Source organism: Mytilus californianus, unplaced genomic scaffold (genome assembly GCF_021869535.1).
Source record: "Mytilus californianus isolate M0D057914Y unplaced genomic scaffold, xbMytCali1.0.p SCAF_1, whole genome shotgun sequence".
In the NCBI taxonomy this organism is placed as follows: domain Eukaryota; kingdom Metazoa; phylum Mollusca; class Bivalvia; order Mytilida; family Mytilidae; genus Mytilus; species Mytilus californianus.
This window is the reverse complement of record NW_026262581.1, coordinates 2,122,384-2,176,909: the sequence shown is the minus strand read 5'-3', so window position 1 is coordinate 2,176,909 and position 54,526 is coordinate 2,122,384. Positions and strand designations below refer to the sequence as shown.

The following is a 54,526-nucleotide window of genomic DNA, read 5'->3' as shown; positions in this document are numbered from 1 at the left end:
GTGATATCCTTATAGAAGTTATTGGCATTGAAAGACGATTTTTTACCAACTTTGTGTTTTTTTTGCGGAAATTATAGTCGATAGAGAGATAGAGGGAAACTGTTTTCAGCAACAATTATCATTCAGGAAAAGATAAATATGACTTCAAATATCAGTTATAGCCCTTGCAAGACAAGTTTGCCCCAGTTTTGTGTTTTTTATATAAATTTAAGTTGATAGAAAGAAACTGTAAACAGCAAAAATGATCAGCAGGACAAGATCATCTAATAAATCAACATGGCAAATGTAGTCAGTGGACTCTTTATAGCAGTTATTTGCCCTTGAATGACAGTTTTTAAACATTTGTTGCTTTTTTTCACATTATAAACTATCAGAAATATTCTAATTGCATGTTATCATTTATATTAAAAAATGCCAGGTGAGCAATACGGGTTCTTTTCTGGTGATTTAAAATATTTGAATAAAGCTTTATATTTCAGAGGTATACCTAGATACTTATCTTATCTATAGAAGATGCCTTATGTTTTGAAGTTTCTGTCCTGCATATCTCCATTGTTCTGGGCCTTATTCTCATTGTTGAGAAGCTGATAAAAAATATTCTTTTTTATCAGATGATTTTCTCACTTTAAATGAGTTATATATAGGACAACCATTATTGGTATATAGAATCATTGCAAGGTAAACATGTCTATCAGACAGGGTTTACCTGGCCTTGTCCTCATTTCATGGATCAGTGATCAATGTTAAGTCTGTTCTAAATAAAATTTACATTCAGTGAGGCATTTTACATTAGAAAACGATCATTTGTATTAAATTAAGCCTTTAAACTGAATTATTATATTCAATATTTATAATTTATGATTGTGTCCGTGTGTCCGGCTACAAAATGCATTCCAACTATTTTTTGCACCGGAACCTTGCCACTAATGCAACGAAGGCATGGTCAAATGAACCCTGCTAGACAGACATGTAAACCTTAATCGTTCAATACACAATAATATGGTTGACCTATTGCTTATAGTATCTAAACAAGAGTTCACATTCTCAAATATCTCGCCTGCTGTATTGATCATGAATTCATGTTGAAAGTCTAAGATAAAGGTTTTACTATTAGTATCTCATAAACTTGGCATTATACAGTATTGTGTATGCAATGATTTAAGATGTAAATATTTTTCTGTCAAGGTTTATCTTACCTTGGTCTCATTTTAATGCACATGGTACATTGGTCAATGTTAAGTTTTGCCTTGTTACGTCCGTTTTTCGGATACTATTTCCAAAAGGTCAACTTTATTTGGAGTATTGAAAGATTGTAAGGTGTTCGTGTCCGTCGTACAGGTCCATATATAACGTATTGTCCTCCTTAAAAGTCCATAATTGATAAATATCAATCTTGACGTCCCACTACAGGGTTGCTCATAATTAAATATTGAAGGTGTCTTCTTTCATTAACGAGGCTACATTTGCTCGAGTTTGAATTTTGACAAATGATGTCACCGATTTGAGCGAATTCACCGGTTTTTCCTTCGTGTTTTAATTATAATACTAACATGAACTTTGCGGTAAATTTGTTTAAAAATAATTATATTGCTTAATATATAGAAGTCTCATTGTTTGACGTAAATTTTACATTGATGTTCTACAAAAGGAAATCACGAATTCACCAACATTCCAACTTAATCCATTTTCGGAAAATGATATCTGTAACCAGAGACATATATGTCTCTCTGCCTATATACCACGTTGCCTCATAATCTTATTAAGAAAAATTCACACACCTGATTAAATGGGCATTTAAAAAGTCGGAATGCAAATATATATGTTCAAACTCTTTTAGGTCATATTTTAGTAACAACAAACAAAAGAACTATGTCAAATGGACCTGCTTTGATACTATAACTGCCCTTGCATTTTTACTAGATATCATTTTTGTTCGCTATGGAGATTCCGTATAACGTCAGGTTATCGGAATTCCCATGGGGACTAACTGTGAACCACTTATTGCGGACCTGTTTCTGTATTGTTATGAGTTACAATTTATGACTAAAATCAGCAAAGATCCATCGAAACAACATCTGATTCAAAAATTTAATAACACTTTTAGATATTTAGATGATATATTGGCTCTCAATAATGACGACTTCAGTATGTACACTAAAGAGATTTATCCTGCCGAACTGACTTTAAATAAAGCTAATACTAACAATGAACACTGCCATTTCCTGGATCTTGATATCTTTATCTTTAACGGGAAACTTAATACCAAAATTTATGATAAAAGAGATGATTTTTCATTTCCTATTGTTAATTATCCATTTTTAAATGGTGATGTTCCCTTGTCGCCATCTTATGGTGTTTATATATCTCAACTTGTTCGATTCGCTCGTGTATGTAACAACGTATTTGATTTCAACGAAAGAAATTTCTGTATTATTGAAAAATTATTACACCAGGGTTTTCGATATCACAAACTAGTCAAAATATTTACTAAATTTTATCATCGGTACAAGGACATCATTCGTAAATATAAATCAACATGCAGACATCTTATACGTTCAGGTGTTTCACATCCAATATTTTATGGTAATATTCTTTACAAAGCACAAAAATGTCGGCATTCACCTCAAAAGCTAACCAAACCTTTAAACAGACTTATTCGGAAAGGATATAGCATGTCAGTAACTGCTATTAGTCCTTTGTTTATTTATGTATCATTGTCATTTTGCTTAGTTTCTTTTGTTACCTATTTTGACATCGGACTCGGCTCTTTTAAACTGAGTTTTACTGTGCGTATTGCTATGTGTTTCTTTTTTCTATATTGGCTAGAGGTATAGGGGGAGGGTTGAGATCTCACAAAACATGTTTAACCCCGCCGCATTTTGCGACTGTCCCAAGTCAGGAGCCTCTGGCCTTTGTTAGTCTTGTATGTTTTTTAATATTAGTTCGTTTATATGTTTTGGAGTTTAGTGTGACGTCCATTTTCACTGAACTAGTACACACTTGTATTTAGGGGCCAGCTGAGGACCACCTCCGGGTGCGGGATTTTCTCTCTGCATTGAAGACCCATTGGTGGCCTTCGGCTGTTGTCTGCTCTTTGGTCGGGTTGTTGTCTCTTTGACACATTCCCCATTTCCATTCTCAATTTTATTCAGTTATTCTTTTATTTAAAAACATTAAGTAGCACTTATTCATGTCTGTAAAAGTCTTGAATAACATACAGTGTGTATTTCCTGGGAAGGAACAAAATACAGGAGTCCTTGTCTAATACTTGTAACCCAGCAATTTAAAATGGTGAACAAAATTGTGTCCTCTACCAAGTCAGGAATATGACAGTTGTTTTCCATTCGTTTGATGTGTTTAAGCTTTTGATTTTGCCATTTGATAAGGGATTTTCCGTTTTGAATTTTCCTTGGAGTTCGGTATTTTTGTTAGTTGACTTTTTTCTTGCATCTGTGCAAACGGGAAAAATACTTTTCAACAGGTAAATTTTCGGGGTACCTGTAAAGTGCGAAACGAAATATAAACTGAACGAAACAAAAGAAAACAAAAAAACGAACGAAATAGCGCAAAACGAAACGAAATACAGCAAAACGAAACGAAATGAAACGAAATAAATTTTCTTTTTATAATTTTATCTTAAATCTCTGCCAAATGTCTTATAATACAATATGTGTGTGTGTTGCAAAGTTTGCATGTATCTGAATTTCATTGTTTTAGTTGGAACAAATCAAATGAAACCGGCATAGGAGCGAACGTTTATTTTTAGGGGGTCGCACATACCGGTGCTTACTGCCTAAGTGTTAAGTTTTCACACGTCGTTTTGAATGATAAAGGTTTTTACGGTAAAATATTACCCTAGAAAGAAAAAAGGGTGGTACACCTGAGATAAATAATATATATGGGACTATATTTCAGAACTGGGATATTGCGGAGGACACGCACGATCGTCTCAATCTAGATTTGGGGTTCTATGAATAAATGAAGGTATACACAGAGGTGCCGCTGGGATAGGTTCTCCTTTTATATTTAAATTATATTAATGGCATACACTGAATTTCACTGAGGTCAAATATCAATGGGTCAGTAATTTTCATCCTCCGAATTATAATAGATGTTTGTTTAAATGCTATTTTATCGTTTTTATTCAAATTAAGATATCAAAACTTGTACTTGGATGGAGAGTTGTCTCATTGGCAATCATACCACATCTTCTTATTTTTATTGTATAATATGTAATTACTGAGAAAACTATGAATGGGTCATAATTTTGCCATCGGAACTATATTAAGTGTCGTGATTTTTTCTCAAGGTTTTAATTTATGAAATTTGGGTGTTTTCCCAGCTGGACTACTGTACCCAAAACCCCATGTTTAGATCGATCCCCATTCCCCGTGATTGAGAAATAACCTTCATTAATTGAGAGTTGAAAGATTTTGAATCAAACTATTTCAATCCTAATGTTATTGAAAGTTTTGGGCTAAACGTTGGGGAAGTTTTTTTTTATCATTTGTGGATTTATCTGGGACATCAATAGATATGATCGTGCTACTTATAATCCCCCCTCCTTTTTGCCCTTCCACCCAGGAAATTTACCTTCACGTACTGCTGCACCCAAATTAAACACAGAATGAAAATAAATACTAGTAATTAAATTTGACCTTATAAAAAAATCTATGATTTCTCCCCGAAAATAATGAGAAATAAACCGATTTTGATGCAAAAAGACCCCCACCCCCGCGCCAAAATTATAATGGTCGCCTCATAAAATAATGGGGTTTGACAACAAATTAACATATGATGTCATGAAATGTAAGCTGTTGAGTGCCTCTCGGTTTTTCAGGTTTTTTTTTATCATACCCTAAATTATCCGAATTTAACTTGACATAAATTCCATAAAATTTTACCTTAATCTGACATTCTGACAAAAAGGCTACCCGAAATCTGCTTTCAAGACCATTTCAGACCCGAAAGACCAATGCCAACCCGAAATTTCTTGAAACGTACTCTCAAAAATGCCCAGAATTTTCCTCACATAAACAAACTGTAGTTATCCCCCAACCCTCCCAATTCACCCGAGAAGACAGCCATCACTCGTAACCAACGTAGGTTTACACATCCATACCTAGACCTGACAGCGAAATAAAGCGAAAACAATGATCTATTATTAATGATTTCGTTCGATATGGGTGACCCGCGGCTTAACGTCAGCCCGGGAGCAAATATTTCATGTTCACGACAACAAATAAACCAACATAATATAAGCCGAATGTAAGCCTGCTCACACAAAAATAGTCCACAGAAAAACATTCTAACTACTGAATCATATCCCGATAATCCCACTTTTCGGACCCATATGTATCAGTTCAAGCTGTCTTTCCCTATATTGGTAAATATAATGATATTGAGCGGGATATTTAAGTTGAAATTTCGTTTCGTTTTGCTGTATTTTGTTTCGTTTTGCGCTATTTCGTTTCGTTTCGTTTCGTTTCGTTTTGTTTTGATCCGTTCCGTTTCTATTTCGTTTCGCACTTTACAGGTACCCAAACTTTCGCGCAATCGTAGTCACTTTTCATCAGGTAAATTTCGTGCAAACAAAATGACTTTTGTTCAGCAAACGTGGAAAATGTTGCGCGCAAACGTAGAACAAATTCGCACAACTACAACTATACCAGACATTCTATGTCTCTGCTATAACACAATGGTATAGTCTCAGACGTGATGCATGCTTTTGAAAATGTCTTTATTGTAATTTCGGGACTAGGGAACCTCTAGTATACTGTATGACCCTGAATTATCTGTGTCCAATATTGATCAATATTGATATACAAAAAAGGAGATGTGGCATGATTGCCAATGAAACAACTACCCACCAGAGTCCCTCAACTTATCTTGTCAACGTATATTTGTTCCGCCTAACAGAAGTTCCACTGGAAACTTTGTTATAAACAATGTCATAATATCTGTTCCTGTTGGAAAAAATATTCTATACCATTTATTCCGTTAGGAACATTTCCTGTAATATTTATTCCAGTGGAAATAATATTCCAGAATATTGTTTCCATTTGGAACTTATATTATGAAGGAACTTCTATTCCGTGACATACTAACGTATTTATTAAAGGCAGTGTCTGCGCGACAGTGTCTGCGCGAACCCGCATGCGGGGATGAGTAGTCAAATTGGCATTCGTAGGCTACGCGTCCCCGCATCCAAAATGCCATCGGATCGGGAATGAAACGCGAAATATACACGGAAATTATCGCAATTAGTGAATAAATTGATTACTACTCAGAACCCGGACTTAATAAATAATTATATAGTAAGTGAACAGTTTTTCTCTGTTAATAAATATTCTTAAAATGAAAGATTGCATGTGATATATATGTGGGGAAGACATTTAAAACATAATTAATTGGAACAATTTGTTCAAAACTTATACCAGTCAAATAACTACATACAATTGTATTAAAGAAACTCTGAATCAATTGAGGCTTTAGAGAAAAGAAGACCATGAAACAGCAAAATTAAAGAAGAATTAAAGTTTGATAGACTCAATTTTTCCTGTAGGCAGAAAATTCCAAACAAATTCGACAGGAAAAAGGCCTAATACAAGGTATCTTTTTTAAGTCATAGTTTTAAATCGGATTTGCCGCGTTTCATTCCTTAGTCAAGTTTTTTTTATGTAACTTCTGTCGAATACTCTTATTTCTAGTGTAAATCATTCATGATATAAAGGATATGTCTACTTATTAATTGCTTCTTTATGTATACACTCAAGCTTTATCTTCAGTCGTTTTAGATATTTTAAAATTTCGGTTTCTGTTTTGCATTTTTCTAAAAAAAAAAAAAATTTATACACGATATATATATAATCAGTTTTACTCTATCATTCAGGTAATTTTTCTAACTTTTGAAAGAGGAGCTTCTAGCTGATTGTGTTTTTTCTTAATATTTTGTTTTGACTTGACTTTTGATTTTCTAGTAGGCTTTTGTTTTAAGGGGGACATTGTAGTATAAATATACTGTTCAAGTCTTTGATCATGTTATCAGACTAACCAGAGACACATAGCACTATATGTCCCTGGCCTAACTAAAACAAATTATTGAATAATTCCTGTTGCCTGAAAATGCTTCCTGAAATAAATTTGGAGGATCAGAGCTAGGATATAACTTTTACGAGACATCACATAGTGTTCCATCAGAGACATATATGTAGGACTCTAAAGTGCGATGGGGACGCTAAAGTGCGATGGTCACGCTAAAGTGCGATGGTCTGCGCTAAAGTGCGATGCCGCCATACGCTAAAGTCCGATGGTCCGCAAAAGTATAGACGTAAGAAACGTAGTTTGATTATGACGTTAACAGTCGTTTATGATACAAACTAAAAATGAACACGCCGGAAGATAAATTACTAATATTTGATTAACAACTGTTAAACCAAATGCCAATGACTTTAGCCTACCAGTAGATTATGATGCCTATCACATATGGTATACCTTAGAATACTAGATTTGGCAAATGGACTATTCTTACATCTTATGTTCTTTAACGTTTTTAAAGCCATCGCACTTTATCTTGATATACCGCCGTACTTTAGCAAACAAACAATCATCGGCGAACTTTAGCGTAGACCATCGCACTTTAGCGTGACCATCGCACGTTAAAGTACCGTCATCGCACTTTAGAGTCTTACATATATACCATTTATATATATATGTCTATATGTCTCTGGTTTCATGGATCATGGTCACTTCTATGCTACAGTTTATAACACAGTGTATTACACACTACTCACGCCATTATCGACAAAATACTTAACTCAAATATATTTTAATTAGATATATATAGATACAGAATAGAATATTCCTTTTATACATAATATTTTTCATTTTCCTAATCATAGGTCTCATTACAAGCATATCAATCAGTTACAAATAGGCACAGACAATACAATTTAATTATGATTATTATACACATGTATATCAGCAAGGACGTATTATACGTCCTTGATAACAGGTAATAATTGTTCGATAATAAAAGGGGGCGAGTCAGTTCATACAGTATATATATATATATATAACATTTATTACTTTTTTATTTTGATATACACTTAACATTTTCATTTATTTTTTTTTGTCTCCTTCTGCAGAATATTCAGTATTACAGTAATGCAATCTGCAATTGAAAATCATAAAACACCTGGACTTTTTTTTCTGATTAACACCTTAGAAAGTTATGTGTCATGCATACATATCGTCACTCAATTTATGTTGAATAAAGCAGAGACATATAAAAAATTATATGTCTCTGAATAAAGTTCTGTCATAATTTTTATGTCAAAAATCATCTTTAAAAGTACCCGCTAATTTTAGTTCAGCGCATGCGTGTTGCAGTCACGAAGGGTTACGGACGAAAACAGTACAAAATGTCTTCCGTCAGTACGGCGAAGGCAAAACCGGTGAATGTAAGTTTTAATAGAATAAAGCCATATTGTTTGAGTTCACAGTTTTTATAAATTCAAATGGGTCAAAGTTCTACTGTGATGTTTTTTCTTCAGATATTGGACAAGAAAATCCCAGAAAATCCCAAGTACAAACATGTTCGAGCCACAGTTGATACAGGTATGGAATGCACATAAATAAACAAAGACACGTGAAAGCTTACTGTCATACTGTCATAATTAACACTTTACCACTCTTACAGAAGCATAGATAATATGTGTGTTCTTATATCTAAATAAAAAGTTGGTACCCTCGAGTCCATACTAGTATAATTCTTAAATTTAAAAGAGCACCAGCTTTCAAGAGAGCACAGGTATTTGGGGGCATGGACCCCCCTTTTTTCATATTTACAATTTTCTAAATTTTTTTAGACATAAAACAAGTCTCTTAAATCCCAAAATAGCTGATTATAATACCTTTTCTACTATCCACACAAACCCCAAGTGACTTCTATTTTCAGTGATGTAGCCACTGGAAAAATAAATTGTCAGTTAGGGGTCTGGGGGCAGCCCCCTCCTGAAGCAGAACAATTATAGTAAAATTCTTATTGAGAAAAAAATGTTTAATAAAATTATTTGTAAGCACATGCTTACAATGCTACGTACACTGGTGCTATGCCACTGATACACCTTATCGCTATTTGTCCGCCATTACTGGACATCACACAAGTTCCCGTAAAATTTTGACGTCATAATAGAAAATATCTGACGCCACAATGGAAAAGTGGTTGTTGTATGACGTCAAAAGTTCGAGCGGGACTGATTCTCGGGTCAAGCGGGATTAGCGATAAGGTCTATTTTCACTTGGGGTTGGTGTGGATAGTAGAAAAGGTATGGATGACTTACGAATTCGTTGTCGTCGGCGGCGTCCACAAATATTCACTCTGTGGTTAAAGTTTTTGAAATTTTAATAACTTTCTTAAACTATCCTGGATTTCTACCAAACTAGGACAGAAGCTTGTTTATGATCATAAGATAGTATCCAGAAATAAATTTTGTAAAAATAAAATTACATTTTTTCCGTTTTTGTCGAGCATTCGACTTTAGTCGAAAAAGCGAGACATAGCGATCCTACATTCCGTCGGTGTCGTCGTCGTCTTTGTCGTCGGCGGCGTCCACAAATATTCACTCTGTGGTTAAAGTTTTTGAAATTTTAATAACTTTCTTAAACTATCCTGGATTTCTACCAAACTTGGACAGAAGCTTGTTTATGATCATAAGATAGTATCCAGAAGTAAATTTTGTAAAAATAAAATTCCATTTTTTCCATATTTCACTTATAAATGGACTTAGTTTTTCTGCCGGGAAATATTACATTCACTCTGTGGTTAAAGTTTTTAAAATTTTAATAACTTTCTTAAACTATCCTGGGTTTCTACCAAACTTGGACAGAAGCTTGTTTATGATCATAAGAGTGTATCCAGAAGTAAATTTTGTAAAAAAAAAAAACATTTTTTCCTTATTTTACTTTTAAATGGACTTAGATTTTCTGCCAGGAAACAACACATTCACTCTGTGGTTAAAGTTTTTAAAATTTTAATAACTTTCTTATACTATTTTGGATTTGTACCAAACTTGGACAGAAGCTTGTTTATGATCAAAAGCTAGTATCTAGAAGGAAATTTTGTAAAAAAATAAATCCATTTTTTCTGTATTTTACTTTTAAATGGACTTAGATTTTCTGCCTGGAAACAACACATTCATCACTCTGTGGTTAAAGTTTTTAAAATTTTAATAACTTTCTTATACTATTTTGGATTTGTACCAAACTTGGACAGAAGCTTGTTTATGATCAAATGCTAGTATCTAGAAGGAAATTTTGTTTTCTTCCAGTTAACATTACATTCAGTCTGCAGTTAAAGTTTTTAAACATTTATTAGATTCATAAACTATCCTGGATTTTTACCAAACTTGGACAGAAGCTTCTTACAATCAAACGATAGTATCAAGAGAAATATTTTTATTGATTTACTTCCTCATTTTTGTTGAGCCTGTGATTAACAGAAAAAGTAGGCGAGACACTGGGTTCCGCGGAACCCTTACGAATTTTTTACTTATAAATGGACTTAGTTTTTCTGCTGGGAAATATTACATTCACTCTGTGGTTAAAGTTTTTAAAATTTTAATAACTTTCTTAAACTATCCTGGGTTTGTACCAAACTTGGACAGAAGCTTGTTTATGATCATAAGATAGTATCCAGAAGTAAATTTTGTAAAAAATTAAATCCATTTTTTCCTTATTTTACTTTTAAATGGACTTAGATTTTCTGCCAGGAAACAACACATTCACTCTGTGGTTAAAAGTTTTTAAAATTTTAATAACTTTCTTAAACTATCCTGGATTTGTACCAAACTTGGACAGAAGCTTGTTTATGATCAAAAGCTAGTATCTAGAAGGAAATTTTGTAAAAAAATAAATCCGTTTTTTGTGTATTTTACTTTTATGGTACCAACAGTTAAGGAATTAGGGGCCAAAAATAAGCATTTTTATACGGCCGCAAAAAAATTTTTGTGGTCGTATATTGGTATGACGTCGTCGTCGTTGTCGTCATCGTCCGGCTTTGTCCGAAGACACATTGGTTTTCGCACTCTAACTTTAGTTTAAGTGAATGGATCTCTATGAAATTTTACCAAAAGGTTCAATACCACAAAAGGAAGGTTGGGATTGATTTTGGGGGTTATGGTACCAACAGTAAAGGAATTAGGGGCCAAAAATAAGCATTTTTGTAACTTCCAGACATAACTTGTGTGTTAGTGTATGGATCTCTCTGACATTGTACCACAAGGTTCCATATCACAAAAGGAATGCTGGGATTGATTTTGGGGGTAATTGCCTCAAAATTTTAGGAATTAGGGGCCAAAAAAGGGGCAAAAAACAAGCATTTTTCTAGTTTCATGACAATAACTTGTGTGTAAGTGTATGGATCTATCTGAAATTGTACTTCAAGGTTCCATATCACAAAAGGAAAGCTGGAATTGAGATTGGGGGTAATTGCCGAAGTGTTTAGGAATTGGGGGCTAAAAAGGGGCCAAAAATAAGCATTTTTCTAGTTTCTAGACAATAACTTGTGTTCAAATGTATGGATCTCTCTGAAATTGTACTGCAAGGTACCATACCACAAAGGGAAGGCTGGGATTGATGATGGGGGTAATTGCCTCAATATTTTAGGAATTAGGGGCCAAAAAGGGGCAAAAAACAAGCATTTTTCTAGTTTCAGGACAATAATTTGTGTGTAAGTGTATGGATCTCTCTGAAATTGTACTGCAAGGTACCATACCACTAAGGGAAGGCTGGAATTGAGTTTGAGGGTGATGAATCATAAGGGGGTTCAAAAAATTTCGGGGGGGGATTTTTTTTTTTATCCTTTTTTTTTTCTTTTAAAATTTTCCATTTTAAGTTGGTTATTTCTGATTTATATTTAAAAGCAAATAATAATAATATGGTAGGAGATACACACCAAACAGGATGTGTAAATTATTATATAATAAGTATTGTGCAATAGCAAGAAATTTTCAATTGCACAGTATTGCACAATAGCAAGAAATCTTCAATTGCACAGTATTGCGCAATAGCAAGTAATCTTCAATTGCACAGTATTGCACAATAGCAAGAAATATCCAATAGCACAATATTGCGCAATAGCAAGAAATTGTCAATTGTACAGTATTGCGCAATAGCAAGAAATATTTAATTACACAGTATTGTGCAAAAGAAGATACTTCGTATAAATTGCTTATTTCTTGACCAATTTCAATGGGGTTTTATTCTTGAATTCTTGGGGTTCTTTAATATGCTGAATCTAATCGTGTATTTAGTTTTTGGAATTGGGCCCCGTCTTTAAATTGGTCCACATTGAGGTCCAAAGGGTCCAAAATTAAACTTTGTTTGATTTCATCAAAAATTGAATTATTGGGGTTCTTTGATATGCCGAATCTAACCGTGTATTTAGATTCTTAATTTTTGGTTCCGTTTTCAAATTGGTCTACATTAAGGTCCAAAGGGTCCAAAATTAAACTTAGTTTGATTTTAACAAAAATTGAATTCTTAGGGTTCTTTGATATGCTGAATCTAAACATGTATTTAGATTTTTGATTATGGGCCGAGTTTTCAAGTTGGTCTAAATCGGGGTCCAAAATTAAACTTTGTTTGATTTCAACAAAAATTGAATATATGGGGTTCTTTGATATGCTGAATCTAACCATGTATTTAGATTTTTGATTTTTGGGCCCCGTTAACAACTTTGTCCACATTGAGGTCAAAAGGGTCCAAAATTAAACTTTGTTTGATTTCATCAAAAATTGAATTCTTGGGGTTCTTTGATATGCTGAATCTAACCATGTATTTAGATTTTGGATATTGGACCATAATAGGTGAATGTCCAATTTAAAATTTTTAAGTTCTTAGACCACATTCATTCTGTGTCAGAAACCTATGCTGTGTCAAATATTTAATCACAATCCAAATGCAAAGCTGTATCAAGCTTGAATGTTGTGTCCATACTTGCCCCAACTGTTCAGGGTTCGACCTCTGCGGTCGTATCAAGCTGCGTCCTGCGGAGCATTTTATTGTAACTTCCAGACATAACTTGTGTGTTAGTGTATGGATCTCTCTGACATTGTACCACAAGGTTCCATATCACAAAGGGAATGCTGGGATTGATATTGGGGGTAATTGCCTCCAAATTTTAGGAATTAGGGGCCAAAAAGGGGCAAAAAACAAGCATTTTTCTAGTTTCATGACAATAACTTGTGTGTAAGTGTATGGATCTCTCTGACATTGTACCACAAGGTTCCATATCACAAAGGGAATGCTGGGATTGATTTTGGGGGTAATTGCCTCCAAATTTTAGGAATTAGGGGCAAAAAAGGGGCAAAAACAAGCATTTTTCTAGTTTCATGACAATAAGTTGTGTGTAAGTGTATGGATCTTTATGAAATTGTACTACAAGGTTCCATATCACAAAGGGAAAGCTGGAATTGATTTTGGGGGTAATTGCCCACAACGTTTAGGAATAAGGGGCCAAAAATAAGCATTTTTGTCGAGCCTTCGACTTTTGTCGAAAAAGCGAGACATAGCGATCCTACATTCCGTCGTTGTCGTCGGCGGCGTCCACAAATATTCACTCTGTGGTTAAAGTTTTTGAAACTTTTATAACTTTCTTAAACTATCCTGGATTTCTACCAAACTTGGACAGAAGCTTGTTTATGATCATAAGATAGTATCTAGAAGAAAATTTTTGTAAAAAAAAAATCCATTTTTTCGTATTTTACTTATAAATGGACTTAGTTTTTCTGCCAGTTTACATTACATTCACTCTGTGGTTAAAGTTTTTTTTAAATTTTAACAACTTTCTTAAACAATCCTGGATTTGTACCAAACTTGGACAGAAGCTTGTTTATGATTAAAAGCTAGTATGTAGAAGGAAAATTTGTTAAAATTTTGTTCCATTTTTTCCGTTTTTTACTTATAAATGGACTTTGTTTTTCTTCCAGTTAACATTACATACAGTCTGCAGTTTAAGTTTTTAAAACATTTATTTGATTCATAAACTATCCTGGATTTTTACCAAACTTGGACAGAAGCTACTTGCAATCAAAAGATAGTATAGAGAGGAATATTTTTATTAATTTTTTTCCTCATTTTTGTTGAGCCTGCGATTAACAGCAAAAGTAGGCGAGACACTGGGTTCCGCGGAACCCTTACGAATTTTTCAAGTTTCCAGACAATAACTTGTGTTCAAGTGTATGGATCCCTCTGAAATTGTACTGCAAGGTACCATACCACAAAGGGAAGGCTGGGATTGATTTTGGGGGTAATTCCCTAGAAATTTGAGGAATAAGGGGCCATAAAGGGGCAAGAAAACAAGCATTTTTGTCGAGCCTTCGACTTTTGTCGAAAAAGCGAGACATAGCAATCCTACATTCCTTCGGCGGCGTCGTTGTCGTCGGCGGCAACCACAAATATTCACTCTGTGGTTAAAGTTTTTGAAATTTTAATAACTTTCTTAAACTATCCTGGATCTCTACCAAACTTGGACAGAAGCTTGTTTATGATCATAAGATAGTATCCAGAAGTAAATTTAAAAAAAAAAAAAATCCATTTTTTCCGTATTTTACTTATAAATGGACTTAGTTTTTCTGCCAGGAAACATTACATTCACTCTGTGGTTAAAGTTTTTGAAATTTTAATAACTTTCTTCAACTATCCTGGATTTCTACCAAACTTGGAAAGAACCATGTTTATGATCATAAGATAGTATCCAGAAGTAAATTTTGTAAAAAAAAAATTCCATTTTTTCCGTATTTTACTTATAAATGGACTTAGTTTTTCTGCCAGTTAACATTACATTCACTCTGTGGTTAAAGTTTTTAAAATTTTAACAACTTTCTTAAACTATCCTGGATTTGTACCAAACTTGGACAGAAGCTTGTTTATGATTAAAAGCTAGTATCTAGAAGGAAATTTTGTTAAAATTTTGTTCCATTTTTTCCGTGTTTTACTTATAAATGGACTTAGTTTTTTTTCCAGTTAACATTACATTCAGTCTGCAGTTTAAGTTTTTAAAACATTTATTAGATTCATAAACTATCCTGGATTTTTACCAAACTTGGACAGAAGCTACTTACAATCAAAAGATAGTATAGAGAGGAATATTTTTATTAATTTTTTTCCTCATTTTTGTTGAGCCTGTGATAAACAGCAAAAGTAGGCGAGACACTGTGTTCCGCAGAACCCTTACGAATTTTTCTAGTTTCAGGACAATAACTTGTGTGTAAGTGTATGGATCTTTATGAAATTGTACTGCAAGGTTCCATATCACAAAGGGAAAGCTGGGTTTGAGTTTGGGGGTAATTGCCCTAAATGTTTAGGAATTTGGGGCCAAAAAGGGGCCAAAAAACAAGCATTTTTCTAGTTTCCAGACAATAACTTGTGTTCAAGTGTATGGATCTCTCTGAAATTATACAGTAACAGTACTGCAAGGTACCATACCACAAAGGGAAGGCTTGGATTGAGTTTGGGGGTGATGAATCATAAGGGGGTTAAAAAAATTTGGGGGGGGGATTTTTTTTCTTTAAAATTTTCCATTTTAAATTGGTTATTTCTGATTTATATATAAAAGCACATAATAATGATATGGTTTGAATAGATAAATTAAAAATTTTTAAGTTCTTGGACCACATTCATTCTGTGTCAGAAACCTATGCTGTGTCAAATATTTAACTAAGTCTCCCAAACAAAGTTTGGGAAGACTTATTGTTTTTGCTCAGTTCTTATTATTATTCTTCTTCTTCTTCTTCTTCTTCTTCTTCCGCCGCTTTTAAATTTGAACTTGTCCGCACCCGTTCTCCAAAACCGCTTGTCAGATTAACTTAGGGTTTTACAATATGTTAGACTAACATGTCTAGTGGTGCAATCAGGGTTTTGTTTGTGCAATGCGGTTTATAAAGGTGTACTTTGAGGGGCAAAAAGAAAAGAGGGTTTTACTATAGAACCCTATGGGATTTTATTTTTTTAAATTTCAAATGATTATAAATTGAAAACCGTTTGTGATAGACACAATCTTTTTAATTGAAAATGTTCTAAATGATAAAGCCCATTAAATGAAATACAGGGTTAGTCCCCAGGGGTCAGCCCCACCCCCTGCCATTTAAGAAAGTTCGAATACCTTGTAAGTGGTCAAGATCCCCACCCCTAAACCATATATATTTTGGTTTGTCATGCTAAGATGGTTTGAATGATATACAGGGTTAGTCCCCAGGGGTCATCCCGACCCCCTGTCATTTGATAAAGTTCTAATATCTTGTAAATGGTCGAGATCCCCACCCCTAAACCATATATATTCTGGTTTGTCATGATAAAGCACATCAAATGAAATACAGGGTTAGTCCCCAGGGGTCACCCCCACCCCCTGCCATTTGAGAAAGTTTTTAATATCTTGTAAGTGGTCAAGATCCCCACCCCTAAACCATATATATTCTGGTTTGTCATGCTAAAATGGTTTGAATGATATACAGGGTTAGTCCCCAGGGGTCATCCCAACCCCCTGCCATTTGAGAAAGTTCTAATATCTTGTAAATGGTAGAGATCCCCACCCCTAAACCATATATATTCTGGTTTGTCATGATAAAGCACATCAAATGAAATACAGGGTTAGTCCCCAGGGGTCACCCCCACCCCCTGCCATTTAAGAAAGTTCTAATATCTTGTAAGTGGTCAAGATCCCCACCCCTAAACCATATATATTCTGGTTTGTCATGCGAAGATGGTTTGAATGATATACAGGGTTAGTCCCCAGGGGTCATCCCGACCCCCTGCCATTTGAGAAAGTTCTAATATCTTGTAAATGGTTGAGATCCCCACCCCTAAACCATATATATTCCTATTTGTCATGTCTGGAACATTTGAATGACGTATATGGTCAGTCCCCAGGGGTTCCCCCCACCCCTAATATTCTAGTATCTTGTAAATGGTCGAGATCCCCACCCCTAAACCATATATATTCTGGTTTGTCATGCCAAGATGATTTGAATGATATACAAGGTTAGTTCCCAGGCATCACTAATGCATATAACTTTACTGGACCAAACCAATTTTCACTGGACGTTGCCCAATGTCAGGCGACCCTGGGAATTACGAATTATGGGAGCTTCGTTTGGGAGACTTCGTAACAGCATCCTGTTACAATCATTTCTTGTTACAATCCAAATTCAGTGCTATATCAAGCTTGAATGTTGTGTCCATACTTGCCCCAACTGTTCAGGGTTCGACCTCTGCGGTCGTATCAAGCTGCGCCCCAGTGGAGTATTTTATTTTAATCTACATTGTTGATAATTCTACAAATCTTTCTTTTTAATCTACATTGTAATGAATAAACACTAAACATTTACTTTTCAGAAGATACTGTAAAATTGAAATATAGATGATCATGAAATCATAATTTTTGACTTCTGAGAACACAAGTTTCATCTTCAATAAGTTTATCTGATATATATTTTCCCGTCTAGTTCAAGGGTAAAAACTAAAGACAGAGATTTTTCTTACAATTGAATTTTATTTTTTCGTAGCAACAGTTTTCTTTTCAGGACCATCATAAATAGAAAAAGTTGAGCCGTAAAACTATGCTTGAAACTGGTGCGTCGCCAAAACAGTCGTAAACACTGATACACACTTCAAATCAATTATTTCTATCAAAGTTAAAGGAAAAAGTTTATAAAGTCAGAGATTTTTCTTGCTTTAGAACAGTTTTCGTCATACTATCAGTTTTCTTTTCCGAACCATCGTTTAAAAGAAAACTAGGAGACGTAAAACTATGCTTCAAACACGTGCGTTGCAAAATTGTAAATAAATCCTTTAGATAACATGTGACACCTTTTAACCACATCATTTCGTAAAATAATACAATCAACACCTTTATTACGATGCAGTCCGGTAAATCTGCCCACATAAGGCTTTGCTCGTATGTATTTCTGCTTAATTATATACTAATTGTATCAAATTTAATATAAATCGATTCACTGACAAATCAACTGTGTATATCTCATTTCCGAAAAAATATCTGAATTTAATTTTTAAAATCAACAAAACAAGTGGGTCATCCGTGTTTTTATCAGAAAAGTGTTTGTCTGGTAAATCCGCCAATGCGCAGCAAATATGTATGGAGGGCCAGATTATCACAAATTTATGAAAGGAAAAGGTGGGCCTTAATATTTTTCACATATTAATAGACCACTGAAAATATTAATTATATGGAAATTTGCAATGTTATCGCTCTCAGTCTCAGGTGTTCAATTCTTGCCAGAATTTTATGAAACTTATATCAGGTTTATATCAGCAATGTCTGTGACACTTTCGAAAATAAGTTCTTATCAAATAATTTTAACAAGTTATATCCCTTAGAAATATAAATTATAATGGAAATCACATTGCATTTGCTCTGAAGCCTTCATTTCTCTCTAGATATTAATAAAAAGTTTTAAAGAACAAAAAAAAAGTTTTTTTTTTTTTGTTATTGCCCTTGTACCTTGGATAGATAAAATATGTGCAAAGCAGGGGACATTGGAACTCTGTTCTTTTATTAAAATTGTCTAAGGTATTGTATTTTAAAATATTTGATTTTTCAAAAAGACTCAGTCTGTTTTAACAGGGTTCTCACTAAAGATTTTTTAAGAGGATTCCAGGGACTCATCATTTTTGGCCATGGTGAGTAAAACCGTGAGAAGAAGAAATACTAGTGCTTTATAATTCCTTCTTTCAGTCTCCATGACAAATAGAGCAAGGACATGAAATCAAATATAGATTATTTTTAAACTTTTGCTATAAAATGATAAGTGTGGCACAATGCTCATTTGATACAACATTTTACAATCTTGATGCATCTTTGGACTCACCAGTTTTGAAGATTTTCATGAGTCCAGGAGTGAGAACTCTGTTTTAATTCAAGACCGTTAATTCTTTCTATGTTGTGATGTTACATTATTGTTTTAGACAAGGGTGAAGGTTGGTACCTATTAAAACATTTAAACCAGCTGCCTTTGTTTGCACCTGTCCTAAGTCAGGAATCTGATGTTCCCTAGTTTTCGTTTGTTGATGTGTTTCTCGTTTTTATACGACCGCAAAAAATTTTGCGGTCGTATTTTGGTATCACGTCGTTGTCAGCATCGTCCGAAGACATTTGGTTTTGGACAATAACTTTAGTAAATGTAAATTGAAATCTATGAAATTTAAACACAAGGTTTATAGACACAAAAGGAAGCTTGGGATTGATTTTGGGGGTTATAGTCCTAACAGTTTAGGAATTAAGGGTCAAAAAGGGGTCCAAATAAGCATTTTTCTAGTTTCCAGATAATAACTTGTGGAACGGTGTATGGATCTCTCTGAAATTATACCACAAGTTTCCATACCACAAAGGGATGGTTAGGATTGGCTTTGGGGGGTTATGGCTCAAACCGTTTAGGAATTAGGGGCAAAAAAGGGGGAAAACAAGGGTTTCCTGGTTAATGGACAATTAAAAAAAAAGTACAATGTTATGTTTGGATTACCTCCCTTGCACTGCTTTTAAATTATGCATAAAGAAATTTTGTATTGTCTTGAGGTGATTAGCTGTCAATTTATTTATAGAAGTAACTATTTAAAAATACTGATTAAGAAATATTAATGTTAGCCATGATTATGTATTTCATTTTCTATTTTAAGACTTTTATGATGTATTTAAATGGGTAATTATGGTTGCAAACTCCATTGGAAATTTGAATTGAGATTATGACCATATCTTGAGGGAAAGAATTTTTTTGGGGGGAAAAAGGGAGGGGGGGGGGGTATAAAAGAAATTGTGAGGGGGGGGGGGGGGACAATTTTTTCTCATTTCAGATTTCAGAAATTAAAAAGATAATTTCTTCAAATATTTTTTTGGGGGGTGGGGGTCAATTCACAACAACATAGTGTATTGCACAAAAGCAAATAATAAGGGGGTAATTTTTTTTTTTGGGGGGGGGGTCAATTTGCAACAGCATAGTGTATTGCACAAAAGTAAAAAATTGAATATAAATTCAAATCATATAACCAATTCTAAGTTCTTTGACTACAGTTATTCTGTGTCAGAAACCTATTATGTGTCAGATATTTAATTACAATCCAAATTCAGACCTGTATCAAGCGCAAATTTTTGCCCCAACTGTTCAGGGTTGGACCTCTGCGTTCGTATCCAGCTGGGCTCGGCGAAGCAATTTATTTATATAGATTAGACCGTTGGTTTTCCCGTTTGAATGGTTTTACACAAGTAATTTTTTAGGCCCTTTATAGCCTGCTGTTCGGTGTGAGCCAAGGCTCCATGTTGAAGACTGTACTTTGACCTATAATGGTTTACTTTTACAAATTGTGACTTGGATGGAGAGTTGTCTCATTGGCACTCATACCACGTCTTCTTATATCTACTATAATCTTCATACTTGAAAGTTATGGTATAAATTATAATGCTGATAAGATGGCATACTTGGCAGCAATCTTGCCACACAAGTTCCCATTTAAAGATAGTTAAGCTGAAAGGTTAACATACTTGGTAGCAATCGTGCAACACAAGATCCCATTTAAACATAGTAAAGCTGATGGGATGGCATATTTCATTATTTAGAAGCAATCTTGCCACACAAGTTCCCATTTAAAGATAGTTAAGCTGATAGGTTGACATACTTGGCAGCACTCTTGCCACACAAGTTCCCATTTAAAACATAGTTAAGCTGATAGGTTGACATACTCGGCAGCAATCATGGCACACAAGTTCCCATTTGAAGATAGTTAAGCTGATAGGTTGACATACTTGGCAGCAATCATGCCACACAAGTTCCCATTTAAAACATAGTTAAGCTGATAGGTTGATATACTTGGCAGCAATCATGGCACACAAGTTCCCCTTTGAAGATAGTTAACCTGATAGGTTGACATACTTGGAAGCAATCATGGCACACAAGTTCCCCTTTGAAGATAGTTAAGCTGATAGGTTGACATACTTGGCAGCAATCATGGCACACAAATCCCATTTAAACATAGTTTAGCTGATAGGTCGATATACTTGGCAGCAATCATGGCACACAAGTTCCCCTTTGAAGATAGTTAAGCTGATAGGTTGACATACTTGGCAGCAATCATGCCACACAAGTTCCCCTTTGAAGATAGTTAAGCTGATAGGTTGACATACTTGACATACTCGGCAGCAATCTTGTCACCCAAGTTCCCACTTGAAGATAGTTACTTATAAATTATAATGCTGATAGGATGGCATACTTGGCAGCAATCATGACTTACAAATTCCCACTTGATGATAGTTAATTTTAAATTATAATGCTGATAGGATGGCATACTTGCAGCAATCATGCCACACAAATTCCCACTTGAGGATAGTTAATTATCAATTATTATGCTGATAGGATGGCATATTTGGCAGCAATCATGTCACACAAATTCCCACTTGAAGATAGTTAATTATAAATTATAATGCTGATAGGATGGCATACTTGGCAGCAATCATGCCACACAAGTTTCCTTTTAAGGATAGTTACATGTACTTATGTAGGTACAATGTATGAACTACTGGTATATTTGGCATCAATGATGAAATGCAGTCACTTAAATATAATTTATAGATCATAACATGGAACATGGTCATAGAGAATTATTCAGTTATGTTTTCACAATTATTGTATTATTTTTGTACATATATTCCTTGGGGAGGATGTAAAAAATCAGGCCTACTCCAACAATGTTAGGTTGATTTTCTAGGCACGTTATATATATATATATATAATAAAAAGTATAACACATGTTTCCATACGTTTTGGTTTTAGCCATTACCGCCTTCTTTATATTATATATATATTACTGTAAAAACACTTTTTCATTGTGCAAAATATGTATGATATTTTGTAGCTTCTGACATATAAACATTGCATTATGTACATCATTGGGTAACCAGATATTGGATTGTAAGAGTTAGGATTGTTTGTAAAAACTGGGCTATTGTGATATTTCACAAATTTATATTTATTTTTTCACTAGGTTCCAGTGTCACAAGGTATATGGAAAAGATTGAAGATATACGAAAAAGTAAGTGTATACTTGACTTTACTTGTAGCTTATTTAGGTTAGAGATAATGCCTCTGTCTAGCTCTTATTGTGAGCATCTTATTAAATTTTATGACCATAGGGTTTCTGGAATTTACATTCAATTTCAAGTATGCTGGATAGGTACAGAAAATGTATAAATAAATGGATACATAGTGTCATTCATATTTACATCTGGTCATGGCTCACCACTTCATGCAAAGTGAGCAAGATTCTTACCCTAGGATTCTTGATTTTGTTTTAAAAAGGTGTGACAGAAGTTTCTGTTGCCCTAGATTTTCCCAAAAAAGTAATCAAATGTCGCCTTGTGATTTTGAAGATGTCTCTCTGTCTATCTTGAATAATATTGCAAGTCAAATGCCTGTTGTCATTACAGTTATAAAAGGGTGTGAAATTCACAGTAATCTTCATGTTATTAAGGCAAGAAATCACTGTTTAATTGGTCCGAGTACACAGTTATCGTCCTTTGATTTTCGTTGTCCACGAATAAAGTCCCTAGTGTGGACAGTGTGTTGCTTGCCAATTTTTTTAGTACCCCTTCCAAATGTATTTCTTCATGTTTTATGCCTCAAATAGCAAGTAGGGGTATGAAATTACACTGTAAAAAAATTTGGGTCATGAATTGTAAAGTAAAGTAGTGATTTGGTCCAGCTGAAAAAGGTTAAAAATTAGCACTTCGGAAGCTGTCAAAAGATTTCAAGACCCCCTTAACATAGAATTGTCCATATTTTGAGTTAGAGCCGATGAAGTTTTCTATAATTTTGATATAATTTGTCCCAAAAGTAGTACAACACACTGTAAAAATATTATTGAGAAAGCGCAGGTGGGATTTTTTTTATTTTCATTTATTGTCTAAAAGAAATGCACTACGAAATAACTGTGTACTCGGACCTAAAAGGCGAAATCAGTAAATATTGAATCTGTACTTTGGCAACTTCCCTGAATGATTTAATGGTGTCAATTTGTCAAATAGCATGAAACTAAAGGATTTAAACTTTTATTTGATAGAAATTCTGCAAAAATTACCCATTTTGGCATTATATGGTCAAAATAAGCATTTCAAAGCTTTTTCAATTTTGATGCATAAGTGGCATTCTGACTTTCTATGTGACAGGTTTTCCTGTGTCAATATTTGTGTTTCTATGCTTTAACCCAGTTGTATTACTCATTTGTGAACTCTGAATCTACAGAAAATAAGATTATCTCAGACAATATGTGCAAAATGTGTTGTATAAATGACCCTCGTCTAACAGCCTGTTTGGATCAAGTTAAATGTGAGGACCTTGGTACATAAAAGTTGAAGTCCATATTAAAGATTTCACTAAATTTGTATTAAAAGCACTTCACAATGTCTTTTGTACCTGTTTCATTTCACATAGTATCTTTCTTTTCTTATGTTAAATAGCAAGTGGTTCAAATATAAGCCTGTTGAGGCTAAAATTGCATGCAAGTTTTTCACTAAAAAGTGAAAAATCTTTGTATCAGACCATACTGTCTGCAAAAAAAGTTGAATGCAAGAGTCCTTTTATGCTCAGATTTATTGTATCATGCAACCTGAGTATAGAAATTATAAAAAAGACACAATTTTTTATTTCCTATAGCTTCAGTATGCATTTTTAAATGTAAATATGTGCTACGGCCTAAATTGACCCTAAATTTTTTTCAGTCTTACTTGGCTTCAGACCCTTTGATACTAATATGGTATGCTATTTGTAATTTTTCTTTCCTTTTAAAGTACATTTAATACATATGTAAGGATTATTTATAACCAAAAAACTCCACAAAAATAAAATTGCTGGAAAATAATACATCTTCATGTAAGGCCCCCCTTCATTGGAAAACCTCCATTTTTTGGCACAGGCTCATATAAATTTGACTTTTAAATAATTGTGATAAGTCTGATAAATCAAATGAGTATTCTATTGCTTTAAATACATAATATGTCATATATTAAGGCATTTAAAATGTATTTTTTTGCAATATTTTAATTTTTAAAGCCCCAAATGTTGATAGTTGAAATTTTTCAATTTTAACGTCAAAATTTAACACGCGAAGTTGAATATAGAATTTATATTGTCTATAATATATATCCTATTGCCATGAAACTCTGTCAGCAGTCTCATAATTTATTAAGCTTTGGTCATTCCAAGTTTTATTAAGATTGGTCAAATTTTTCTATCCTATTAGGTCCGAGTACACAGTTATCGTCCTTTGATTTTCGTTGTCCACGAATAAAGTCCCTAGTGTGGACAGTGTGTTGCTTGCCAATTTTTTTAGTACCCCTTCCAAATGTATTTCTTCATGTTTTATGCCTCAAATAGCAAGTAGGGGTATGAAATTACACTGTAAAAAAATTTGGGTCATGAATTGTAAAGTAAAGTAGTGATTTGGTCCAGCTGAAAAAGGTTAAAAATTAGCACTTCGGAAGCTGTCAAAAGATTTCAAGACCCCCTTAACATAGAATTGTCCATATTTTGAGTTAGAGCCGATGAAGTTTTCTATAATTTTGATATAATTTGTCCCAAAAGTAGTACAACACACTGTAAAAATATTATTGAGAAAGCGCAGGTGGGATTTTTTTTATTTTCATTTATTGTCTAAAAGAAATGCACTACGAAATAACTGTGTATTCGGACCAATTGTTAATTGCTAACTGCCTACAGCTACTCATTTTGAGTGCCATGTCATACTAATTCTTTATCCTCACTAATTAATCTGTTATTGGAGGAACAAAGTGATTGCTGAAGGTGCAATAAAATACACGAGGTATAATTAATTATAGATAGACATACCCATTCTAATATCTCCACACTTTCTTTAGAAACTTATGGGATAACAAGTGGCAAACATGCATCACAACTAGACAACATTAGGTTCTCCAAGCGATATCTGCTCCACTTTGACATCTTTCCAGGGTAAAAAAGTAAGATGGTAAGAATAAAGCACATGTTCAAACCCATCAGATGGCAATATGAATACAAAAAATCCTGGCTAAAAATAGACTTATTAATTCAATTCAATCACAGACCCTCGATGTTGTGGGTGTGTTCTAGTATTATAAAACTTGAGAAATACATTTCTGATAGAATCAGGGAACCTTGGTGCTCCTAAAATATCACAGTTTCTACTTCTATAGGTTTCCTTTTCTTTTTAACATGGTTGACTCCATCAAAAATCTTGGAACTAACCACTCATGGTGTGTCACAGTGTGTGGTTGTATAAATACAAAATGCTCCTTTGTCTTGAGCTGAATCCATTATTAAAGCTGGGTTCAGTATACATCAGTGTCCATTCAGTGAACAATGGTTAAGAATTGTCAGCCAGTATATTAACTTTGTAAATAATGAAATGGCCTTTTGGATGGGTACCATGAGGAATGTTGAGGTATATTGTCTTTTAACAGAGCAATAATATGGGGTTTTTTTGGGTAAAAAGTATGTTTTTTGTGTTTGATAAAGAGAATGTCTTACTTAAATATCTTAGAATGTTATAGAACAATAAATATGAAAGTACAATATTTAGATTATTCCTACAATGTGCAGCATGTATATTGCAAATATGAGGAACCAGTCGTCACCCTTCCTTTAACCAAAAAGTAAACAGGTGGTACAAGCAAATCTGAAAAGAGATACTTACTAGATAGAAGTAATGAATTATACATACAAGGCTTAAACACATTGAAATTGAAACAGTAACTTAAAGTAAAACTAGGGTGTAAACTACAAAGTACCAGTCTTTTAAAACTGATATTCTCTGCTAACTGGAGTTACATCCCCTTATTTGAAATAAATTAAGATTTCAGGAGAACTTTGTCTAGTATTAAGTATTATATTAATGAAAAGTGTTCATGAAAAGCAAATAACATTAAAATGGTTTTAAATGCTTCAATAAAGTAAAATATAAACATTTGTGAAGAAATAGATTATTTTTCAATTGTTCAGCTTCAAATGAATATTATATGTATAATCATATTTTGTATTGTCAAACAATCATATTTCATTAGTCAGAATAATTTGTCCTACAGACACATGACAGAGGTGAAATGAAAAATCTGAATACTTATGAAGAGTTATTTATATTAATAACCAAAAGAGTATTGCTGGTGTATTTGAACTCATATTAGATTAACATCAATTAATTATATTAGTGCATATTATTTTGATATCATTATGATCATTGTCATATCTCAATTTTTATACGCATGTTTACGGGATGTATTATGGTATACCGTCTGTCCGTCCGTCGTCAACATGTCGGACATTAACTCAAAAAGCTTTAACCAATATGCATGAAACTTTGATGAATTGTTTATATCTATTGACGTGAGCTCCCTTTCGTTTTTTATAAATTTCAGATTTACCGTTTCCGAGTTTTGGGGTTTTATTCATTAAAAAGGGTGATTTTCCAGTTTTCCGACAATAACTCAAGAATGCTTTCACCAACTTGCAAGAAATTTTGGTGAATTGTTTATATCTATTGACATGAGCTCCCTTTTGGATTTTTATAAATTTTAGATTTAACGTTTCCGAGTTACAGGGTTTTATTCATTAAAAAAGGGGGATTTTCCAGTTTTCGGACAACAACTAAAATATGATTTCAGCAGTTCTCATGAAACTTTGGTGAATTGTTTATATCTGTTGATGTAAGCTCCCTTTAGAATTTTATAAATTTAAGATTTTACATTTTTGAGTTATGGGGGTTTTATTCATTAAAAAAGGGGGGATTTTCCAGTTTTTGGACAATAACTCAAAAATGCTTTCAGCAGTTCTCATGAAACTTTGGTGAATTATTTATAGCTATTGATGTAATCTAGTTCTTTGACTACATTTATTCAGAAACCTATAATATGTCAAATATTTAATTACAATCCAAATTCAGACCTGTATCAAGCTTGAATATTGTGTCCATTTTTGCCCCAACTGTTCAGGGTTGGACCTCTGCGGGCGTATCCAGCTGCGCTCAGCGAAGCAGTTTTTTTTATAAATAAGCCATTATGATTCATTTCTTATTACAAAATGTTTGAATAGAACATAACCTTTTATCTAACACAATAAGCAATAAATTTCACTAGATGCTGTTACTCAAATTGAGTGTCTATGGGTGTTTAGTGAGCAAGAAAGTCTTCATAGAGATTATAATTATTTTATTACGTTAATTGAAAAACTAAATGTTTTTCAGTGGACTGTCTTGATATATGTTTCCAAACAAATTAAGATATTGAATGCTGTCCAACTATCTTAATAATTCTTTGTAAGGAAAAAAAAAATCAGTAATTTATGGTAATGAAATTACAGAAATACCAGTTATAATATGCAATAGTATTACATCATGGGGCTACTGTAGCCTACATACTGGTAACTAAAAACCTTGAATTTTGTGCCTTTTACTCTTTTCATTGTAATAATTTCTGTATCGGTTACGTAACTAATGTAAAGTGTTAAAAGTCATTGATATTCACAATATTACAGGAATAATGGTTAATGATGTGGAGAACAAACAAAATTAAATGGCACCATCATTGAAATTAAACGTCTTTACCATTTCATTCAAACTGAATTTAAAAGATTTGAATTGTCGATAGAGATTTAATGGATATATAGATTTTAATAAAGCACATAATCAGCTTTTCATTTATATATCACACAACAGAATAAATCAACACAATTTCTTTATCATAAAATCATAGGCATTCACTTCGTTATTAGTTGTTCAGCTGTAAGAGGTTTTGGGTCGTCAATCGGAAAGGAACCAAAATCATTTTACTTATTTTTGTTACGACCAGCTTAAGAAAGCCATGTTATATAAGTAAATATGTACAAGTGACGATTAAAAGCCTTCAGCATACAGTTATTGACATAATTAAGTTGTGAAGGTTTGAACTTGCTGTTACTTAGGGCAGATGCAATATTGAATTTTAATGAGGAAAATGAAGGAATAAATTGATGAAATTAGCAGAGAACTGATATTTGAAAATTAAAATGCCTAAAAAAGGGAATTTAGCAACTCATAATACTAGTTACATGTCTCCAAGATTACCACCTGTGAGGCCAAAATTATTCAAAGAAAATAGATTAGAATTAGTAAGAATTTTAACATCACTTCACAAAGGTAAGCTTTTATATTTTTTACTAAATAGGTTAAATTATAATTTAAATTGTCTGATGTTGTTCTTGTTTTACAGACAAGAGCTTGTAGATTAGGTGAAAGTGATTTTTGTAATGTAGGATTGAAATGAAAGCGAAAATCGAATTTTCATTTGTTATTTATCTGACAGATTCTTTAATTTATTTGAAACTGAAAGATTTTACTCTTTAGAAGGTTAAGCTGTTCACTAGTAGTTTTTGAAAGGTCATCCTATAACAGCTTGATATTATTATATTACACATATCAAAATTGTTTCCCATCAAAGAAGGAAAGTTGTAAATTTAAATGAAAAGGAAAAACTAATCCATTGGAATTTAAAATTGATCCATTTGAAGAAAAAAAAAAGAAGATTGAAAAGAGACAGAACATTTTTTTATTGAGTTCAGTAAAGCTAAAAAAGTTAATCTTTCAATTAGTTTTGACTGCTCATGATCAGCCTCAGTTGAAACATCAATACAAGTCAAGTGTTGCTAAGGAATAATTGTATTGAGATACACCATTGACATTTGAAAAATGAATTGTGGTGTACCTGTTAATGATCACAGCCATGTTTTGTATTTATTCTTTGTAAGACTTATTCAAATTCAAATAGATTTTATTGATTAGGTAAAAATTTAATTTATATAAATGAATGTTTACAACTACAGTTGACAAGTAAACATTTCAGTTTATTATGTAGATGTGTTCGTTCTTAGTTTCACAGTGATAAAACAACTATAAACATGGTGAACTGGTAGTTTAAAGTGTTATAAATTTCATGATATCAACTTTAAGGGTTTAATTGAGAGAAAATCTGTATAATTGATGGATTTTGGGGACAGAAATCAGTGATGTTCTTATTTAAATGTATCACTAATGGGTAGAAACAGTTCAAAAGTATAAGGTGATTAAATTTGCCAAGAGCCTAAAGTATTAATGTAATGTGTATGAGGTCTGTACAAAATGTGCAGAACAAAAGTTTTTCTATCAAATAGGGTAAAAAAAGGTAAAGCGTGGACAACTGTCAGCATACATGCAAGTGCTAAATGTATGAAGAAAATACCAAAAGAGGTAAAGGGAGCTTAAAGGATCTGTTCACCCAAAATAGTATCTTGTTTATTTTTGGATGGATTTACACGTGATATTGTGGATTCATTTCTTGCTAAGTTTTAAAAAGATTGACTATATTTCAAGATACTGAAGGCAAAAGAAAGACCAAAACCCAAAATTTTATTTTAAATTTGATTTTGTTATATTTCTTATGGAATTGTTTGTGTTTTTCTTTTCAATTTGACCTAGATCTTATAAGGTTTCAGAAAAAAGTGGAAGGGGAGCTGTTTCCGTGAAGTTCAGAGCTGTTGAAAATCTTGTTGCTTTAACTCAAATTAACTTTAGGTTTTCTTAGATTACTCGAAATGGTGGTCTAAGGGGTCCTTATCCATATTCCTTTTGATGATTTCATCTTTTGTGGTTGCAGAACTTTTACTCCTTACTCAATCTAAAAGAAGATTTTATTTCAGATGTCACTAGTTTAATTTGCTTTACAGATTTTAACACAACGTTTCCTGTAGGAATGATCACCTATAGGTCTATACTCACCATGACATTTTTTAATTGTTGTTGCAGTAATGGGACTAAAAAACTTCTTATGAAAAAAACAATGCTGGAATATTTTTTTCTTCCTTATACAATGCAATCTATATATATCTGATTTTGCCTTTTTAGACCCAAATCAATGTTTTGATGCTTTGTAGTTATAAAGGATTATTTTAAAAAATTTAAATCAAAGTGAAATAAAGGTTCAGTTCAAAATCAGTGATTCATATGAGAGACTCTATTGTTGAAATTATATCACCATAAGTTATATATAATTTTGAATAATGTATTGTACATGTATCTATAAAAAAAAGATATAAAATTGGGTCATGATAATTGAACAGACATAACTTGTATGCTAGATATCTATGAGTGGTTATGAGAGCAACAGGCACAGTTACCTATTGTCTTCATCTAGTAAGTTGTTTAAAGCTACCCTTGTTGTTGTATGGTTTCATTTTTTGTCTGTTTTATTGCTACATTTAGCTGAAATATATGAAATGATTTAAAAAACTTTATTTTTAACTCATATTATTCTAAACCACTTATAAAATTTAATTTTGAGTGTTCCAAATTTCTATTGTTGTACAAATACTTATTATCATCTGTGTATACCTTTTGAAAATATTGATCTAAATTTGATGGAAATCTTACTTATATGAAATTAAGTAGATAGCAAACAATCATTCAGATTTTCAACTTGTTCATATATAGTTATTTAAACTTTAAAAGTTTTATTTTTTTATTTGTGAATTTAAACACCCTAGCAATGAAGTTTTGGTTAAAAAAATCAAGTTTGAAGACAGTCTTCTGATATTTTAGTAGAAAAGGAATACATATCGTATGATTACTTAACATTCTGAGAGGCAGGAATTGGTTAAATTCCCAGTTGTTTGAATTGGTGCTGTACAATTCACTTTCTTTTTTTTGTCAGCTATACTTTGATTGTGCTTCTACAGATTTTGTATCTCCTGCAGTAAATGTCAAAAAATGTAAGATAATGGGATGCTTAGGCCAGCAAAATGGGGTCTGTGACGGTGGCATGACTGTCTGTCCATCCTTCCATCTGTCCCTCCCATCAAATTCTGACACATTTTTGCAGAAACTGCAAATTTCAGTGTCCATAAATTTAGTTTTAGACTTCATATGAGCATGTTATAATCATGATACGTTTTCATATTCATCACTCATCAACTTCCTGTTTACCAAATTCTTATATATTTTTCACATTATGACCATGTATGAAATTTTCATCCTAATTTTTTAAAGAATAATGTATGAGAACGCCAGGAAATTTGGTATCAGACATTTTGTTAGCATGCTGTTCCATTAGATGCATTTTGACATCCATTGTAAATTGATCATGAGTTTGAACTTTTGAAGATGGACAGAATAGTAAAAATTGACATTGATCGTATTTATAGGTCATTGATTAACCTGTAAACACTTCAGTCTATAATCACTAGGACACATGTTTACTTTAATACCCCATATACTATAGACTCACTAAGAGAAGCTGTGTTTATTGGAACTTTCTCCAAAATGGTCATGATTTAAATATTGACCATTGAAAGAAAAGTTGTGTTTGAAATGGTTTTTAAAAGTACAGTGGATTGTTTGGCCGGAATACATTGGGACAAGTTCAATATTTACTGTATTTTATCTACACAGTTACAAAAAAAATAAAGATATACAAAGGAGGGGTTATAAAATAGTTGCATGTTGAGTAAGTACATGCAACACCTTGGCCAAAAGAAATAATACAAAAAAAAAAACAACAGTCCAAAAAACACTACTCATAAAACTATAGAACCAAATGACAAACAGGCTGAACTCTGTTGCTCTGGAAAGGTCAGTAGTTTCTGCTCCATTAGGTGCACCTTTTGTATTGGTCAGGGCAAATATGTTGTATCACTGATAATTCAGGGTAAGGTTGCATTGTGAAATTGTAAGGTTCAGGGTAAGGTTGCATTGTGAAATTGTAAGGTTCAGGGTAAGGTTGCATTGTGAAATTGTAAGGTTCAGGGTAAGGTTGTATTGTGGCTACAACAAATGGAACACATCTCACCAGGATATTCATTAATTGTCAACCACAAAGATGTACACATACTTTTTAAGGGATGACTTCATCCTTATCTTTACAACTCTTTTGATCAGTATGTAATTTCCTTATAAAAAGTGACTTTCTATCGAGGTTATCCTCATAGGGAAGGAATAACCAATATACAGTGATTAATTTAGGATTTTGAGTTTGACATTAGTTTTTAAAGATTTTCGTGAATTGTTTATCAGACCTTGGCCAGAAGTTAACTATATATGATTGCTTTTAAGATTTAAATGAAATAAAAGAATTTGAATAAAAAAATGCAATTCATCATACAATTTTATCGGGCCATTAATATTCTACTATTTGCTGGATCTCATATGGGTGCCCCATGAGAAAGATACATTGAAATTATTTAAAATATCTGGGGAGTAAGTTTGGTAAGGGCCATTTTTGGTCCAGAATGTTAAGTCCAACATTTTTACATTTTAGATAAAACATGTTTAAAGTTGATGAATAGACTTGCAAGAAAATGAAATAGAACTGTTTTTGGTCCATATCTTGAACTTCTTATGAAGCGTTGATATTTCATTGGAAATTCTCATGTTTTTAATTGACTTTTAGTGCAAATTCAAACTTTGTGCTTTTTGTGACATCATGAAAAGAATGCTAATACATGTAGGTTAATTTTCAACAAAAAAGCCATTTCCTGTCTAGTCTTTGTATTAGCTATGATAGATTGTGATATTGGTCAATAAATCTAAATGCATGATTTTAGCTAGAAATAGGGATCATATAATTAACTCCTTATGTAACCTTAACCTACTCCTTTGTGATGATGATTCCCATATGATTCATGAATGCTTTCAGAAAAAAAATATATTACGTTAACAACTGAATTATCCAATGGAAAGATGAAGTATTATGTATGCCTTTTTTGAACACACACATTCAGTGACGTTGTAGTGGATTAAATTTAATATTAGGGCAATAATTCTGAATGGAAACACACTTTGATGAAATTAGTGTTTTCAGTTGTGAATTTTAGTATATAAACCTTTAACACACATTAAAAATGTTTATTTGTCTTTCTCTAATGTTGATAACTTCTCATATTTGTGATGTCTTGTTGAGAGTGAAAGTATTAATCTTTACATTATACATGTATTCTGAAATTGATTACATAGAATCATCCAGAAAATTATTCATTAAAACCATCCAAAATATAATTCAAACCTTTAAATTATTTACTTGAATATAATGATAGGGATCAAAGCAGGCTATTACAGTAAGCTTTCAGAACTACAACAGATATTTTAACTGTAAAAAAAAGAAAAGATGCAAAAATATAGATGATAAGAGCATTATAGCATATTATACTTGAGTGGGTACAAATTAGGTTAAGTTTGCTTATCTGCTAGTATGACCATACAATCATTATAACATTTGTATATAACCTAGACAATAGTTACTACAGACCAATCAAATAAAGAGACAGGTAGCAAAAAGATGACTGAAAACCCTGTTTTACCAATTTGTGTTAATAAATTATTAAATATAGAAGTCAAGAGTTCTCTTAAAAAACCAGAAACTGAACATTTGTGTCTGAACTTCACACAATCTATTGTTCAACTGTTTACATTTGTCAAAATATCTAATATTTGAAGTTCTTTGATGTTTCTCTGCAATGATCTTTCTAATTTTTATGCCAAATTAAGAGTTTTGACCCCAATTTCACAGTTCACTGAACATAGAAAATGATGGTGGAGTGGGGCATCCTTGTACTATGGACACATTCTTGTTTATAATTATAACTGTAAATGAATTCTGCTGATTAAAAGTCGTTCTTATTTCACACTATGATTTTTATTTGAGCTTGAATTCTGAATGTATTTATAGATTTTTAAGTATATTTAGAATCACTTATATTACATCTGCCTAAGAAATGTTTTTATAGATTTTTAAGTTTATTTAGAATCACTTACATTAAATCTGCCTAAGAAATGTTTTTATAGATTTTAAAATTTATATAGAATTACTTACATTAAATCTGCCTAAGAAATGTTTTTACTAACATTGATTCTTTGTTTCAGATTACAGATTCAAAAAAGATGAAATATTCAAACGAATGAAAGCAGCCACTTTTGTTCAGTTGGTAAGTAGTATGGATGTTTTTATTTAAACACTTTTTCAAGTACAATTCTCAAAAACAGAGGAAAAACTTGTATCGTAACTCAGAAATTCATTCATGATTCGACTTGAATTAGCCAATTTTTATACAACTGCAAAAAATTTTTGTGGTCGTATATTGGTATCATATCGTCGTCGTCGTCCGAAGACACTTGGTTTCCGGACAATAACTTTAGTATTAGTAAATAGAAATCTATGAAATTTAAACACAAGATTTTTAACCACAAAAGGAATGTTGGGATTGATTTTGGGGGTTATGGTCCTAACAGTTCAGGAATTAGCTGCCAAAAAAAGGGCCCAAATAAGCATTTTTCTAGTTTTCAGCAAATAACTTGTGGAACGGTGTATGGATCTCTCTGAAATTGTACAACAAGTTTCCATACCACAAAGGGATGGTTAGGATTGGCTTTGGGGGGTAATGGCTCAAACCGTTTAGGAATTAGGGGCAAAAAAGGGGGAATAAACAAGGGTTTCCTTGTTAATGGACAATCACTTTTAAGTACAATGTTAAATTTGGATTACCTCCCTTACACTGCTTTAAAATTATGTATAAAGAAATTTTGTATTGTCTTGAGGTGATTAGCTGTCAAGTTACTAATAAAAATGCTGATTAAAGATATATTATTTTTAGACATGATCATGTATGTCATGTATGTCATTTTCTATTTTAAGACTTTTATGATGTATTTAAATTGGTAATTATGGTTGCAAACTCCATTGGAAATTTGAATTGAGATAATGACCATATCTAAAGGGAAAGATTTTTTTTTTTGGAAAAAGGGTAGGGGAGATGAAAAAAAAATTGGGGGGGGGGGGGGGGGGGGGGGTAAAAAAGAAATTATGGGGGGGGGACAATTTTTTTTTTCTCATTACAGATTTCAGAAATTAAATTGAAAATTTCTTCAAATATATTTTTTTTTTTTTGCAAAAAATAATGGGTGGGGTGAAAAAAATTTGTTTGCCAAAAAAAAAATGGGGTGAAATTCTTTTTTTTTTTTTTGGGGGGGGGGGGGGGGGAATTCGCAACAGCATAGTGAATTGCACAAAAGCAAAAAATTGAATATAAATTCAAATCACATAACCAATTCTAAGTTCTTTGACAGTTTTTCTGTGTCAAACATTTAATTTCAATCCAAATTCAGACCTGTATCAAGCACGAATATTGTGTCCATTTTTGCCTCAACTGTTCAGGGTTGAACCTCTGCGGTCGTATCCAGCTGTGCTCGACAAAGAAATTTATTTAAACTCAAAATCGAAGTAGCATGATCAATTCCAAATGAATTTAAAATTAAGTCATTAAAATAAACATTGCAGTTTTAAACTTGCATCCACAATTATTTATTCTGAAATGTTTTTACAAAAACATGTACGAAATTTCAATCAGTTCATGCAGCCAAACTGTTGATACTGTGGATTCATTATTATTCGTTGGATACCAATTTTCGTTGATTTCGTGGTTACAGATGAACCACAAATTTAAATGTTCAACGAAGTACAAATTATCTATAGGCTTGTATATGTAAAACCACGAAATTAAATATCCACGAAAATACAAAGTTTCCTCAATCCATGAAAATTGGTATCCATGAAAATTAATGAATACACAGTATAGGTTCATTTAAGTTGTGACATCCTGTATGGATTTGACAGTAACAAAAAATGACGGTCTTTCAAGTCTTCAACAACTTACCAAAATTGTGTTAAAAAAATATTCAGTATCCTTGTTTGAGACCACAATTTACAAGAACTATAACGCTCTAATGGGTTTACATATTGCAAGTAAGAAAACTTGTCAAATAAAAGATTACCCAGACAGCATGAACTCTCTAGACTAAAGGAGTCCTATAGTAATGAGTGAAAAGCCCTTTAGATTTTTATTTTGGTAAATTTTGCTTCATTTCTTACTTTTCATGCTAAAAGTATATTTATTAAGGAATAATTTAATTTTGGATGTAACACGTCCTCTGATTGGCTGAAAGTGTTTTGTCTATCAGCTCATAGACATAATTATGTCATGTGACCGCGACGTCATCAACATTTTTATTTTCAGGTTACTAAGGTATGGGAATATCAAAGAGACACATGTAATAGTTCTATGAGTAAGTACTTACATCAATCTATTTATGTAGTAAAGAATTTATATAACTAAGAATTAAGAAAAAAAAGCTTTTCTTTCACAATAACAATATATTTTAGTTTAAGCTTTTTATCATAACAAAACAGTTCATTTAAATTTTGACTGTTGTGCAAATTTTTTTTTAATTTGTTGGTTTACAGATCTTCTGACCAAATATTCAAGATTTTCAGAAAAAAACAAAAATCAAAGTTTTAAGCTTTTTTATTCAAGGTACATGAAATATAAATATCTTCAAAGTAGCATTTGCTTTCAAATATTGTGTTATTTGATGCATAAACAGAAATAATGACACATCTCTTTCTGGGAATAATACACAAATCTATCGGTTATCTATTGGTCCCAGTTACACATCAACCACTTTGTGTTCTAAAAATGAAAATCTACAAATAGAAAATAGCAGCTGATTTGGCAATATTAATAGACCTGTCCAAATGAAAAAAAAGACAGTTATAAGTTAAGTTACAGAAGATGACAAAACAATTGAAAATTTTTCATGGATTGTATGAAAAAAGTTTGTCCATTTTAGATATCATATAAAAAAAAAGTACAAAACCAATATCCTTGATCCAATATACTGGATATACTGTCTTTCTATTTCATGTATTTTTTCTATGAAAATGGCATTTGTTAGTTGTTGAAATAGCTGATCCTCACTACAATAATAGAGTTTATTTCTAAACCAGCCTGAGTTAAGACAATAGCAAAAATAAGATTTGAATAAAATATACATTGAGGTAAAAAAAAAAAACTTAATTTTGTAATATTTTTGTTTTGCAGACAATGGAAACTTATCAACACGACCTGATACAGCTGATATGGAGATTCAGAGAATACAAGGAGGACAAAGAATCAGCCCTGCTCCATCATTAGCTCTCACTGAGGGAGATTATGGTGAACCTGATAGATCTGGAAAAAGATCTACATTACAGGGGTTAGTTTTTCCTTCCAAAACATGTTTTAAATCAGTATGGAAGATTGTTATGTCAACATTTTCCTACAAATAAATTTTTTTAACTTTAATCATCAAAAATTTATAAAAAAGAGAAGAAAACTAAATGACTAGATCGATAAATTCATCGATCACAGTAAATTTTATGGCATACAAAATGTTGATTAAAAAATTATTTGATAAACAATACTTATCACTGCAAGTATTTGTTGATAACATCTATGGAATTGTTCAAAGAAGTATATCAAATTCAATAGATTTACCTAAAAGTCAACATTATTGATTTGATTGTAGAGTTGTTAGGGTGTTGGGGATATATAGAAGGAAAAATTGTTACAATATATTTTATAAAACATTAAAAATCCTAATTAAGCAGACTGCAAATATTTGTTGATAACAACTATGGGATTGTTGCAAAAAGTTTATCATGATACAATAAATTAGCCTAAATCCAATGTTATTGATTTGATTGTAGAGTTGTAAGAGGTGTTGGAGAGATAGATATAGACAAACCACCACCACCAGCTCCTAAACCAGACTTATTAGATGATGGTTGTCCATATTTGCTGTTAGATATCCGGGTGAAAGATGATTATGATCAGTTTCATATGATCTCAGGTAAAGGGAGATAATCATACATTCATTGTACTGATCATGTGATATAGTATTATCCTACAGAGGGATTCATTCATCTTCTGATTTGTTGTTTCCAATTTGTTGTAATGCCAACCGTTTTCTGTTGCATGTGATATATTCTGATCTGTCCGTCTGTTTGTTTATTCATTTGTCCTTCTGTTCAACTTTTGTATCCACAATTGCAACTGAACTGCTTGACAGAAATTTTGGAGTCTTCCATAGAATTTTACTCATGTAATGTATGTTTGCATCTTCCATTTTATTTCTCCATCTAAATAATTTTGGGCATGACATGGATTTGTTATATCCCCACTCTACACTACTCATTTTTATTTGCTTCTACTCTTAACCCAAGATTAGAATTTGATGATAACTTTCTCAGAATCTTCACAATCTTTTTAGTTTTTTTTATCCTAATTATTTTTGTGGATTTCCTTAGCAATTAATGGACTTTGAAGGAGGGGTATGCTACCCATTTTGTATCTGCAACTCCTCACCTCATTTATTAAAACTTTATTAGAATCATCACCACTTAATGCAATTTTGCACCTCCTATTTTGTTTTTGGATCCAAATTGATTTTAGGTGTTTCTTTTTAATGCCATTTTGCACCTCAAATTTTGATTTTTGATCCGAATTAATTTTAAGTGTTTCTATGAAAAACAGTGGCTAAGTCATTGCTTTATGGGGAAGGGAGGGGTATATTTTTAAAGATTTGCTAGCAGTACTTCCAAGTTTTTATATGTCTGAAGTTAAAGAGGTATAATTTAACAATGTAGGTATGAGACTAATGATTTGTCAAGTCTGTGTTTTGGTATATATGTAAATTGATAAAATCACTTTAAATATATGTCACCTGTGCTATAGAATACATGTAATTTCTTATGTATCATATGATCTTTTTTGCAGCCAAGAGTTATCCAACAGCCTACTTGTCGAGGGCCACAAATTTTGAAACAAAAGACATGCTGGCATATGTATCCTTTTGTCTTTAATATAGATACTAATTAATTGTATTGGTATCCATGGTTATCATATGAGATCAATATTAACCATGGCAGAAGACAATGTTGTGAAGTTTTTCATATTACATGATTACGCTGAAACAAAGTGAATAAATGTATTAAGATCTATTCCACACTAAAATTGACACTTTGTCAAAAAAAAAGAAGGAAAATGTTGAACTTTAAAACAATTCATCGACCAGTGAGAAGAAACCAAGTGGGCAATTAAAAAATTACATGTAAAAAAAGGGCAGTCAACATCATGGTGGTAAGATCAACAAAAACACTACACAGAAAACAAAAGATTTAGCAAAAAATTTAAAAAATCAGAAACTTTGGGGTCCTGATAGGACAACAAGTTGCTGCTGGTGTTGCTCATGAAAATTAAAAATCTGTTAAGTTATTATGATACGATTATGGATATTACAAATAGAATACATCTGTTGTAATTAGTGACACAACTGTTTCCAGAATGGTCAAGTCATTCTGGTAACGATTAAACTTTTAAGATGACTCCAACTCATTTCTTGATAATTTTATAGTATGTTAATTGTCTCTTTAAGATGTATTCCTTAACCTCTAACAGAAAAATGTTCCAGGAAAAATAATTTTAGTTTGTGATGAAGATGAAAGATTAGCGCCTAATGCAGCTACAACTCTAGTCCAAAGGGGATATGATAACTTGTTTTTGTTATCAGGGGGTAAGATTCAACTCTAGTCCAAAAGGGATATGATAACTTGTTTTTGTTATCAGGGGGTAAGATTCAACTCTAGTCCAAAGGGGATATGATAACTTGTTTTTGTTATCAGGGGGTAAGATTCAACTCTAGTCCAAAGGGGATATGATAACTTGTTTTTGTTATCAGGGGGTAAGATTCAACTCTAGTCCAAAAGGGATATGATAACTTGTTTTTGTTATCAGGGGGTAAGATTCAACTCTAGTCCAAAGGGGATATGATAACTTGTTTTTGTTATCAGGGGGTAAGATTCAACTCTAGTCCAAAAGGGATATGATAACTTGTTTTTGTTATCAGGGGGTAAGATTCAACTCTAGTCCAAAGGGGATATGATAGCTTGTTTTTGTTATCAGGGGGTAAGCTATAACTCTAGTCCAAAAGGGATATGATAACTTGTTTTTGTTATCAGGGGGTAAGCTATAACTCTTGTCCAAAGGGGATATGATAGCTTGTTTTTGTTATCAGGGGGTAAGCTATAACTCTAGTCCAAAAGGGATATGATAGCTTGTTTTTGTTATCAGGGAGTAAGCTATAACTCTAGTCCAAAGGGGATATGATAACTTGTTTTTGTTATCAGGGATTAAGCTACCACTCTTCTCCAAAGGGGATATGATAACTTGGTTTTTGTTATCAGGGGGGTAAGCTTCAACTCTTCTCCATAGTGGATATGATAACTTGTTTTTGTTATCAGGGAGTAACCTACCACTCCAAAGGGGATATGATAACTTGGTTTTTGTTATCAGGGTGGTAAGCTTCAACTCTTCTCCATAGTGGATATGATAGCTTGTTTTTGTTATCAGGGGGTAAGCTATAACTCTAGTTCAAAAGGGATATGATAACTTGTTTTTGTTATCAGGGATTAAGCTACCACTCTTCTCCAAAGGGGATATGATAACTTGGTTTTTGTTATCAGGGAGTAAGCTACAACTCTTCTCCAAAGGGGATTATGATAACTTGTTTTTGTTATCAGGGAGTAAGCTACCACTCTTCTCCAAAGGGGATATGATTATTTGTTTTTTGTTATCAGGGGGGTAAGCTTCAACTCTTCTCCATAGTGGATATGATAACTTGTTTTTGTTATCAGGTGGTAAGCTACCACTCTTCTCCAAAGGGGATATGATAACTTGTTTTTGTTATCAGGGGGGTAAGCTACAACTCTAGTCCAAAAGGGATATGATCACTTGTTTTTGTTATCAGGGGTAAGCTACAACTTTTTGTTATAATGATAATACCCTTCTTTTTCTTTCACTATAGAGTGCATAATATTTACCTTATGTCTGCCGTTGAAACAGTTTTGAAAAAATAAACTTTTTGTGATTAAAAAACTCCATTTGTATCATGTGTGACCTTGTTCTTCAAAGCATAAATTACATTCTTAAATGCTGCCCATACCTCAAGTTATATTAACTTTAAAAATATTGAAAGTAAAAATTTAATCATTTCATTGAAATATGTATTTGTTAATTTTTAGGAATGAGGATAGCCTACAAAACATTTCCAGAAGGTCTTTTTACTGGTACACCTAATCAAAATGTGACAGAAGCAGCCAAGCCACCAAAAGAAATCATTCCAGCCTCACAGAAAGATTTTGACCAACATGATATAGATCGATTAAATATGTACTTAGATAATGCCTTACAAGATAGAAGCACAGGAAGTAAGTTTTATTTGTCAGGGGAGATAATCACTGAGACAGCTATTTTTTCCTTGTACCAGTTAAGTGTGTGTAAGATTATCATGTAATATTGTTATTTAAGAGTTGTCATTGCAATATTTGAGGCTGTATTTTGATGTTTGATGGCTAATAAGTCCATGATACCTAATTTATAACTTCGGTTCTCTCTTTGGTACTACATACGAATTTGTCTATAAATATGAAAATACAGATGTAGTGGTCTAATTGTAGAATGATATTATTGTATAAAAATGTTATGTTTGGATATAAATGTGGGTACAGTTTATAAGGCAGGTTGTAGAACACTATATATGATGATATATCTTGAACTTGTGTTCTGTGTTATTTTAGATGTGCTTTCATTGATGGTTTGGTCAGCTTTCCTCTTTCTAATTCCTTTCTTGATTTTATGTTCCAAATATGTTGCAGTGACTTTATATTTAAAATGGATCTGCTGTGGAAAGTCTCAGATCTGTAACTAGATGAGAAAATCTAAATCTGTGAGCCTTAGTTCTTTTCTCACAGCTCATTGAACAGCTTTTCTATTTTTTAAATTTTCTGGAAAATTACATAATTTGATTAATTGTAAGAGTGTGATTACTTGTATTTTTATTTCAGGACATAATAGTAGGATGATGAATACAAGTAATTTCTCATTCATTGCTCTTTGATTGATATTTTTATGAGCTCTGTTTGTTTTGACCTGTTTGTGTTCTATTGTTTAGATCATATTCATGGCCTAACCATTTAATTTGATAATCTACAGTGCAGGTTTGCAGTGAAAGGGATCTAAAGAAAAACTAGGAATACTGTCCTTTTTAGGAAGGTTAGCAGTTTCTGCTATTGAAACTAGTTCAATGTATCACTTGTTATAATGCCCTTGACATTAGGATATCTAGTGATAAGTCCCATTTGGTCATTAGTTATGAACTAGTATAAAAGAATAAGATTTTGACTGACAATTGGACATATTTGCAGTCATCTGTGACATGGATATTCCTTAATGTGTATCAAAGTTTAGATGGTGTCTGTAGAACTATCCAAAAGATGACTTCAGATTTCCAAGCACAGGGTATAAAGTGTAGTTGAAAAAAAATTCCTGTCTTCAGTTAACTTTCTATAATTTGAATATAAATTCAAGTTATTGAATTAATATAGAACATAATTCCAGCATGTGTACAGTGAAAAGTATACGAAGAAAGGTTTTATCTGTATGTGAAACTTTCTAAAGAGAATTTGAAAGGGAGCATTATTTGGTTTGATTTTTTTTGCTGTTTTTAAATTGATTAAGTATTAATAAATTAATACAGCAATTTTGTTTTAGGCAAGAACAGTAAGTCAAAAGTTTGGTGGATTATAATTGTTATTGTGATGGATTGTAGTTTAATCTTTAACATGATTTAAAATTGATAGATTAGTTCTTAGTGTATTAATCAGGATTATGTAGGTTAATCATGTCAACATATTTTTTGAACTAAAGCATGTATTTTCATATTACCTTTGATCCTATTATTCGAACTATTAAATAGAGAAAGCTAATGTTATCTAAATATAGGTTGTTCTGAATATGCATGAAATATTTGCAACTTGAAGATAAACAACCAATCACTCTAAAAATGGGTTAATCTGAATTTTCCTTGTGAAATATTTTGCATGTAATATTAATACAACTACTACAAGACAGTTTTGAATTAGGCATGCATGGTTAGGCCTCAAGAACTAATTATATGGTTCTTAGATATAACTTGTTTTAGGTTTTTTTATTATGTAATGCTTTTAAATGGTTATAGTTTAACAGTGAGCGTATGGAAACCATTTCAAATAAACTTTAAAGACCGAAGTGTTTAGATACTAAGATAACCTTTCATTGACTGTGTACATTCTAAAGCTCCAGCTTCAATATTCTGCTTACTACATATGTTTTGATTGTTTATTCATTCTATATTTCCTATTGGATTTTTTAAAAAAGTTTTTAGTTTTTCTCAGAAACAAACAACAAAGCAATATATATCTGAATATCAGAATCCTGATAAGAAAATTGTACCACATAATTCTGTAAAAATGGTACAGTCTTTTTACTAAATAAATATACCACTGCTAATTTCCATGTACAAAGTTAATTGATTTTTACTTTTCCTTACAAATCAGAAATAGAAGAAATATTTGTTTACTGTTTTTTTTTGCTTTTTTTTTATCAGGTCGTTTGTCCAATGCCAGTACCATGGCCAGCAGTAGTAGAATGGGTAAAAGCTCCGGTATGGGTACACCTAAAAGTTATATGTCAGGGTCAGTGGCATCACACAGAGCACCATTTAAATGATATCACATCCATGTGTGTCTGAGAATGAATGGGTACGTAATGTCAGAGATATTGCCATCAATATACTTATTTATGTTGTCAGAAAAAACTGCCATGGTCAGTGTTTCTATATTTTTAAGTACTACCCTTGACCGTCCATCCTTCAGTCTTTCCTTCTTTCTGTCTTTCTGTCCTTCCGTCCTTTTGTCTTTCTGTCCTTCTGTCTTTCTGTCTGTCCCATATACGTTTGAAAAGCATTCTTCTTTTATTGAAAAAAGGTTTGTTTAATGAAAAAAAAAAATGATAGCTGAACATCTTTTGTTACAAAGAGCAGGAGGAAAGATTTTGTAAATAATGATAATATTCATACATATCAAGAGACAACAGAGAAAAATATTGATCTAAAAAAAAAGGCCTCAATGGTATTTCCTACCAAAAAATTTTTATATTAAGACCCTGACTTTGCAATGCTCCTTTTAGGTAGATGTGGACTATATATTAAAACCAATAGAATTTTTCCATATTTTCCCGAAATATAGTCTAAATAGTGCTTTTTTTTAGCTCACCTGACCTCATTGTCACAGTTCATTGCTCAATGTTAAGTTTTTGCGTTTTGGTCTGTTTTTGTCTCGCCTTGACGGAGTCAAAAAGCAAGACATAGGTATGCTGTTGTCGGCGGCGGTGGCGTCAACAATGTATTAGTTTGTGATTAGGTCTAGTTTAAGGTGAATCACTAGTGGTTTGTCAATGATATTTGGTATGCAGTTGTATTAGCACTGGCACATCTCATTTCCATGGAAATTATTTGGGCCTGGTCCCTCATGGTCATGGTCTATTGAATTTGAAACTTTTGCTTAGTTTACATGTATTAGTATGTGATTAGGTCAGTTTATGGGGAACCACTAGTGGTAAGTAAATGATATTTGGTATGCAGTTGTATAAGCATTGGCATATCACATTTCCATAGAGATTATTTGGCTCGGTCCTCTCAGTCATGGTCTATTGACTTTAAAACTTTTGCTTAGATTACATGTATTAGTTTGTGATTAGGTCAGTTCAAGGGGAACCACTAGTGGTAAGTCAATGATATTTGGTATGCAGTTGTATAAGCATTTGCATATCTCATTTCCAAGGAGAATATTTTGTCCCACCCCCTCAGTCATGGTCTATTGACTTTGAAACTTTTGCTTAGTTTACAAGTATTAGTTTGTGATTAGATCAGTTTAAGATGAACCGCTAATGTTAAGTCAATGATATTTGGTATGCAAATTTATTGGCATTTGCAAGTCTCGTTTCCATGGAGATTATATAGCCCCACCCCTTCATTATGGTTCATTGACTTTGAAACTTTTACATAGTTTACAAGACAATGTTTGTGTTTAGGTTTGTTGAAAGGGAACGACTTATGATAAGTCTATGGTATTTGGTATGCAGTTGTATTAGCATTGGCACATCTCATTTCCATGGAGATTGTTTTGCCATGTACCTTTAGTCATGGTTCATTGACTTTGAATATTTGCATAACTTACATGTTAAAGTATTGCTATTTTAATTTCAACATTTGCATTATCAAAAGTACAACAAGGCAAGACATATCTCTGTGTTAACAGTTAATTGTCTTAATAGAGTTATTCCCCTTTTATGATGATTTAAAAAGTTGCCATTGTTGAAGATGCAGGTGAGTGACACAGGCTCTTTAGAGCCTCTAGTTTTTTATGCGTTCGTATATTGGTATGACGTTGGCATCGTCGTCGTCGTCCGAAGACATTGGTTTTCGCACAATGACTTTAGTTTAAGTGAATGGATCTCTATGAAATTTTACCATAAGGTTCAATACCACAAAAGGAAGGTTGGGATTGATTTTGGGAGTTATGGTACCAATAGTTAAGGAATTCGGGGCCAAAAATAAGCATTTTTCTAGTTTCCAGACAATAACTTGTGGAAAAGTGTATGGATCTCTCTGAAATTATACCACAAGTTTTCATACCACAAAGGGATGGTTAGGATTTGCTTTGGGGGGTTTTGGCTCAAACCTTTTAGGAATTGAAGGCAAAAAAGGGGGAAAATCAAGGGTGTCCTGATTAATGGACAAATACAAAGTACAAAACATTATTTAAAGCAGTGTAAGGGAGGTATTTCAAATACATCATTTGAATTACCTCCCTTACACTGCTTTTAAATTATGTTTAAAGAAATGCATATTTATAAAGGAAGACCAATAAAATGTTGCATCTTTTTTTTTACAAAAAAATCCATATGAAAGATTTGACACCATATTTTAAATTCTATTATAAAATAGATTAAGTTAGCACTATGGTAAATTTAAATGGGTAATTATGGCTGCAAACTCCATTGGAAATTTGAATTGAGATTATGACCATATCTTGAGGGAAAGAAATGGGGGGGGGGGGGGGGGTAAATTTTTTCTCATTTAATTTTTCAGAAATTAAAAAGAAAATTTCTTCAAATATTATTTTTTTTTGCAAAAATAAATGGTGTGGGGGTGGGGGTTAATACACAACAGCATAGTGTATTGCACAAAAGCAAAAAAAAAGGGGGGGGGGGGGTAAATTTTTTATTTTATTTTTGTGGGGGGAGGGGGGGGAGGGTCAATTCGCAACAGCAAAGTGTAAACTAGAGTTTGTGCAAAATTGTTAGATATTGTATGGACTATACATGGAAACAAGCACTTATGTGAACAGAAAGAAAACTTAAGGATAGAACTTTAACATAAGATTTGAGAAGAAAGCTCTTACTATGTTCTTTCAGAAAACAACTAGAAAAATTGGGGTCACTGTATTTGTTTTCTTGCTACATAAAGAAACTTGTTAATTTACTGTACATTCCTGTGTAAAACTAAATAATCTATTCTTCACGAGTTTACTTGTCAGAAAGTGAAAGTGAAAATTTGTTCTTGCTTAATAAATTTCTACGTTGCCATTACAGATACACAATCATTTTATTAGGGCCCAGCTGAATGGCGGACACCCTATAGTGATCAGTCTGTCCGTCCGTAACAAATTGTGTCTGCTGTATATCTAGAGAACCATTATGATTTCAAAGTTTATACTTGACATGTATATTAACCAACACCAGAGGGTGTGTCATAATGTATGTACAACTTCCTAGGTCAAAGGTCAAGGTCAAAAACTTCGGTTTTAGTTGACAACCCCATGTCCTATGGTAAAGATCGTGTCCGCTATTACTACAGCGGGGCCCACAGAGATTGCTCCCATCTCAATGATATCTAGTTGACTTCAGATTTTCATTTCTCCGAAATACTACTGAAAAATTTCCCTAGTGTAAGCTGCCATGTCCATAACAAGTCTTTGATAGATTCTGATTCAGTGCTTAATATTGCATTAAAATACAGAATATGGACATATTTTATACCCACAAAAACCTCTCCAAATAAAACCAGTGACTGAACATGAGAGAACTTGAAGCAGAATCATTCAATTTAAAGGCATTTAATTTTTCTCAGGTTTCCCCAAATTTTGATTACAAATTTAAATATCCCTTAAATTTTGGGGGTTACTTAGATTTATTTATTGTGGACTTCCAAATTTATTTTACCAGGGCCCACATGGCCCCTTGAAAAACATGAGGTTCAAACCCTGCATTGTATGCAAGCTTGTTAGTGTTTATGGCAGACCTTTGATTGTTTTTATTTAATTTATTGACAACCTATTTAGTGACAAGGTGATTTAGAGCTTGACATTTTGACACCTATATAATATTTAACAGTATGTTTACCTCTAGCTGCAATTTGGTTGCTGTCTCATTGACGTATATCACACATGGTTGTTGTCTCATTGATGTATACCACACATGGTTGCTGTCGCATTGACGTATACCACACATGGTTGCTGTCTCATTGACGTATACCACACATGGTTGCTGTCTCATTGACGTATACCACACATGGTTGTTGTCTCATTGACGTATACCACACATGGTTGCTGTCTCATTGACGTATACCACACATGGTTGCTGTTACATTGACGTATAACACACATGGTTGCTGTCGTATTGATCATACCACACATGGTTGCTGTCGCATTGACGTATACCATACATGGTTGCTGTTGCATTGACGTATACCACACATGGTTGCTGTCTCATTGACGTATACCACACATGGTTGCTGTCTCATTGATGTATACCACACATGGTTGCTGTCTCATTGACGTATACCGCACATTGTTGATGTCACATTGACAAATACCGCACATGGTTGCTGTCGCATTGACCTGTACCATACATGGTTACTGTCTCATTGATCATACCACACATGGTTACTGTCTCATTGATCATACCACACATGGTTGCTGTCGCATTGACGTATACCATACATGGTTGCTGTTGCATTGACGTATACCACACATGGTTGCTGTCTCATTGACGTATACCACACATGGTTGCTGTCCCATTGATGTATACCACACATGGTTGCTGTCACATTGACCTGTACCGCACATGGTTGCTGTCTCATTGACGTATATCACACATGGTTACTGTCTCATTGATCACACCACACATGGTTACTGTCTCATTGATCATACCTCACATGGTTGCTGTCTCATTGATGTATACCACACATGGTTGCTGTTGCATTGATGTATACCACACATGGTTGCTGTCACATTGACCTGTTCCACACATGGTTGCTGTCGCATTGACGTGTACCACACATGGTTGCTGTCTCATTGACGTATACCACACATGGTTGCTGTCTCATTTACATGTACCACACATGGTTGCAGTCTCATTGACATGTACCACACATGGTTGCAGTCTCATTGACGTGTACCACACATGGTTGCTGTCTCATTGATGTGTACCACACATGGTTGCTGTCTTATTGGCGTGTACCACACATGGTTGCTGTCTCATTGACATGTACCACACAGGATTGCTGTCTCATTGACGTGTACCACACATCTCCCTTTAGTCATTTTTCTTTACAAGATTTTGAATTTACATTAGAAATAAAGCAAAATGGTAACTGATGGTTAATGTTAAGAATTATTTTTGCCAATTTCTGAAAATTGTTTTATCTATTTGTAGGTTGAATGAAGAGAGAATTGGAATCCAAAGTGTTCACAGAAAAAACTCTGCAGTATTTATTGTTTTCAGGTTTTAACTTGAACCAACTCGTTTTCAAATTCTTGCATTTTGCAAGAACGATCCCATATTTTATTGTGTCTTCAATGAAGGAAATTGTCACCATTTCAACAGTTTTTGACTTTTTTGTATATTTCTTATTTTTGGTTTGAAAATGAATGTTTTTATGTATGTTTGTAGAACATAAAAAAACAAAAACCTCAAAAAGGTTACTACTGTTCTTCAGTGAGTTTTAAATACTGCAGCTAGCACAGATTTATATATATACTTGTGTCAATTTTGGCATTCTAAATATTTATTCCGTCCATAAAAGTGCTTTAACTTAATTTGTATATCTTGTCAGCCATAAAATGGTCATCTATGAATAATATACTTTGTAAATAAATATGTGTATACATGTACAGATCCTAAAACACAAGAAAATAATATGGTTTTGATATGAACACATATTTTATCATTAATACTAAAATTTAATATTAGATCTGAGTGTTTGTACACAACATATGAAATTTTAAGATCATTGTTATTTTAGTGATATATTTGTTTGAATTGGTTTTTCATTGAATTTTTTATGAAGGAAATATTTGGAAATAATTTCTTTTCAGTAAAAAGAAATTTTGATATTAACTCAAATAAGTGTAAATCACTTTGCAATTTCAGAGTTGATATTAACAAGGGTGAGGGGAATATTTTTGAACTTTCATAATTTGTAATTACTTTAAATAAAAGAATTCTATTTATTAATTTTATACATATAATAAAGCATGTAACATACTTGATACATTTATCTATAAGTACATTATAATTAAGCCATGACCAAACCATATTTGTCTAATAAAATCTAGACTGTCAGTCATTTATAAGCCATGAATATATAACATTTGTCCTGGTGCAATCTTGGTTGTCATTATTAAGTTCTGAACATATCATATTTGTCCTGGTGTGATCTTGGTTGTCATTTATAAGTTCTAAACGTATCATACTTAGTTGTCCTGATGTGATCCTGGTTTTCATTAATAAGTTCTTGAACATATCATATTTGTTCTGATGTGATCTTGGTTATCATTGATAAGTTCTGAACATACCATACTTGTCCTGGTGTAATCTTGGTTGTCATTGATAAGTTCTGAACATACCATATTTTTCCTGGTGTGATCTTTGTTGTCATTAATAAGTTCTGAACATACCATTCTTGTCCTGGTGTAATCTTGGTTGTCATTAATTAGCCATAAACATACCATATTTGTCATGTTGTGCTCTTGGTTCTCATTAATAAGTTTTGAACATACCATTATTGTCTTGGTGTGATCTTGGTTGTCATTAGTAAGCCATTAACATACCGTATTTGTCAAGGTGTGATCTTGGTTGTCATTAATAAGTTCTGAACATATCATATTTGTCCTGATGTGCTCTTGGTTGTCATTATAAAGTTCTGAACATACCATATTTTTCCTGGTGTGATCTTTGTTGTCATTTATAAGTTCTGAACAGATCATATTTGTCCTGATGTGATCTTGGTGGTCATTAATAAGAAATGAACATACCATACTTGTCCTGGTGTAATCTTGGTTGTCATTAATAAGCCAAGAACATTACATACTTGTCCTGATGCAATTTTGGTTGTCATTAATAAGCCATGAACATACCATATTTGTCCTTGTGTGAACTTAGTTGTCATTAATAAGATATGAACATACAATATTTGTCCTGATGTGCTCTTGATTCTCATTAATAAGTTTTGAACATATCATATTTGTCCTGGTGTGATCTTGGTTGTCATTAATAAGTTCTGAACATATCATAGTTGTCCTGATGTGATCCTGGTTTTCATCAATAAGTTCTTGAACATATCATATTTGTTCTGATGTGATCTTGGTTGTCATTGATAAGTTCTGAACATACCATACTTGTCCTGGTGTAATCTTGGTTGTCATTAATAAGCCATAAACATACCATATATGCCCTTGTGTGATCTTGGTTGTCATAAGTTCTGAACATATCATATTTGTCCTGATGTGATTTTGGTTGTCATTAACAAGTTCTTAAACATATTATATTTGTCATGTTGTGCTCTTGGTTCTCGTTAATAAGTTCAGAACATACCATACTTGTCCTGGTGTAATTTTGGTTGTCATTAATAAGCCATTAACATACCATATTTGTTCTTGTGTGATCTTCGTTGTCATTTATAAGTTCTGAACATATCATGTTTGTCCTGATGTGATCTTGGATGTAATTGATAAGTTCTGAACATACCATACTTGTCCTGGTGTAATCTTGGTTGTCATTAATAAGCCATGAACATACCATATTTGTCCTGATGCAATTTTGGTTGTCATTCTTAAGACATGAGCATACCATATTTGTTTTTGTGTAAACTTAGTTGTCATTAATAAGACATGAACATACCATATTTGTCCTTGTGTGAACTTAGTTGTCATTAATAAGACATAAACGTACAATATTTGTCCTGATGTGCTCTTGATTCTCATTAATAAGTTTTGAACATATCATATTTGTCCTGGTGTGATCTTGGTTGTCATTAATAAGTTCTGATTATATTGGTTGTCATTGATAAGTTCTGAACATACCATACTTGTCCTGGTGTAATCTTGGTTGTCATTGATAAGCCATAAACATACCATATTTGCCCTTGTGTGATCTTGGTTGTCATTTATAAGTTCTGAACATATCATATTTGTTCTGATGTGCTCTTGATTCTCATTAATAAGTTTTGAACATATCATATTTGTCCTGGTCTGATCTTGGTTGTCATTAATAAGTTCTGAACATATCATACTTAGTTGTCCTGATGTGATCCTGGTTTTCATTAATAAGTTATTGAACATATCATTTTTGTTCTGATGTGATCTTGATTGTCATTAATAAGTTCTGAACATACCATACTTGTCCTGGTGTAATCGTGGTTGTCATTAATAAGCCATAAACATACCATATTTGCCCTTGTGTGATCTTGGTTGTCATTTATAAGTTCTGAATATATCATATTTGTCCTGATGTGCTCTTGGTTGTCATTGATAAGTTCTGAACATACCATATTTTTCCTGGTGTGATCTTTGTTGTCATAATAAGTTCTGAACAGATCATATTTGTCCTGATGTGATCTTGGTTGTCATTTATAAGTTCTGAACATATCATATTTGTCCTGATGTGCTCTTGATTCTCATTAATAAGTTTTGAACATATCATATTTGTCCTGGTCTGATCTTGGTTGTCATTAATAAGTTCTGAACATATCATACTTAGTTGTCCTGATGTGATCCTGGTTTTCATTAATAAGTTCTTGAACATATCATATTTGTTCTGATGTGATCTTGGTTGTCATTGATAAGTTCTGAACATACCATACTTGTCCTGGTGTAATCTTGGTTGTCATTAATAAGCCATAAACATACCATATATGCCCTTGTGTGATCTTGGTTGTCATAAGTTCTGAACATATCATATTTGTCCTGATGTGATTTTGGTTGTCATTAACAAGTTCTTAAACATATTATATTTGTCATGTTGTGCTCTTGGTTCTCGTTAATAAGTTCAGAACATACCATACTTGTCCTGGTGTAATTTTGGTTGTCATTAATAAGCCATTAACATACCATATTTGTCCTTGTGTGATCTTCGTTGTCATTTATAAGTTCTGAACATATCATGTTTGTCCTGATGTGATCTTGGTTGTCATTGATAAGTTCTGAACATACCTTACTTGTCCTGGTGTAATCTTGGTTGTCATTAATAAGCCATGAACATACCATATTTGTCCTGATGCAATTTTAGTTGTCATTCTTAACACATGAGCATACCATATTTGTTTTTGTGTGAACTTAGTTGTCATTAATAAGACATGAACATACCATATTTGTCCTTGTGTGAACTTAGTTGTCATAAATAAGACATGAACATACAATATTTGTCCTGATGTGCTCTTGATTCTCATTAATAAGTTTTGAACATATCATATTTGTCCTGGTGTGATCTTGGTTGTCATTAATAAGTTCTGATTATATTGGTTTTCATTGATAAGTTCTGAACATACCATACTTGTCCTGGAGTAATCTTGGTTGTCATTAATAAGCCATGAACATACCATATTTGCCCTTGTGTGATCTTGGTTGTCATTTATAAGTTCTGAACATATCATATTTGTTCTGATGTGCTCTTGATTCTCATTAATAAGTTTTGAACATATCATATTTGTCCTGGTCTGATCTTGGTTGTCATTAATAAGTTCTGAACATATCATACTTAGTTGTCCTGATGTGATCCTGGTTTTCATTAATAAGTTATTGAATATATCGTATTTGTTCTGATGTGATCTTGATTGTCATTAATAAGTTCTGAACATACCATACTTGTCCTGGTGTAATCGTGGTTGTCATTAATAAGCCATAAACATACCATATCTGTCCTGGTTTGATCTTGGTTGTCATTTATAAGTTCTGGACATATCATATTTGTCCTGATTTGATATTGGTTGTCATTAATAAGTTCTTAAACATATTATATTTGTCATGTTGTGCTCTTGGTTCTCATTAATAAGTTCAGAACATACCATACTTGTCCTGGTGTGATCTTGGTTGTCATTAGTAAGCCATGAACATACCGTATTCGTCATGGTGTGATTTTGGTTGTCAATAAGTTCTGAACATATCATATTTTTCCTGATGTGCTCTTGGATGTCATTGATAAGTTCTGAACATACCATATTTTTCGTGGTGTGATCTTTGTTGTCATAATAAGTTCTGAACAGATCATATTTGTCCTGATGTGATCTTGGTTGTCATTGAACATACCATACTTGTCCTGATGCAATTTTGGTTGTCATTCATAAGACATGAACATACCATACTTGTCCTGATGTGCTCTTTGTTCTCATTAATAAGTTTTGAACATATCATATTTGTCCTGATGTGCTATTCGATCTTATAAATAAGTTCTGACAATACCATATTTGTCCTTGTGTGAACTTAGTTGTCATTAATAAGACATGAACATACCATATTTGTCCTGATGTGCTCTTTGGTCTCATTAATAAGATCTGAAAATACCATATTTGTCCTGGTGTGATCTTGCTTGTCATGAATAATCCATGAACATGCCATACATGTCCTGATGCAATTTTGGTAGTCATTCATAAGCCATAAACAGTTCATATTTGTCCTGACGCAATTTTGGTTGTCATTCATAAGACTTGAACATACCATACTTGTCCTGGAGTAATCTTGGTTGTCATTGATAAGCCATGAATATACCATATTTGTCTTGATGCAATATTAGTTGTCATTCATAAGACATGAACATACCATATTTGTCCTTGTGTGAACTTAGTTGTCATTAATAAGACATGAACATACAATATTTGTCCTGATGTGCTCTTGATTCTCATTAATAAGTTTTGAACATATCGTATTTGTCCTGGTGTGATCTTGGTTGTCATTAATAAGTTCTGAACATATCATAGTTGTCCTGATGTGATCCTGGTTTTCATCAATAAGTTTTTGAACATATCATATTTGTTCTGATGTGATCTTGGTTGTCATTGATAAGTTCTGAACATACCATACTTGTCCTGGTGTAATCTTGGTTGTCATTAATAAGCCATAAACATACCATATTTGCCCTTGTGTGATCTTGGTTGTCATTTATAAGTTCTGAATATATCATATTTGTCCTGATGTGCTCTTGGTTGTCATTGATAAGTTCTGAACATACCATATTTTTCCTGGTGTGATCTTTGTTGTCATAATAAGTTCTGAACAGATCATATTTGTCCTGATGTGATCTTGGTTGTCATTTATAAGTTCTGAACATATCATATTTGTCCTGATGTGCTCTTGATTCTCATTAATAAGTTTTGAACATATCATATTTGTCCTGGT

General features: G+C 32.8%; 1 protein-coding gene across 3 annotated transcripts; it reads left to right on the top strand.

The window, feature by feature from the left end:
- Positions 1-8,369: 8,369 nt before the first annotated feature.
- Positions 8,370-49,408, top strand: LOC127733099 (centrosomal protein of 41 kDa B-like). Of its 3 annotated transcripts, XM_052242410.1 has the most exons (12): positions 8,370-8,462; positions 8,556-8,619; positions 22,048-22,095; positions 33,970-34,031; positions 36,117-36,165; positions 36,981-37,134; positions 37,628-37,770; positions 38,697-38,764; positions 39,378-39,492; positions 41,000-41,185; positions 43,402-43,555; positions 48,573-49,408. In XM_052242410.1, the coding sequence occupies exons 1-11, from the start codon at positions 8,379-8,381 to the stop codon at positions 43,521-43,523; spliced, it is 1,095 nt and encodes a 364-aa protein (XP_052098370.1). In that variant the 5' UTR covers positions 8,370-8,378; the 3' UTR covers positions 43,524-43,555; positions 48,573-49,408. The 3 variants fall into 3 exon arrangements, with proteins under 3 accessions (XP_052098370.1, XP_052098457.1, XP_052098494.1); XM_052242497.1 differs by lacking the exons at positions 8,370-8,462; positions 8,556-8,619; positions 22,048-22,095 and adding an exon at positions 27,824-28,221; XM_052242534.1 differs by lacking the exons at positions 8,370-8,462; positions 8,556-8,619; positions 22,048-22,095 and adding an exon at positions 30,130-30,249.
- Positions 49,409-54,526: the final 5,118 nt, after the last annotated feature.

Excerpts from the sequence above, each read along its gene's own strand:
- LOC127733099 (XM_052242410.1), top strand. The coding sequence starts at position 8,379 with ATGCGTGTTGCAGTCACGAAGGGTTACGGACGAAAACAGTACAAAATG. Across the intron at positions 8,620-22,047 it reads TCGAGCCACAGTTGATACAG|GTTCCAGTGTCACAAGGTAT; the intron begins GTATGGAATGCA and ends TTTTTTCACTAG. Across the intron at positions 36,166-36,980 it reads CACATGTAATAGTTCTATGA|ACAATGGAAACTTATCAACA; the intron begins GTAAGTACTTAC and ends TTTGTTTTGCAG.